At 40.0% G+C, this 57,303-nt stretch overlaps 2 protein-coding genes and 1 long non-coding RNA gene across 3 annotated transcripts; all 3 read right to left on the reverse strand.

Moving 5' to 3' along the window:
* Positions 1–15,193: 15,193 nt before the first annotated feature.
* LOC127433011 (uncharacterized) lies at positions 15,194–30,073 on the reverse strand. Its single transcript, XM_051684615.1, has 3 exons — positions 28,255–30,073; positions 16,802–16,876; positions 15,194–16,629 (listed from the first exon to the last, which is right to left on the reverse strand). The coding sequence occupies exons 1-3, from the start codon at positions 30,054–30,056 to the stop codon at positions 16,008–16,010; spliced, it is 2,499 nt and encodes an 832-aa protein (XP_051540575.1). The 5' UTR covers positions 30,057–30,073; the 3' UTR covers positions 15,194–16,007.
* Positions 30,074–42,035: 11,962 nt separating this feature from the next.
* On the reverse strand, positions 42,036–43,177 carry LOC127433022 (uncharacterized). The gene is made up of 3 exons (XR_007895824.1): positions 43,026–43,177; positions 42,737–42,776; positions 42,036–42,583 (listed from the first exon to the last, which is right to left on the reverse strand). It is a non-coding gene; the product is annotated as an uncharacterized LOC127433022 (long non-coding RNA).
* A 2,994-nt stretch (positions 43,178–46,171) lies between these two features.
* Positions 46,172–47,324, reverse strand: LOC127433019 (complement C1q-like protein 3). Its single transcript, XM_051684629.1, has 4 exons — positions 47,121–47,324; positions 46,970–47,032; positions 46,680–46,811; positions 46,172–46,542 (listed from the first exon to the last, which is right to left on the reverse strand). Exons 1-4 carry the CDS (start codon positions 47,317–47,319, stop codon positions 46,259–46,261), a joined length of 678 nt encoding a protein of 225 aa, XP_051540589.1. The 5' UTR covers positions 47,320–47,324; the 3' UTR covers positions 46,172–46,258.
* Positions 47,325–57,303: the final 9,979 nt, after the last annotated feature.

The following is a 57,303-nucleotide window of genomic DNA, read 5'->3' on the forward strand; positions in this document are numbered from 1 at the left end:
GCTCCCCATCACCTTACATGCTCCTTCTCTTGTTCACTTGCCAACTTGTCTCGTGTCTGTCCTTGACCCACTACACTGGTGGAGAATGCAAGCTTCTCATCCACAACATGGACAGGATTCTGAGCCAGCGGCTGCCTCTGCTCTCGCCCCGGGACTTGAGGACCTTCTTTGTAATCTCGTGGAACTTTCGGTTCGCCAGCAGCAGCTAACGGAACAGCTCGTAGTTGGCCAAAGCCAGAATGCAGAGGAGCTTCTCCGTCTTCGGGGGGAGGCGGCCGTGAGGGTGCCACTTCCTGAGCCTTGACCAAATTGATGGGTCAGGATGATGTTGAGGCATACCTGCACATGTTCAAGGTGGTGGCCAAGCACGAGAGGTGGGAACCTGCGCAGTGGGCTCAGCATATTGCACCCCTCCTGACGGGGGAAGCCCAGCAGGTGTACTACTCATTGCCGCCCACCGCAGCGAATGATTCCCAGGTACTTAAAAAGGAAATACTCACCAGAGTGGGGCTCTCGCCAGTCTGTGCCGCTCAAATATTTCATGATTGGGGATATGAGCTCTGTGTTCCAGTTCAGGTGCAGGCAGCACAACTTCTAAGGCTGAAAAACCTGTGGCTGATGTCTGGCAGTCCCTCAGCAGCTGAAGTGGTTGAACAAGTGGTGGTGGATCGAATGCTTCATGCGCTTTCCTGACCATACCGATGAGTATTTGGCATGACAAACCCACACACCCTCTTGGAGCTCATTGAGGTAGTTGAGCTCTCTGAAGCCACCCAGGCACACAAAGCCACTGAGCAGCCAGCCTACTACCCCCGGAGGGCCGCAGGGGAATAACGCACGTGGGAGTGCACCTCTAAACTACCAGAGACTGGTCGGGTTTAGATGACCTTCTATGTCCAACGAGGCAGCCCGTCTCTCGGAAACCACCAAAGCCCCCCCTCCCCATTCCTGGCCACAGAAAGCGAACGAGAAGGTGAGTCCCATAATGTAAATATGGACGTGTGCCCTGATCTGTTTCAGCAGGTAATGACTAGAGGCTCCTTCGTGAGAGAACAGCAGGAGGACGACTGCCTGAAGCACTGCTGGAACCAGGTCAGAGTAGTGGAAGGAAAGGAACATCTACCTGGCCCTCACAATTCTCCTCACTTCATAGTCCAAAATGGCTTGCTCTACTGTGTGGCGACCAGGCGGGGTGAAGAGAGACATCTGCTGGTAGTTCCGTGAACGAAGACTGAGATGCTAATAGAACTAGCCTACTCCCATCTAATGGAGAACACCTCCCCGTGGATCTGGGATCGGTTTCATTGACCCAGCATGGATGCGGAAATTCACCAGTTCCAAAAAGCTGTGAAGTTTGCCAATGGACTGCGCCCCAAAAGCTGCCACCCAGGCTCCGGGTCCCACTGCTGATTATAGTGGTGCCCTTTGAACGCATCAGCATACATCTCATTGGGCCACTGCCGAAGTCTTCCCAGGGGTACGAGCATATACTTTCAACATAGACTATGCCACATGGTACCCTGAAGCCATCCCACTCCGCAAGGCCACTTCAGCAAACATCACCAATGTGATGGTGCTCCTCTTCAGCCATGTCGGCATTCCCTAGGAAATCCTGACGGACCAGGGCACCCCCTTCGTCACTCGGCTGATGGCGGAAGTATGAAAGCTCCTAAAGTTGAAACAATTCTGCACCTTGGTCTATCACCCCCAGACGGATCGGCTGGTCAAAAGGTTCAAACAAACGCTGAAGCGAAACAGACCTGAACAGAAAGGGTTGTCCGGAAAAGGTCATCTGGATACAGGAAACAGAAAAGGCATTACAGTCATTGAAGTCAGCCCTAACCACCTCTCCCGTCCTCCATGCCCTGGGCTTCTCGTGGCCATTCACGCTCCAGACAGATGCCTCAGACACAGGAGTGGGAGCAGTTCTGTCCCAGTGCTTGGGAGGGGAAGAGCATCCTGTAATCTACATCAACAAGAAGCTGAACCTGGCTGAGATAAAATATGCAGAGGTCAAAAAGGAGGCACTGGCAATAAAAAGGGCAGTCCTGGAGCTGTGGTATTACATGCTTGGCAGATCCTTTATCCTTTAATGGACCACACACCACTTCAGTGGATGGCTTGAATACCAGCAACACGCTGGTTCCCTGTGCTCCAGGTCTTCCACTTCAAAGTCCAACACCGTGCCAGGACATCAAATGGGAATGCGGACACACTCTCACGGATTTTTTCAATCTGGTCAAGTCTGGTAAGAGACTCTTCCCTCCTCTTGCCCAGTATATGTAACAGAACCTGTTTGTACTACAGAACCAGGCTGATGCTAAGGGGAGGGGGAGTGTGTCGAGATGCCTATGCAGCAATCAGCATCACCCCTGGCAACGGCAATCAATGGAGCATCTCGGGCTGATCACTCGCACCTGCAGCAGATCGTCTCATCAAGAGGAGAGGGATATAAATGTCAACAGGAGAATCAGTAGAGAGAGAAGGAACTAGGGAAAATATGCATTATACTAACAGTCTGTTGTGTTTGTTATAATCCTAGGAAGTGACTGAGAGCATTGGGCTCTTCAACCAGCCGGCATTCATCTCCTCCGCCCCCATGCCAGAGATGCTCCAGTGGATTTTTCATACCCAACACACTTTCTGCCCCTACCAGCACAAGTTCCCTGTCACCTCACATGTTCCTTCACCGTTCACTTCCTTCTCTAAAAAAGAGTATGTGGAATTAATAAATTTGCCCTCCGGGGGCTGTTCACTCACCAGACTGTCTCGTGTCTCTCCTTTACACGCTACACAGCTGAAACTAAAACTCTGCTCAATTCAGACCTGGGTCATTCAAACTACTAAATTCTGGTACTTTCAATGTCATGGTAAAAGAAAGAAAAAATCACATACAATTGAAAAAACAAAACAAAAAGCACCACCCATGACATTTCTCTTCTAAAACATGTTTTGATACAACCCTGTTACATTCTAAATGTTTTAGGGTCGAAATTCAGTGAATAAATGGCTAATAACAGCTTTAACTACAGTCAGTTGTGCCTTAAAACAAGTGATAATACAACAAAGAGAACAATTAATGCTTAATCAATTTTTTTAGTATCTCATTCGGTGAAAGGGAGGCATATGCAATTGTAGGCAAACTGAATAAATGTATGACTAAAAAAAAAAAAAAAAAACAATCTGTATTGTACAATTTTTTCCTTAACCCTACATTTTGTTTAGCATGTCTCTGCACAATAGTTAACACCACAATCTCTCTCTCTCTCCACCATTGTTTATTACAGGAATGTATTTACACAAGAACAAGCATTTCCATTTCACACAGCTGATACCTCAGGCACAATTAAGACACTTTCATTCAGCATTCTCAGCAGTGTAGAAACATGAGCTGAAATATGTTTCCATGACAAAATTCCAAGCTCACCATATATTAAGTAACACATAATATAATTAATTTCCCCAGTGCCCTATTAGACCTGCTAAAAGACTTGTTTCTTTACCTTTTTTTTTTCTTTTTTTTTCTTATTTTAGTGGCATTAACATTTACAGATAGCAGATTGACAGATGGATCAGTTACATTACATGAGTCCTGTCAACCACCTCTGCTAAGAGAAGATCACATGCTTTGACCCTTTCATATGCAGAGAAATGAGTTCATGCACAGCACATATTCACTCTTTCAGTTAATTACACCCAAATAAATGAGTGTTGCACTCTAAAGAGAGTGTGAAAATGTGAGGCTGATGAATGTTCCAATATTGTCCAATAGTGATTCATTAAGAGTGAATAAAACCACTTGCGTAAAGAGCCTGCTAGAAAGAGTAAAGTATGTCCCTTCTCCTCTCCCTGTCAATCCGATCAACCTCCAAAACAAACAAGCCGTCTGCTAAATTAATAGGGATTTAAATGTATCCAAGTGGCTCGAGTGTTTTGATTACGTTCACCAAAATTCATTCAGATCCATTTAATGATTCAGTGACCATTTCTGGTGATGCTGAGTGTCTTGTGTGAAATTAGTTATTCACTGAATCAACGATCAAAAGAACATTTTAATCTAACCCTAACCCTAAATCAATTTTAATAATTGGATGTGTACAGACCTACAAAGAGACTTAAGTAGAGGTTTTAAGCTTTATATGAACAAAGCAAAATCTATAATTTCCCTACAGTCTGAGAGCTGCTGAGCATGACTTTTATCAAAAGACAACAATAATAGTCTTATAATAATTATGAGTTTCAATAAAGTCTGTACGTTGTCATGTATAAAAAAGCATGTCTACTTATCTATTCGCTTCAGTAAAATGCCTAAGTGTTCTAAGAACACAGCAGATCTATCTTTTTCCTACAGTTTGTCGACTGCACACCAACATAGAGGTAAAAATCAGGAGCTGATATTAAAAATAGCTTCACATATTTAACACAGATCTAGTAATCTGCTTAAATTGGTAAAAACAACAGATCAAACTATTACCTCACAAACACAATGTAAAAAACATAACTTAATGAAGACTCATGCACTGATATAAACTCCAGATACAATGTGTGCTTAAAAGAAGGACTGTCTTTTTTTCCCTGCAGTGCATTTCACATAATGCTGCCAATAAAGTACGATATGCCGATAAATAACTCTCATTTTTGTGTTCCTCGTCTCTAGATTATTCATTTAGATCAACATCAATGCCCATAAAAACATGGATAAAATAGCATTGTTGAAAGCAACTTTGTAGAAATGAACAGAGCCACGCTGATTAGACTGTCTGATCCCACGTCCCCTGCGGCTGCTACACTTGGCTATTGTCTACTGTAAGTGTGAACTCTCTATGTAGTGTTTAATTTAAACACTCCTCCAAAATGCCATAAAATGGCTACATAACAATTATTAAGTAATTAACTAAGTAATCATTTAGCTTATAGCTTTTTCTGAGGTGACAAAGTTATTTGATTATTTCAGTGAAATTCTTTAGAGGTTAAATGTGTTTGTTTTTAATCAAACTGATAAGGATTCCTCAAAAGATAAAAAAAAATTCTGCAAGTTTATTAATTATTAGTTGATAAGGTGTTTGACATGACCCTTAATGATGGTGAATTACTACCTTGTGCTTTAGTTTTATCTGTGTAATTAAGGAGAATGCAGGACTGATAAGAACATACATTATCAGGTTTTCATTAGAGACATGGAAGTGCTGATATGTTTCAGGCTTATATGACTGTGTAAAAATCTTAAGGACAGATGTTTCTGGTGTTGATGATACTCAACCTGAGTGAGATTAACAGCAGGCTACTTTATTAAGTCAGATGAGTAAACTGATTAAGCAAAGTGAGTCAAACTGTCTTGAATAAATTCAATAAATCTTACACAGATGTAGGTATATTAATTTAAAATACAGTGTACTTGATTTTATAGGCTAAGGTCAATGTGACATACACACTCACAAAGCACTCAAGATCTATTAGCAACTGTCAGAATTAGACTTAATGTTATAAGTCTATAAGTCAATAAGCCAAATCAAACAAGACTACAGAAAGTAAAAATGCTCACCTCTGTAACTGCAGACAAAAAAAAAAAAAAAATGTCTGCCATCTCAATACCTGTAGTACATTTAATTTAAAGCACCAAACCAATGGAATACAAGTTAAACACCAGGCAATTCCCCAGCACTCATTTCCAGAGTCAGAAATAGCTGAAATGCAAAACAAAGACAAAGTTCTGTGGACTAGAAACAGTCAAATAAATTAATGCCATTTTATTTTATTTTTTTTTGAGTTTGAGTTTGAGTTTGAGGAAGCCTATGTATAATTCAGTGTACTTAAAAACATAAAACATACAAATATATTTAACACATATGGCATTGAGCAAAGGACTGCTTTTGTACTGTATTTTTTTCAAGTATGTTGAAGTGACTTACATTGGCTTACACTGACACCTAGTGGCCTGGATGCTGCATCATTCAAACATAGTAGTTTCCAGTTACCAGTGCCATTGTAGAAACGTATTATGCACAAGTGTCCAATAACAAGGCAGTTACTGAGATTAAGCAAGTCATACTCAGCTGGTCATGTGATCCTAACATGGTTACCCCTGTGAGAATCAAATAGCTTTTTATAAGGTTACTGATAATGAATGCACTCTATGAACTCTTCATCTCACATGAGTGGTCATTAGGCATATTTTATACATATGTTTCAATATTACAATCTTTTTAAATGAGGAAAAATACTGAGTGCACATTTTAAGAATACAATTTCTGCATCAATGTTGCAGCGGTGTGTGTTTGTTTATTTGAAGGATGTTCCTGTCAGCTGAATTATTTTCGCTCAGTGCCTCTTCTGGGCCAATTAACAAGGATTCAAAATATCTTCTGGTGCTTAGAACCTGTCTATGTATATCATTCTCATCTGAGTGTGTATGTGTGCGCAAACAGGCCAGAAGGAGCCTCTATTCTTTGTCATTAACAAGCTACAACACGACCAATGACGTCTCAGCAGCACTGAGATCGTTGTCGAGGGTTTATAGTCACGTCTGTTCTCTGATCTTGCTGTCTAGAGTCACCTAGCAACTCGAGACTCCCACAAGCCCCTTATATTCCTCTCAGAATGTGGATTGCAAAGATGATTTGAGAAAAACCAAAATATTTATTCCACTCAGTAGCATGTTTCCCAGACAACATTATATGTGGAGAACTTGAAAGCTGTTATTTCTTGTTCTATCGTGATGGAATATCATAAGTAGATAAAGTAACCAAGGCGAGAGTGGAGAGAGAAGAGAGTTTTATCTTGGCTTATCATTCTGGTGAATTCTTTTCTTTTGTGGAGAAGGGATTTTGCTTGCTCAACATGATTAAATCTGTGTTACTGAGTCACACTTTTTTTCTGATGCCTTGTTAAGAGAAGAACCAAAGAAAAACAAATCTTCTTTGAAGGTCCAAAAGCACATTAAGGCAGCATAAAAGTAATCCATAAGACTCCGGTGGTTAATTTCATATCTTCAGAAGCGATATAATAGGTGTGGGTGGGAAACAGATCATTATTTAAGTCCTTTTTACTATAAATCTCCACTTTCACTTTATTCTTTTTTTTGCTTTTGCCGATTGGCATTCTTCATGCATATCGACACCTACTGGGCAGGGAGGAGAATTTATAATTAAAAAGTACTTAAATATTGATCTGTTTCTCACCTACATTTATCATATCACTTCTGAAGATATGTATATAAAAACTGGAGTTGTATGGATTACTTTTATGCTGCCTTTATGTGCTTTTGGAGCTTCAAAATTGTCTTATTATTCTTCTAAAAATCTTAATTTGTGTTCAGTATGTGGGTGACCAAATGATGAGAGAATTTCCATTTTTGTGTGAACTATTCCTTTAAAAGTCCACCCAAAAGAATATTGCGGGCTGTCATTTCAATCCGATGGCAGTGGATAGTACCTCACATAAAAAAAGGCCTAAATAGTACCAAAAAGTATCATAGAATTAGTCCATGTGAATCCTGCATCATATTCCAAGTCTTGAAGCAACCCGTTTTCACTAACAATGAGTCAGATACTGACTCATGGGCAAGTGCTTTGCATTCTAATAGAAAACTTTGACATCGATAGGCTGACACGAAGGGCATCGTAATTTTAAAATCGTATGATTTTCATTTAATTTGAACCCTGCAAATTTATTCACAGCAGTTAATGTTTAATCAACAACATTAATTAGTTTGCTTTGGTTAATGTTGAATCCGTTTTTTTCTTTACAGATTCCTCTTTGCTGACGTGACCTGTTTCCTTCCGGGTGCATTCTAAGTCTTCCGATCACTTTGTGTATAAAACAAATTTAAGTCTTTATTTAACACTTTTGGTCATCCGCCTCACCAAAACCCACACTCATTTTAACAAATAAAAATTGCCACCTCGGTTTGATTTTCAGTGATGTCAAATGTCATTGGTTCTCAGGTGTCTCGTGAATGATTACGATGAGCTCAAGTTCGAAAGTAATTTTTGATTAAGATGTGACTGACTTCTTGGAGGGGTAAGGTTTTCAGTGATTAAAACCGTTGGTTCTGCCTTGTTCCTCACACAAAGCTATGTATGGCTTGGAATACTTTTATAGTGTTCTTTTTTTTGTTTGTTTTTTTGAGCAAATTATTGCGACTGTATTTGTATCTGCTTGTTACATCTTTTATATTGTTGTGAATTGGTTAGGTTTAGCTGCAGGGTTGGGTGCTCAAAATTAATAGTGTAATGCAAATAAAATTACTGTGACTAAATTTACCAGTCTGTTACATGTTTTATATTGTTGATAATTGGAATGGGGTTGGGTAAGAGAATGTAAAATATTTATTTGATTGCATAATGTAATACACAAATATTGTAAAATACAGTATATTGTGGTTAAAAGCGATAATATATCAAGATTGACAGTGACACATCCCTTTTAAGATTGCCCTGGGCATGCTACGTCAGGAAACAGACATCGAAGGCTGCTTTTGGCATCTATTGATAGGCTGGGCTCGTGCACAAGTGTCAGTCTTTGATGCCTTGTGAGTGAGAATAGGTTGTTTGAAGTCATATGAGAAACAACCTGTAACAAGTCATTTTGGAGTCAAAATTTTTACATCCTTTGTGCATTCATGAGTGCTCTAAGAGAAGCTTGTTTACAGTTTCCGTGTTCACACAATACCTTGTGTTGAGCTAACAATGTAATGGTTACTTGTGTAACCTCCGTTCCCTGATGGAGGGAACGAGACATTGTGTCAATGTAGTGACATTAGGGGTCACTCTTGGGAGCCCGAGACACCTATGGTCTTTGATAAAAGGCCAATGAAAATTGGCGAGTGGTATTTGCATGCCACTCTCCCGGACATACGTGTATAAAAGGAGCTGGTATACAACCACTCATTCAGGTTTTATGCTGAGGAGCCGATATAAGGTCCTGCCATTTCAGTGGGTAGTTCAGCATTGTGGCAGGAGGGACACAACGTCTCGTTCCCTCCATCAGGGAATGGAGGTTACACATGTAACTATGACGTTCCCTATCTGTCACTCACTCGATGTTGTGTTGATGTAGTGACACTTGGGGTCCCTATATGAAACACCACAATTGGCTGAACTGTGTTATGTGAACTGGTGGTGTGTGGTGGGCAGACTACTGTGTACCTCATAGCCAGCACACCAGGTCGACATGTAACCTCCCCCAACATAGTTATGAGTGTCGAACGGCCCTTTGGGGACAAGTCGACTACCCAAAAGATAGAGACAGGCTAGCCCAGTCATGGACTCGTTTCCCCTTTTTTTTCCCACTCCCTAAAAAAGAAGGGGGATTATCTGACTGGGCCGCCAGGTCTAGTCGGAGGGTGTCCCTCCCAAGGGGAAGACACCGCGGAGACCACACCTCGCCCGAAGAGGGGGGGGGGTATTTAAGTGGGAAAATACGTCACATGGTCTTTCCAACCATGTGGAGAGTCTTCAAGGTAGATCCTACCCAGCGGGGGAGGAGTTACTACAAACATGGAGACTGGGGCAGAGGGGCTCTGCCCAAGGAAGATGCAGTTTGCCAACAGGGAAACGAATTAGCGGAAATATATATCGCATGGTGTTAGCCTTACAGGGAACCGCCACATTCGGAGCACCTACTCCAGAACAGGACTAGTTAGCACGTGTACTGGGCCGGCAGCGAGTCTCTCTGAAAACTCGACTGCCACAGGGCTTGGAGAAAGTCAACCAGGGAACAAAGTTTGTGAACACTACTGGGAATTAATGGCGCACGTCTTCATCTCAAAAGGAGGTGGAAGGCGCTATGTGCAAGCGATACACCTGGCCGGCTATCCCGAGCTTATCTGCTTGTGTTGCGTGCCACTACCTGGGACGAGACCGGTTCCACCCGGAGGTTGTAGAACCTTGCAAAGGTGTTGGGTGTTGCCCAGCCTGCTGCTCTGCAAATGTCTGTTAGAGTGGCACCCCTGGCCAGGGCCCAGGAGGCCGCTACACCCCTGGTAGAATGGGCTCATAGCCCTACCAGAGGCGGCATGTCCTGGGCGTGATTTGCCATAGTTATGGCATCAATGAGCCAGTGGGTGATCCTCTGCTTGGAGACAGCGCTTCCTTTCCGCTGTGCACCAAAGCAGACAAAGAGCTGCTCAGAGATCCTGAAGCTCTGTGTGCAATCCAAATAGATGCGTAAAGCGCGCACCGGACACAGCAATGACAGGGCTGGGTCTGCCTCCTCCTGGGGCAGCAGTTGCAGGTTCACCACCTGGTCCCTAAAAGGGGTCGTGGGAACCTTGGACACATAGCCCAGTCGGGGTCTCAGGATCACGTGAGAGTAGCCTGGACCAAACTCCAGGCATGTTTCGCTGACAGAGAACGCTTGCAGGTCTCCTACCCTCTTAATGGAAGTGAGTGCAGTCAGGAGGGCAGTCTTCAAGCTCGGCTGACTGCAAAGGCTCAAAGGGGGCTCTCTGTAGACCCTGAAGAACTACAGAGAGGTCCGATGAGGGAACGAGGTGCGATCTGGGGGGATTCAGCCTCCTGGCGCCTCTTAGGAACCTGATGATCAGGTCGTGCTTCCCTAAGGACTTACCGTCGACTTTGTCATGGTGTGCTGCTATGGCGGCAACTTACACCTTCAAGGTGGAAGGGGACAGCCTCCCTTCCAACCTCTCCTGCAGGAAGGAAAGCACTGATCTGACTGCGCATCTCTGGGGGTCTTCCCATCAGGAAGAACACCACTTAGCGAACAGACGCCACTTAAAGGCACACAGGCGCCTCGCAGAGGGGGCCCTAGCCTGAGTGATCATGTCTAACACTGTGGGTGGTAGGCCACTTAGGTCTTCCGTGTTCCGTCCAGGGGCCAGACATGGAGATTCCAGAGGTCTGGTCACGGGTGCCAGATGGTACCCCGTCCCTGAGAAAGAAGGTCCTTCCTCAGGGGAATTCGCCAGTGGGGGCTGTCGTGAGGAGCATGAGGTCCGAGAACCACATCTGGGTGGGCCAGTAGGGTGCTACCAGGATGACCTGCTCCTCGTCCTCCCTGACCTTGCACAGGGTCTGTGCAAGTAGGCTCACTGGGGTAAACGCATATTTGCGCATGCCAGGGGGCCAGCTGTGTGCCAGCGCATTTATGCCGAGGGGGGCCCTCGGTCAGGGCATACCAGAGCGGGCAGTGGGGAGGATTCTTGGGAGGCGAACAGGTGCACCTGTGCCTGTCCGAATCGACTCCAAATCAGCTGGACCACCTGAGGGTGGAGTCTCCACTCTCCCCTGAGGGTAACCTGTCGTGACAGCGCGTCCACTGTAGTGTTACAACGAGAGCACAGACTGCCTTGGTGGTTGACATATGCTACCATTGCCATGTTGTCTGTCTGAACTAACACGTGCTTGCCCTGGATCAATGGCCGAAACCTCTGCAGGGCGAGCAGAATTGCCAACAACTCGAGGCAGTTGATGTGCCAATGCAGTCGCGGGCCCGTCCACAAGCCTGCGGCTGTGTGCCCATTGCAAAAAGCACCCCAGCCCATTTTGGAGGCATCCGTCATGACCACGACATGCCTGGAGACTAGTTCTAGGGGAACACCTGCCCATAGAAACGAGAGGTCGGTCCAAGGGCTGAAAAGACGTGATGACCACGCGATGTGTCCCACGGCGCCATGCCCATCTCAGGACTCGAGTCTGAAGCCAGTGGTGAAGCGGTCTCATATGCATCAACCCGAGTGGGGTGGCCATCGCTGAGGATGCCATATGCCCCAGGAGCTTCTGAAAACGTTTCAGTGGAACCGCTGTTTTCTGTTTGAACACCTTCAAACAGACCAACACCGACTGGGCATGCTCGTTCGTGAGGCATGCTGTCAAAGAGACTGAGTCCAACTCCAAACCGAGAAAAAAGATGCTCTGAACCGGAAGGAGCTTGCTCTTTTTCTAGTTGACCCGAAGCCCTAGTCAGCTGAGGTGTGAGAGCACCAAGTCCCTGTGTGCGCACAACATGTCCCGAGAGTGAGCTAAGATTAGCCAGTCGTGGAGATAGTTGAGAATGCGTATGGCCACCTCCCGTAGCGGGGCAAGGGCTGCCTCTGCGACCTTCATGAAGATGCGAGGAGACAGGGACAGGCCGAAAGGGAGGACCTTGTACTGATCTGCCTGACCCTTGAATGCAAACCGCAGAAAGGGTCTGTGTCGAGGAAGGATCGAGACGTGGAAGTACGCGTCCTTCAGGTCTACCGCCGCGAACCAATCTTGATGCCGGACGCTCGCCAGAATGCATTTTTGTGTCCGAATCTTGAATGGGAGTCTGTGTAAAGCCTGATTCAGTACTCGCAGGTCCAAGATTGGCCGCAACCCACCGCCTTTTTTCGGTACGATGAAGTAGGGGATGTAAAACCCCTTCTTCATCTCGGCCGGAGGGACAGGTTCTATCGCGCCAGGGGCCCAGGGGCATTCTCTGCAGTGCACCACTGGGGGGGGGAGCCGCTGAAATGCACCGTCAGATCCAGCAGAGGTGAATGAATAGTCGTGGGAATTCAGCTCAGTGAGCATGACCGTTCGGCTCCGAAGAAAAAATCTGAATGAGTGGTTGCATACCAGCTCCTTTTATACCCGTATGTCCGGGGGAGAGGCATGCAAATACCACTCGCCAATTTTCATTGGCTTTTTATCAAAGACCAGAGGTGTCTCGGGCTCCCAAGAGTGACCCCTAGTGTCACTACATCGACACAACGTCGAGTGAGTGACAGATAGGGAACTAGTTTCATGTGAACACGTATATTGTATTGAAAAGACAGCCCATGAAGGTCATTAAAATATGTACTTTTGTGTTGCAGATAAGAAAGAAAGTCATATGGGTTTGGAACGACATGGGGGTGAGTAAATTATGAAAGAATGTTCTCTTTTGGGTGAACTATTCTTTTAAAATACCTTTTCCTATGCCTGATTAATGTGCATAGATCACTTAAAGTAAGCCATTCATACAGTGCGTTGATTTCGCCTTAAAAGTGTAAACACTGTGGCTCTGTTGTGCTTTCAACATTAGTCTCTTTGTGTAAGCGGCCTTACATAGGAACATTGGCTCAACCCTAAACATTGACATACAGAGAAATTGTTTCAATTTCAGGAGATGGAGGGTGTTATGATATACTGTAGTTGGGGGAACAGGGTTTGTGTGGTTTTCACAGCCCCCTGCTTAAAGATGTTGTAATTACATAATTCTGCTGCCAAACAGCATCTTTCATACTGACCACTATTCGAAGTTATCCGTGTATTCTGATTTATTTATTTTTTTTCCAAAGGAACATATTAATCACAAATATTTTATTTTATTATAGCAGATTCTTGCAAGTGACCTATTTTTTGGGGATGGCCTGCACCAACTGTGCAACTGCCACAAAATAAATGGGATTGCTAACGAATAGCTTAATAAGTGTACTGCACAGTATTTTTAATAAAATTGACTGCTAAATAACTGTTTACTTACCTACAAGATCTGAAGAATAATACCTCAATAAAAGCTTAAAAATGTAAAGAGATTTTTTATTCAAATTTACCTATATGCTGGACTGACCCATTTCCCTGAAGCAGCATAATGTTAAATGTCTTATTCAGTGGCAAAACGGTGATACAGCAGGACTGCGATTTCAGTGACTCTAAAAGTGCTGGTTCATCCTCACCTCTTAGCAACCTTGACACCAAAAGTATAACCTCTCCAGAAACAGCTTGGAGCTGTTACCAATAAGCTATCTTCAATCCCTCATGCCTGTCAAGACCTCCCTTTGAATATTCAGAGAAATTTAGAAATAGTGAGCTAAATAGAACAAAATTAGTGAGCTATGGATTTCAGGTCAGCCCCTGCAACTGTTTGCTTGTGGATGTGTGGTCTTGTGCCCTTTGTGGCTTTGCAGCTGAATGTATGTGCACTCTTGTGTGTCAGTATCTGTGAGCATGTGTGTGTGGCTCTAAGTGTGTGAGCTGTGGCCCTCCGCTGGGATCTGTCATGTCATATTCTTATCCAACTAAAGGCCGACCTTATAGCTCCAGAGACACATGCTGCTCCAATCACCAAGCAAAAGATTATTCCAAAACAATACAAGTAGGGTTCTATTAAAAATTATATCAACAAGTATAAAAAAAAATAAATAAATAAATAAATAAATTAAAAAACACACATCCTGTAAAAATTACAGTTTATGCAGAAGGATTCTAATAGGATTCTTATTTGACTTCATTAGGATCTTTTAGGATTGGATCAAAATTAAGGGTTGTACACCCCTGACTGTCATAAACTAAAAGCAGCTCAGGATTTCTGTAATGAACACTGGAACATTCTCAGCTGCATGCCCATTAAACACAACGCCTGAAAGTAAACTAAATTATTCATCTTTTAAACTAAACCATACATTATGCATGCAAATTCACTTCACTAACAGCATACAACATCATGAAGTGACCTCATCTTGCTTGATTTGCTGTGTTTCAGAGACTCAGGCTCATAACGTGAGTGTAATGCAGTTGCTAAAGGTACAACTCCCTCTCTCTCACTTTCTCTCTATGTCTCTTGGATTAGGGTTGGCTGTGAGTTCCACTTGATATTTGTCATGGAGAGAGAACCCAACCTCTCGAGCGCAGCTGTGGAGAGATGCTGACATTTGGGGTTCCTTTCACATTACACTCACTGCAGAGACTTACTTTGTAGTAGATTCTAAGTTGAGACAGAATCTAGTCCAAAATAGTGCATAGCCCCTGGCAGTGGCTTATTAATCAAATGAAGCTACCAGGGCATGAATAGCTCTGGAGTCTATTTGTGTTTAATACTGTGTTTCTACATATAAAGTTACAGTATGTGTGTTGGGGAAGCCACCAATTTAAATTAATGATAGGTTCTTATTGGTTCACTGAATACTTCATATATGTCATTGTTTGACTCTCAAAGCCTTTTAAGAAAGCCTGCAAGGACACAAGTTGTTTAGGACTTTGGAGACATGGAGCATGTGTCCACTTCACTTCGGGAGCACCAGAAGTGAAGCTGATTACTTTGAGACCAACTGCCTGTCTCTCTTCATTGTGTATCAAGACTATCAATTGGATACACAGTTAGCATAGCATGTGCTTACAATGCATAACTGTGAGAGTAGCCAGTGAATATTTGAGTATGTGTGGGGAGGAAGACTGGTTTGGTTTGGAAAAAACAAGGCAAAACATCCGTCTTTGTTGCATAACCTTGGATCTGTGGTTTATTTAGCTAAAATTCATCCATTGAAACTCCATATGTCAGTCCCATAGTACATCATAATGCTCTGACCTAACAGATGATAGCTGTCTATTTGGGAGATCAAGAATGAAGTGAAGTGTACCGCAACCTCACATCACATCATGTCCTAAAATGTTCATCTGCATCTTAGGGGCAAAACCTTTCATAACTAGTCAAGACAAGCATCATGTTCAATTTAATTCTTAAGCATTTTAGTAATGAAATCATAATGGTAATGTTTTAGAATTGTCTCTCTCTAGTTTCATAGTGCAAATTCTTCTTGGTAGTTTACAGTCACAGATGTCATGGAAGCTCCATTGCAAAAAATATCAAAAGTCAGACATAATACTGCATTAAAACCAAAAGGAGTTGTGACTCAGCATACCAGAGGGTGGAGAGTCAGGCATGAAAATTAGATACTTGGCATGGTATAGTCTTTCCCTTTGGGCTTTGTGTGGAAGCAAGTTGAGCAGCTTCCTGCATAATTCCTTCCCCTTGATTTTAGTCTTGAACTGGAACTGATTCCCGGGATTTAGAATGAGATTGAATCTGAGGCTGAATCTGAGATATAATCTTAGACTGAGTTGGAATCTGAGACATAATCTGAGCCTGAATCTGAGGCATAATCTGAGACTGAGCCTGAATCTGTCATATAGTCTGTGGCTAAAGCTGAGACAGAATCTGAGACATATTGTAATCTAAGACTGAGTTTGAGATAGTTTGTAACTCTGCATACCAGAGGGTGGAGAGCCAGGCATGAAAATCAGATACTTGGCATGGTATCGTCATTTCCTTTGGACTTTGTGTGGTAGCCAGTTAAACAGTTTCCTGCAGAATTTATTCTTCTTGATTTTAGTCTTGAACTGGGACTGAGAATTAATCTGAGGCTGAATCTGAGACATAATCTGAGACTGAGACGGAATCTGAGACTGAATCTGAGGCGTAATCTGAGACTGAGATGTAATCTGAGACATAACCTGAGACTGAGACATAAACTGAGACTGAATCTGAGGTGTAATATGAGACTGAGATGTAATCTGAGACATAATCTGAGACTGATTTTGAGAATGAATCTGTGAATTACACTGAGATTGAATTTGAGATTGAGCCTGAGACTTAAAATGAGTCTGAAACTGAATTTGAGAATGAATCTGTGGCTGTGACTGAGAATGAATCTGAGATTGAGCCTGAGACTTTATCTGAGGCTGAATTTGATGTTGACTTTCAGACTGAATGCGAGTCGTAATATTGGTGTTCAACTGGTGTAATTTGCGGTTATGAATGAGTGAGCTAAGTAAAGAAAGAGATTCTTCACATTGTTCTTCTCTCCTTTCTGGAGATGGAGGACACAGACTCTGGAAGAGCTCCCTGAATCTTCTCTCCTGTTGTCGGAAGTCATACTCCACACTAGGACAAAGATTGAGTAAGAAAAGTAGAGAAAAAATGAGAGAGAGGGAAAAATAGGGAAATGGAAAAGAACATAAAGTATTTGTATTTTTTTATGTTACTTTTATTTCGCATAGTTTATGGTTCTTGTGGTTTCTTTACAACAGTTGGTAGTCTCATTGGGTGTTGTCACCTGTAGATGGCACATGCAGTCTTCTGACAAGTGGTGCAGTTGCTAAGGTCTTGGCCAGTCCTAAAACATCGCCGGCTACATGGAAAGCAAGAGGGAATAAAAGACAAAAAGCATTGATGATTTTAATTATGTCCCAACTCCACATATTTTCAAAATGCATGCATGTGTTGTGCTCTTTTGGTAACAAGGTTCAGAACTGTGCAAATGAATAAATGTGCAAAACTGTTACATTGTGCTAATTGAACAAATTGTTCTCCCATTAACCACGGTGGTGGCAGCAGCACAGTTCATTCTATTAGCCAAAATTTCTGTAATTGAACATTTTTCATTGTGAAATATTCTTTTTCTTTGTTGTTTCTTTGACATTTTGTCTTAAAATAAAATTATTCTTGAGAAACAAGACATGTTTCCTCCCTTTCATTTAGAAGATTCAGCTCTTTAAGTTCAGGTCATATTTGACCTGTTTACTGTAACAGTTTAAACAATTAAAAAGTAATCTAAATCTTAATCAATATGTGTGGGGACATTTTCAATGGACGTCTATGGGATTTTTCGCTAATTTTTTTTAATTTGCCGGGCAGACATTTTAATTCTGAAATAAGAATCTTTTTTTAAATATAAACCGTTATTTGGTATTTGTTTCAAACAGATACAGAGTTTAAGTTTTATCATCTTTTTCACTCAAAATAAAGGGTTTACTGTACAGTTTATCTACTGTAAAAGAATGGTACCACCACTGACATACTGTATAGGTGGCACTCTTTCCAGATGAAAAGCTACTATAAAAGCTTGTGTTTGGTGTGAAAAATAAGCCTATGTCCATTTTCATATTCATTATCAAAAGGGAGGTATATCCGCAATATCTGTATATTTACTGTACTCTAACGGGACATTTTAGACCCGAACAGAAAAGTTGTTTGATATTTTCTTACAAAATGGAAGGGTTAATTATAGATTTAGTTACCCATCTGAAATTTAAAAAATCATTTGACACCATATTTGGACATCTGGTGTGGTACTACAGTGTTTCTCATACAGGGGTCCGTGGCATAATTGCAGGGGGTCCATAGAATCATCTAAAAAATATTTGAAAATCGCATTGTTGAGAGAGAGAGAGAGAGAGAGAGAGAGAGAGAGAGAGAGAGAGAAGATGCATCTGATCTGTGTAAAAATCGCACTGACAGAGATTGTAAGATAGGCATTAGGATACGAGAGCAGCTGCCTGACATCCGTTCAGCCACTCGGATGTCAAGACGTGCTCCATGAAGATTACCTCAACATCTACACATTGTATCACCGTGCAATGGGGCTTTTTTTTAATAGGGAGAATTTGTTTTAAGTAATGGTGTTAGTTTTCCATATTCTATTTATGTTTCATGAAAAAAATTTGACAAATAAGACATATCTGTTTATAACACATGTAACTCTGTGCCTATACAAATAAACAAGTTTGTCAGCAGCTAGAGTTTGTTAGCACAATAATGTTATGATGGACAGAATATTTAAACTGATTGCATAAAATGCTTTATAAAGGCAAAATACTCTATAAAGCCAAAAAAAAAAAAAAAAAAAAACTCTGAATAGGCTACTTTCAAACGCTACCATCTCTATGACTGATGTTAATGTTTGTGTGGAAGCATATGCATTTTGATGTGCAGCGTGTTTGACCGACTTACATCAGTTACGTATCATGTAAATAAGTAGTTTTGAATTATAAGTCTCAGGACCTTTAGAATGATTAAAAAAATTAATAATAAATGCGACTTATACTGGAAAAGACGATGAGTATATATATATATATATATATATATATATATATATATATATATATATATATATATATATATATTTATATTTTTACATGGTAATATTATTTCCAAAAATAGAAATAAAAAATCAGTTTAATGTTAAATGTCTTTAAAATACTGATCAGTAACAATAGAAATTTAAAGGTCAGTGTAATGTGAATCCTTGTCGACAAATTAACAAACAGATATAAGACAATTGATAGGAAATTCGGTGTTATAATACTGTTTTGTCAATGAAAGGTAAAGTTTTGATTAAATTTGATATTGGATGAAAGTTAATGTCTTTTTTGTGATTAATGTAATTGTATTGCAATGAAAATATTGAAAAGGTAATAATATAATATAAATGTAAATGAAGGTGCTAAATATACACTCACCGGCCACTTTTGGTATTAGGTACACCTGCACATCTATTTATTAATGCGATTATCTAATCAGCCAATCATGTGGCAGCAGTGTAATGTATAAAATCATGCATACATGGGTCAGAATCTTCAGTTAAAGTTCACATCAACCAACAGAATGGGAAAAAAAAATTGATCTCAGTGATTTAGAGCGTGGCATGATTGTTGGTGCCAAATGGGCTGGTTTGAGTATTTCTGTAACTGCTGATCTGCTGGGATTTTCTTGCACAACAGTCTCTAGAGCAGGGGTCGGCAACCTATGGCATGTGTGCCAGCATTGGCATGCCAGCAATGACGAGAGAGGAGTAGATTATTTTATTTACAGTTGCAATTGAAATTATTCAACCCCCCCAAGACAGTAAGGATTTACAAAGGTAAGCTTTTCTGATGACCCAGAATTTTTAAACTTTACATCTATATCAGTTGAGTGACACATTCAAAGTCATAGTGTGCATATATAACCTAATATTTGTAAATAGCAGGATTTTTTACAAATATAGCCATGTCATAATTATTCAACCCCTATTGCATGTAGCTGTTTCTTAAATATGTAAAGCTACACAAGTAATTGTTTTTAAACAAAATTAAGTCATCAATCTGCAATGGCACTTATTTAAGTTTTAAAATTTAAGTTTAGTGTTGTAAGCAAAAATGTATTTCTATGCAAAAACTGCAATTAAAAATAAGCCGTCTCAAAAGCTTATAGAGGAGATTACTTCGTTACACAAGAAAGGTCATGGCTAAAAGTACATTTCCAAGGCACTTCAATTTCCAATAGACAAAGTTGGCAGCACCATTCATACATTTTTTAAATATGGTACAACAGCAACCTTCTTGGGGTGTGGAAGAAAGCAAAACTTCACCAAGGGAAATGTTGACTTGAATTTTCAAGAAGTAATAGGAAAGGGGTAGGAAAGACCTGTAGAGTCCTGGAAGAAGGTTTTATAAGAGTATGACACTAAACTGAAAATGAGTTTTAGACCCATGGGTCAGCAGTACGTCTGGAGTAAGATGACAAGGTGATGACAAGAACGACACCATCCCCACAATCAAGCATGGAGGTGGGTCAGTCCTGTTATGGGGTGTTTTGCGGCTGCAGGAAATGGCTATCCTGACTATGTAACTTTCACCATGGATTCTTTCAGGTATCAGGCCATTTTGGCATGAAAAATGTGATGCCTTCAGTGTGTAAATGGAAGCTTGGTGATCACTGGATTTTCCAGCAAGACAATAACACCAAGGATACATCCAAGTTGTCCAAAATATGGTTCAGGGATAGGTCATGGAATGTCTTTAAATGGCCCTTTCAGTCCATCATTAAAATCATATTGCAAACCTTTGTTGGGATTTCAAGGAAGCAGTGGCAGCACAGAAACCAAAGAATGTCAATGAGCTGGAAGCTTTTGCTCATGAGAAATGTGTAAAAATTCTAATAGAGAGGTGTCCGAAGCCTGAGAACACTTATCTGAAACATTTATTTGCTGTTATTAAGGATAAAGATGCTCCACAAATGATTGACTTTTTGACATGACATTTGTGGAGAGAATAAGTTATTTTTTATTTTAACAATTGGGTAAACTGAACTCTTTGTTCTCAAAATCACTCAAATGAGTTTACTGTGGATTTAGTTGATGTGTTTTAATTCACATCACCAGAATGTATTGCTGGTCAGGGGGGTTGAATAATTTTGATTGCAACTGTATATAAATTCCACACCTGCATTCCAATCTACATCTTGATGTAATCGTTCCTCACGCAGCATATTCCTTTTCTGTCACTTACTCGACATTGTGTCGATGTAGTAACACTAGGGGTCACTCTTAGGAGCCCCAAACACCTCTGCTTTTTTTGAAAAAAGTCCATTGAGAATTGCCGAGTGGAATTTGCATGCCATTTCTCCGGACATATGGGTATAAAAGGAGCTGGTATGCAACCACTCATTCAGATTTTGTATTCGGAGCCGAGCGGTTGTATTCAGTGCACTGAATTCAATTCCCTTCAAAGACGCACCTCAAAACTGCTGGATTTACGGCGCATTTCAGCGGCTTCTCCCCCTCTGCACCCGTGGAGTGCAGAGAACGCCCCTGGGTGCTTCGGCAGAGCGAAAATAAGAGAGTATATTCTAAAAGAGTATATTTTCATTCACAAAAAGAGCAGCACACATGGAACGTCTTTTTAATGACGTCTTTCCATTTGTGTGTTATTCCTAGTTGCGGTCGTTATCTCTCCGCTTCTGACGGCCATGATCGCTGTCTTATGTGTCTGGGCACTGCCCACGCGGAGACATCGTTCGTGGATGAGTCATGTTCTCATTGCGAGAACATGACCATGGCAACATTGCGGTTGTGGCTTGCTCTCGTAAGAAAGCAAGCCACCCCAGCGGCTCTCCGCACCGGTCCTTCTACCTACGGGTTTGAGGTCGTGTCGGTTAGCACTGGGGGCGATTTGGGGACATCAATGGGACCACCTCTGCCGGGTATCCCCCCACGGACCTCCCATTCCCCAGCATGCTCGCTTGCCCCGGTTGGGCTCTCGCACAAGACCGCCGGCTCATCTCAGTGCGAGTTCGACTTCTCGTTCAGAGCTCGGGAAGATGATGAGTTATCGAGCGCAGCATCAGAGAGTGGGCTAGTCCAGTCTGATGCGGAGGCTTCGGCTGGGCTTCCTCCTTTGGGAACGGTTGCCCAGTCTCAGGCTGACGCAGAAATGATGGACATGCTTTCCCGGTTCCTTTCTTCCCGGGAAGTGCATGAGGAGCTGACAAGTTCATGGGAGGCACCTTCTACTGCCCGGTCCTGGTCTTTCAGCTCCCCCCTTCTCACTACCCTCGATGGTGGAGCGGCCAGGGGGTCTTCAATGATCCCCCTGGTAGATAAGGCGCTCGCGGTTCACTTGTGTCCACAGAGCACCACCACCTGGCATGGGTGCCTGAGGCTCCCATCCAGGGCCTGTAGGTTTACGTCGTCCCTGACGACTGTGACCTGCGGTACCGCTGGACAAGCTGCCTCCGCCCTGCACGCCTTGGCTCTCCTGCAAGTACACCAAGCAAAGGCGCTAAAAGGACTGCACAAGGGTAGTTCTGACCCGGGATTGATGCAGGAACTGTGCTCGGTGACTGACCTTGCTCTCCGGGCAATGAAGGTCACGGTGCGGTCTCTCAGGCAGGCAATGTCCACCTTGGTGGTCCAGGAGCGCCACCTTTGGCTCAACTTGGTCTAGATGGGAGAGGCGGACAAGGCACGGTTCCTTGATGCCCCCATGTCCCAGGTTGGCCTGTTTGGAGATGCCGTCGAGGACTTTGCCCAGCAGTTCTCGGCAGTGAAGAAGCAGATGGAGGCCTTAGAACATATCCTGCCCTGGCGTGGCTTAAGACCCCGCACCCTGTCTGCTCGTCATCAAGGGCATCCTCCTTCAGTAGCAACACTGGCTCTGCTGCAGCCCACCCCCATGGCCCGGCTCTGGTGTGGAGCCTTCCGCAGGAAGCAGACGCCACCCGTCTCGCGGCCAGCCGCTAAGAACCCGAGGAAGGCTTCAAAGCCCCCCCGAGATGGGCGACCCAGGGGCAAGGAGACCCGCTTCTCTGGGGTTGGTAGACAGACCACTCCATCCCCCGGTGGAGGGCAAAGAGGAGAATATTTTTGTTGCTGCATGCCCAGGAGGCTGCAGCACCCAAAAGCCTGACAAAAGAATGGTTCCATTGTCTCCTGGGTCACATGTCCAGTGCGCACGGCCGTCGTCATGACCACCATCCACCGTCCCATTTTGGCAGGTATGGCGCTCCAGTGGCGGACCCCCTCACCCCTGTGCGCCCAGCTGTGGCACAAACACGCCACACAGGATTGGTTCCGGTGGACTATGGGGACGAGATTCCTCCTCCCCCTTCCTCGGCCAATCTTATGTTGGGCGGCAGGAGCCAGGTAAGTGCTTTGATGTCACTGGACTCAGCATGGCCACGGGGCTCGAGTCTCCTCGACGTGGCACCTCGAGCTCCGTCCCACCGCGAGGCTCCACCCGCTGGTACGTCCAAGGTGATCATTCCCCTGGTCTCCCTTGCCTGGAGTCTGGGCGCATGGCTCGCGCTTTCAAACCTGTCACGATGGCTGACCCAGACTGTCCGATTCGGCTATGCGATTCAGTTCGCCAGGCACCTGTCCAGGTTCAGCGGCATCCGCTTCACCTCGGTGAAGGGCGAGAACGCCGCTACCTTATGTGTGGAGATCGCTGCCCTTCTGCGCAAGGACGCAATAGAGCCTGTCCCTCCAGCCGAGATGAAGAAAGGGTTCTACAGCCCTTACTTCATCGTACCGAAGAAAGGCAATGGGTTGCGACCAATCCTGGGCCTGCGAGTACTGAACCGGACTTTTCACAGACTCCCGTCCAAGATGCTGACGCAAAAATGCATTCTAGCGAGCGTCTGGCATCAAGATTGGTTCGCGGCGGTAGACCTGAAGGACAAGTACTTCCACGTCTCGGTTTTACCTTGACACAGACCCTTCCTGCGGTTTGCCTTCAAAGGCCAGGCATATCAGTACAAGGCCCTCCCCATCGGCCTGTACTTGTCCCCTCGCATCTTCGCGAAAGTCGCAGAGGCAGACCTTCCCTCGCTAAAGGAAGTGGGTGTCCGCATCCTCAACTAACTCGATGACTGGCTAATCCTAGCTCACTCTCGAGAGTTGCTGTGTGCACACAGTGACCTCGTGCTCCGGCACCTCAGCCGACTGGGGCTTCGGTTCAACTGGGAAAAGAGCAAGCTCTCCCCGGTTCAGAGCATCTCTTTTCTCGGTGTGGAGTTGGACTCAGTCTCGATGACAGCGCGCCTCATGAACGAGCATGCACAGTCGGGCTGAACTATCTGAAGGCATTCAGATGGAGGACAGCGGTTCCACTGAAACTTTTTCAGAGGCTTCTGGGGCATATGGCATCCTCAGCGGCAGCCACACCATTCGGGTTGTTGCATATGAGACCGCTTCAGCACTGGCTTCAGACTCGAGTCCTGAGATGGGCGTGGTGCCACGGGACACATCGCATGTCCATCGTGCCGGTGTGTCGCCGCCTCTTCAGCCCTTGGACCAACCTTGCATTTCTAGGGGCAGGGGTTCCATTAGAGTAGGTCTCCAGGCGCATCGTGGTTACAACAGACGCCTCCAAGGCGGGTTGAGGTGCCGTATGCAATGGGCACACAGCCGCCGGCTCCTGGACTGGCACGCGGCTGCGTTGGCACATCAACTGCCAAGAGATTTTGGCAGTACTGCTCGCCCTGCGGAGGTTTCGGCCATTGATCCAGGGCAAGCACGTGTTGGTCCGGACAGACAACACAGCGACGGTAGCGTACATCAACGTTAAGGTGGTCTATGCTCCCGTTGCATGTCACAACTCGCCCGCCGTCTCCCCCTCTGGAGTCAGCAGTGCCTCAAGTCGCTATGAGCCACTCACATCCTGGGCGACCTCAACACCACAGCGGACACGCTGTCACGTCAGGTTATCCTCAGGGGATAGTGGAGACTCCACCCTCAGGTGGTCCAGCTGATTTGGAGTCGATTCGGTCGAGCACAGGTAGACCTGTTTGCTTCCCGGGAATCCTCCCACTGCCCGCTTTGGTATGCCCTGACCGAGGCACCCCTCGGTATAGTTGCTCTGGCACACAGCTTGCCCCCTGGACTACGCAAATACGCATTTCCCTCAGTGAGCCTACTTGCACAGACCCTGTACAAGGTCAGGGAGGATGAGGAGCAGATCATCCTAGTAGCACCCTACTGGCCCACCCAGATGTGGTCCTCGGATTTCACGCTCCTCACGACAGCCCCCCCCCCCCCTTGGAAGGACCTTCTTTCAGGGACACGGAAGACCTAAATGGCCTACCACCCGCGGTGTTAGACATGATCACTCAGGCTAGGGCTCCCTCTACGAGGCGCCTGTTCGCTAAGTGGTGTTCTTCCCAATGCGAAGACCCCCAGAGATGCGCAGTCGGATCGGTGCTTTCCTTCCTGCAGGAGAGGCTGGAAGGGTGGCTGTCCCCCTCCACCTTGAAGGTGTATGTAGCCACTATTTTGGCTCATCATGATGCTGTAGATGGTAAGTACTTGGGGAAGCACGACTTGATCATCAGGTTCCTGAGAGGTGCTAGGAGGTTGAATCCATCCAGACCGTGCCTCGTCCCCTCGTGGGACCTCTCTGTAGTCCTTCGAGGTCTACAGGGAGCTCCCTTGGAGTCAGCTGAGCTTAAGGCACTCTCTTTGAAGACTGCCCTCCTGACTGCGCTCACTTCCATCAAAAGGGTAGGGGACCTGCAGGCGTTCTCTGTCGGCGAATCATGCCTGGAGTTCGGTCCGGGTTACTCTCACGTGATCCTGAGACCCCGAATGGGCTATGTGCCCAAGGTTCCCATGACCCCTTTTAGGGATCAGGTGGTGAACCTGAAGCGCTGCCCTAGGAGGAGGCAGACCCAGCCTTGACATTGCTGTGTCTGGTGTGAGCTTTACGCATCTATTTGGATTGCACGCAGAGCTTTAGAAGCGGAAAGGAAGCGCTGTCTCCAAACAGAGGAATGCCCACTGGGTCATTGATGCCATCACGATGGCATATCAGGCTCAGGACGTGCCACCCCCTGCGGGGTTATGAGCCCACTCTACAAGGAGTGTGACGTCCTCCTGAGCCCTGGCCAGTTGTGCCTCTTTGGCAGACATCTGCAGAGCAGCAGGCTGGCCAGCACCCAACACCTTTGCGAGGTTCTACAATCTTGGGGTTGAGCCAGTCTCATCCCGTGTATTGGCAGGCACGAGCAGGTAAGTTCCGGGACAGCTGGCCGGGTGTACCGCTTGCGCATAGCGCTTTTCCCCTCCCTTGAGCTGAAGTTGTGCGCTCTTGACTCCCAGTCATGTTCACAGACTGTGATCCCTGGATGAATTTCCTCCTTAGCCCTCTGGCAGTTGAGTTTGCAGAGAAACTCGCTTCCAGCCCAGTAAGTGCACTAAAGAGACCCTGTACTGAGGTAGGAGCTCCACATGTGCTGGTTCCCCAAAGGCAACCCCATGTGATATCTTCCGCAAAATCGTTTCCCGTCAGTAAACTGCGTCTTCCTTGGGCAGAGACCCCTCTGCCTAAGGTCGCCATGCTCTGTAGAAACTTAGGGTAGGACCTACCATGGGACCTCTCCACATGACATACTTCTGACAAGACTCAGTAAGACCATGTGATGTATTCCACTCTAAATACCCCCCCCCTCCCCCCCCCACACTTTTTTGTAGGGGTGTGGTCTCCGCGGTATCTTCCCCTTGGGAGCGACACCCCCGATGTAGACACTTATGGCTCCCAGTCGGTTCACAAATTCCACTCTTTTTGGGGAGAAAAGAGAGGAAAAGAGGCCTCGGCTGGGCTAGCCTGTCCCTATTGTTGGGCAGTTGACTTGTTCCTTTAGGACCGTTCGACACTCATAAGAGCATTGGGAGAGGTTACGTGATGGCCTTGTGCGCTGGCTACGAGGCACACAGCGGTCTGCCTGTCACACACCGCCAGTTCATGTAACACAGTTCAGATAGTTGTGGCATTTTGTTAGGGACCTCTAGTGTCACTATATCGACACAACGTCGAGTGAGTGACAGATAGGGAACGTCATGGTTACTTTCGTAACCTCCGTTCCCTGATGGAGGGAACGAGACGTTGTGTCCCTCTTGCCACAATGCTGAACTACCCGCTGAAATGGCCGGGACCTGGTCTCGGCTCCTCAGCACACAACCTGAATGAGTGGTTGCATACCAGCTCCTTTTTGTTTCTTTTTGCTTTCCGAACAATACGTGATGTAATAAGGAAAACACCACTATTAATCCTTGGATTTCCAACTCAGCATACTGGTAGCCTATACCCTACTTAAACCATGGTCACACTCAAAATTACATGAAACGATTAAAAGAGAAAACATAAACCCACATTGTGTGGTTCAAAAATCTTTTCAAGTCTATTCAAAATATAAATGAAACCTGAAAATAAAGCTTTAGGATTTTGCAGGTCCAATTCACCGAAAAGGGCTAAATAACTGATCAGCTTGTGATGTGCAAGTCTAGTCACACTTTAATAGTGTTTAGTCTCCCATTCAGCTGATGAAAACACGCTGCGTGATCATGAGGAAGGATTAAATCAAGATGTAGATTGGATTGCAGGTGCGAAAAACGTCATAAAAATAAAACAGCCTGCTACTCTCTCGCTGTTGCTTGCGTGCTAGTGATTACATGATTACAATGACATAAAATGTTTTTTTTTTTTTTTTTTTTTTTGTCGGCACAGCCATTGACCAGGAAAATTAAAAACAGCACTCCATGTCAAAAAGGTTCCCGACCCCTGCTCTAGAGTGTATAGGGCAGGGTTCCCCAATTAATTTTCAGTGAGTGCCAAATTCTGTCAACAATACAAAGTCAAGGGCCATGGCTGTCGATGTAATGACAACTTTTTGGTGCTGCTGCTGCTATTATTATTATTATTATTATTATTATTATTATTATTATATAGGAAAATGGCCAGACTGGTCCTAGTTGATAGGAAGTTGACAGTAACCCAAATAACCACATGCAACAACAGTTCTAAGCAGAAAAGCATTTCTGAACAAACAACATGTCGAATACTGAGGCAGATAGGCTACAGCAGCAGAAGACCCCTCTGGGTACCACTACTGTCAGCTTAGAACAGGCAACTGAGGCTGCAGTGGGTACAGGCTCACCAAAACTGGACAGCAAACGTTTGTAAAAACATCGTCTGGATTTCTGCTCAGCTACACAAATGATAGGCCCACTGCAGCCTCAATTTTCTGTTCTTTGGCTGACAGAAGTGGAACCCAACGTGGTCTTCTGGTGTTGTAGCCCACCTGCCTCAAGATTCTGCTCACTAGAATTGTTCAGAGGGGTTATCTGAGCCTTTATGTCAGCTCAGATCAGTTGAGCTGACCAGTTGAGCTGACATACCAGGCCAGGGGGCTCAGGGGGTCCTTGAGACTGGTTTGAGATATGATGGGGGTCCAGTCCTCAAAAAAGGTTTAGAACCACTGTGGTACTACATTTATAAAAAGTATGACATTAATATCATGGTCACACTTTAAAGGAGAGTGTAAAAAAATTCTGTCTTGTAATATTTTGTTTCATGGAGTCAGGCCCTTAGTGAATTCACCACTTCAATTACGTTTAACACATCCTGTTCCCCAGTCACACTTGTCAGTTATCTGTTAATTTTGGAACAGCACCCTCTCTCTGTCTCTCACCCTTTGCTGAGTGCGTGGCTCATCTCCAGGTCCTGAATGATGTTGAGCAGAGTTGTGATTCTTTCCTTGTTGGCTTGCAGACTTGCCTCTACCATTTCTAATCTATGCTTAGAGTCCTGTGGCCTGCTGCAGTGTGGCGATGCAGGCAGCAACCAGACTGCAGAATGAGGGTGGTCATGTGTTAGGGAACAGCTGTCATTTGGGACAGAGCCAACAGCCTGTGAGATGGAACTGGATTGAGATTTCATCTGTGCCTTTGTGTTCTGGAGACTTTCAGCATTCTGTATGTGTTGGAGGATGACAGTGCCTGAGGGTGACAGAAGTGGCTTTTGATTAGAGGCCACATTTAGGCCTCTATTTTCAGTGCCCTCTATTACAAATTTAAAAACTGGGGCTACTGAAGGTGCAGAAGAAGGCTTAAGAGGCTGACATGCATTTTGAGCTCTCTGGGACACAAAGTGGGGTGGTTTGTTTGGCGGCTGAAGTGCAGGTTGGTGTTGTGAGACATTGATTGTTTGACATTCTGGTCCTGTTGCAAAATTAGCTTGTTTCTTTGACTCTGTGTCACTCAAAGGCTTAAATCCAGTCCTGGTGCATGTCTCGGCTTGAGGAAATGCCCTGATGGAAGCAATGGCTAGTAATGAGGACTCACAAGTGTCATTACTAAGCTGATTTTGGACAGACTGTCTGACAACTTCAGGCTCTGTCTGTCTGTGTGGCGTATTTGAATGAACACATAGTCTTTGTGATGCTGTCTTGACCCTGGGGCTTGTTTGAGAATGTTCTTTGGTGTACGAATGCACTTCCACCTCAGTCTGAGTTGTTGTAAATGCTTTTGAGAGGTTCTGATGGTTGATTGTTTGCGCTTTAAGTGTTGCTTTGTGATGGACTGACATATTTGGGGCATGTGAAAACAAGAGATTGTCATACTGGCTTTTTGACTCATGATGAGGGTATAACTGTGTGCCTTTATGCAATAATATACCCTGCAATAATGTGCTATTGGTGTTTGTTTTGTGCGTGTTAATAAATGAAGATTGCTTAGGTGTGTTTGTGAGATAAAGTGTGTTTTTAGGTGGACTTGTGTTGTTGTGTATCAATGCAAGACAACCTGAGTGAGACCCAGGGTGTTTATGTGTGTGCGCTGCCAATGGAAAATGTAAATCAGGGGGTGAGGTGGTGAATACAGGGTCTGTGTCAGTGCAGATTTGTGTAACGCTTTGAGGTTTCATGCTGGAATTTGTGTGTGAGCACACTGATCGTTTATTGCGCATGTCAAACTTGGACTCTAATCCATTCGGGAATTGTACCTGTTGCTGTGTGTTTGAAGCAGTGGAGGATATGACACTTTGATTCATACAATTCTGTCCTGTAGTTTGGTGTTTAACATTTGAATGTGAATGAAAATAGACAGAGGATTTAGAATGGATGCTTGTCTGATTCAGCTGTGAAAAATTTGGGCATTTGGGAAGTGTGTTATCATTTTCAATGCTTTGCAGTTTGGAGATCTGCAATGTGCCTATACTAGTTTCAGCTTTCACATTGGTTTGGGGCAACATCTGTTGTTTCGTAGTAGTTTTCAAAAGTTTGATGTGTGCTTTGTTCTGTGGTTGGGGTGTACTCAGAGTCTCTGAGTGTTTGAGATGGTTTCCTGTTTGATTCTGAGGATTGCTATTAGGGTTTTGATGGTTATTTGGTTTGATGTGTGTGTTTTCATGTGATGCGCTGGTACCTGTTATCTGTGTGCCAGCTAGTTTCTCAGTTGGGTCGCATTTGTGTGTATGTAGAGGGTGCAGAGTCATGGGGGGTCTGGGGTTGCATGGCGTGTGAGGCTGTACAGGAGGGTTGTGAGAGTTCATGTATGTGTTTATGGTTCTTGAAGGAGCTTTATCCTCTATTGTGGTTACAGCGAGATTGTGTGTAAGAGGAGCTGATGTGTGACCGGTATGATTAATGTGTGTGTCAGCACAAGAGTCCCTCTTGACAGCATGATGATTAGTGAGGTTAGATGCCTCACTCTGCTGAGCAGGCAGCAGAGATAGCTGCCTGTCTTTGCTTATATTCATGTTGAGGTAAGAATGAATGTTAGGGCTCATGGGGTGCTGGTCTGACTGAGTAGTACTGCAGTCAGTGTGTCTTTCTATATGCATGTTAACTCCCATGTCATTCACAGGGTAAAGAGGGGATGAATGGTTGGGCTGGTGTCCCAAAGAACCAATGGAAGTTGGAGAGGTAATTGCCCTGGTTTGGCTGTAGAGTCCAGGAGGTGCTGGATTCTGGCTCCCTCCACAAGTGCAGCAGATCATAATGTGAGGTCTGTGAGGGGGTGAGATTGAAGGTAATGTTACCTTCAAAGAATGCCCATGCTGTTTTTGTCCTGTGGCAAACTCCTCCCCTTCACTGACATCACTGCTGATACCACCCATTACCTCAGAGTCAACCACACTCCCATTGGTAAAAAGACCATTTCTTCTTAGTTTACCATTAGCCGTGCCCCTCAACAGAGGAGGACTGGTTTTGATTAGATGATTATGGCAGTGAACCTCTTTCCTATCCTCAGAGATTTCTCTCCCCAATCCCTCAAATGTTACACCTTTTTTATTTTTTGTCTCCAGACTCTTTCGTTTAATAATGATACTTCTTGTTTTTTCTTTCCTGACTTCCTCCTTTTTCCCAGTCTCATTTGGAATGTGGCCATTTGGTGGCATAATCACTTTGTTTTCTGATTGATTGGTAAAGGTGTCCATACGTTTGGCATCCAGCTGTAGTTGATTCTTTCGTATTGCAGGTGATGTTTGCACCCCAACATTACACTGATGAGTCAGTGTCAAGGCAGCCATACTTCTGGTCCCATTGGCCAATGTCCTCCAACCACGTGTCCCTACCAGGGCAGGCTCTTCGAGAACTGGTACAGGGGTGGTGTGATCAGCTGCCCTTCTACCCATCTCAAGTATAACTTGCTCAGGCAGGCTTGAGTGGAAATCAGTGCATTTGAAAGTGTGCTGCACCTGAAAGGGAAGAAGTGGATAACTCTTGAACTGACTGATCAAAGCAAACATTAGGTCTTAAAGTCACATGTGAATGTAATAAATGTTAGGTTATAAATAACACATGGGTCATTCTCAGGAAACGCTGACATTTGTTCCTGAAATAAATAAAAGAAAATTATATATATATATATATATATATATATATATATATATATATATATATATATATATATTATTTATTTATTTATTTATTTATTAATGATAGCTACATAATTTACAGTCAACATGCTTTATGATATAAGTGTAAATATAATAATATACAGTAGTAATCATAAAGGCTGTAATGGAAAATGTACCTATTTGAAACATGTGGTTAAATTTTTATTGACAACAGAAAGTGAGGGACAAACTCAAGCAAAATTTAGCTTGAATTATTATTTACTTTATTCTGTGTAACCCATTAAAATATAATGCGGATGATTAGGGACGTTGCAAAATAGTCTCTAATAACGCTTAATAATTCATAAGAGATGGCGAAATCGCAAGATATTGTATGACTAGTGTTGTCAAAAGTACCAGTTCTTTGGTACCAAGTCAGTGCTAAAATAAAAAAGATGTAAAGATGTAAAGTGTTTTTGCAGTACCGATAGTACAGAGCACCGATTTAATTCGATACCCACACGCTGTCTGATTGACACACAACTTTCAAATGCTCACACGCTCATTTGAGCATGTATTACACCTTTTACACTGAAATGGACAATTAATCAAATTAAAATCTTAATTTGTCCTAGTGTGATTATAAAAAACGTGAAAGGCTGCAATCTTAGTCTACTTTCGAGCTGCGTGCTTTAAATTAATGTGTGAAGCAGACTGCTCATAAACTGGAAACTCCACAGACATTGAGAATCATTTGCATTGTATAAGATGACAGAGCAGAGCACTATTCCACTGTGAAGCACGTATTACATGTGGACTATATATTTAGATAATTAAATCACAGCATTTGCGCTTTAACGATTACACAGGGCCATGTAGCAAACTATTTATCCATCAGAAGAAGTAATGAAGCTTCTGTCAAAACCACATGTCAAAATAAAAGCACGATTCAAACTTAAAGCTTGGCCCCTGAATTTGAAGAAATTGCAACAGAACTGTATTACAACTGTATAGTAAAATGTAAAATTCACTGTAGTAGGAGTAATAATAATAATAATATAAATAATGATTAATTAAAAATAATAATTATGATAAAAATTTAGCAGTATTTTACAGGCAAGAGTGCTTTTATACTGAATAAAAGTTTGTAAAAAATTGCAATGGTGTGATGAAAATTAATTGTTCTATTTATTTATTTATTTATTTATTTTTGCTTGTTAAAAATTTGTAAAAGTTCTTAGAATTAATTTGATTAGATACCATTTTGATGATGAAATTAAATTAAACTTTAAAACATGGAATTCTGGAAAAAATATTTGTAAAATTTCTGAGAAATTTTCAGTAGGGCCCTGCTTAAAAACACTTGAGCAATGCATGCTTAATTGAGAAGCATTTGAAGGAAACATGCATATCTTTAAATATATTATTTACATTAAAATGTAACTTTAAATAGGCTAAAGTTTTGTGTTCAATAGTACATTACCATATTAGCACATTTTTGCTGTGGTATTGAAATTGGTATCGAGAACTTTAAAATTTCACTGGTATCAGTAACGACTATTGAAAGGGATTTTTATTCCCACTGAGATCAACCAATCAACAAACAGAATAACAAATCGATACAATACAGAAATCAAGTTTTAGCTAGCCTCCTATCCAACACTTTATTTTAAAATGTGAACAAATTTGATTACTCATTCCATATTTTTATGCAATTATTTTGTCAATTATTATGCAATACAAATGAATGGTGAATGTCAATAGCCAGTAATATGCTTACCTCATCTCATTACAAACCCCAATGTTTAGAGTTTGGGTAAGTACTTAGACTTAATGGTTACATGTGTAAGTTTGGATTCTAGGGGTTAATTTAAGGAAAAATTTTATTAACATGGTTTGTTTATTTTTCTCAATGGGAGTAAAAGACTTGCAATTTTGTCATCTCGTAGGCCTATATCATGACTTGTCATGGCTTTTTAACATTTAAACATTAAATTTAAAGCTATATTTTCAAATGTGCCTTGCATTATATACACACAGAATTAAATCTATCAAATAATGTGACTAAGTTCAGTATCCTGTAAATTACAGTTTTTCTGAATTGCTAAAACACTAAACCCCATTCTCTGAACCAAATGCTCAGTGGCCTAAACCCATTTGTTGAATCAGTCACTCTTTTTGCAAAACACATTCTCACTCACTAAAACACATTTCACACTGTAATGCACTTGTGTTGCAAAATGGTAAACACTGGCAGCAAAAGTTAAACACAACTACAACACAGTTGTCGTTTACACACAAAGACTAAAAATTGTAAACACTTTTTTCTAATGATGCTGAGGCAGAATGAATCTCACACTGACTTTGATTTTGCAGTTGCACAACATTTTTGAGTTTACTGTAATATGTATTTTATTTAGTGTTCATTGTTCTTTGGGGTTTTGCAGTTGGACTGCAGTATTTTTACAGTATGCTAGAGCTGATTATACAGATATTCAATACTTTATTACTTGCAGTACTTACAGTATACAATATATTCACTGTACTACTGTAAGTTGTAATCAGTGTTGGGTAAGTTACTCTAAAAAAGTAATTGATTACTAACTACTACAGTTTTTTTCGATTGATTTTACACATTTCTCCAAACGATAGTCAATGCTCTCAAAACAATTCACACAGCTGATGAAACAGACACTCAGATTTGCAGAACAATTTAATTTCACTGTATAATGAAGCAACATATTCTTTCCTGATAATGCATTTATTAAAACTAAATAATAACACCAAAACTATAGATGTGTTCTCTATTGAATTCATAACATTTTCAGCTATAGACACAACTCTATAATTGAAATAACACATTTATCATAAAAATCTGAAGTTTTCATAAAATGCCTCTAAATTTGTAGTTGCCCCTGCTCTTCCTCTGGAAGGATGATGAAGAAGTTTACTGAAAAAAAAAAAAAAAACAACAAACAAACCAAAAAATAGCAGTCTTGCTAAATTGTATGGACCTAAGGCAGCACTATAAGCACAGATGGTACAGTAACTGTGGACACTGATTTACTGGCATGCAGAGGAATGGCATTTCCCCCTCTTCTTTTTTGTTGAGATTGAAGTCACTGTAGATCTGCTCACATTAGGCTGAACACTTTGTATGTCTCAGAGAGACCGTGATTCATAATATGATAAATTAGAAGAACTATCAGGTCATTTGAGCCTCTTCTGTGTCTTCTTTACTCTTCCACCCTGCTGTCCTCTTTCTCTCTGCTCACCATCATTACACCATCTCCATTTGGTCTTCCTCAACTCTTTCAATGCAGTGCTCACCCCTGAAAGAGTTGAGAACACTTTCTCATCTCTTCTTCCTTCTATTTTCTCTTCCTTTACCCACTCTACCTCTTCTCATTTTGCACCTCTTCTTTGTGTTGTTCTTCCTCTTCTTCTTCTTCTTCCTCATTATTTGTTTGCTCTGAATTTTCATATTTGACCCCTTTTATAGATAGCAAAGTCATGACAGTTGTGTGAAAATTTTTGTAAATTGCATTTTCTTTGCTGTGTGCATTACTAACACAGCAGATATCAATATGAAGGCATTTGACAACCTGACATGTGCATTTAAGAGTATGACTTTAATTTAGTTGTTTGTATTAACTGTTTTGAAAGCATGAATTTTAGATCAGAGAAATTTGTATGTAGTGTTTCGAGAAAATTAGGAAAATCGAGAAAAATGCACAGTCTGTTTAGGACAATTACAAAGTGTGTTGAGAGCAGTGACATGAGTTTGGAGAAATGTGTAAAATCGATCGAGAAAAACTGTAAATACATCTTTTTCAGTGTAATTAGATAACTGTACTAATTTTCTGTCTGAAAAGTAATTGCATTACTTATTACTAATTACTTTCTAAAACCCTTATCAACCTCGACCAGATGAAAAATATAAGATGAAATTGTTCTTTTAATTCTTTCAAATAAATCATATCATATCAAATCAAATAAATTATTCATGAACTAGCCAAAGAATGTGCGGGGCCTGCATTAAATAAGAATACATACATTTTAACATTTCAATTTTAAATTCACTATTGTTTTATATAAAATTGTTCTATAGTCTATACAGTATTTAACACAATTACATCAGAAGTAAATGGAATTAAATTACTGACAAATTAAGAGTAATGCAAAATGAAAAAGTAATTTAATTACAGTAATTAATTACTTAGTAATGCATTATACCCAACACTGGTTGTGATTACTATACTTTTTTGACAGTAATTGCAAAATGTGTCTACTATATACAATAAATATTCTTTCTGTAACTACATGCCCTAGATGCTGTGTTCTCGATTTTCTGATGAAGTGTCTAATGAATGCTCTGTAGTGTTTATATACTAACTTGCTGTGCATAAGATCTGAAAGCATTGTTTGATTTTGAGCACAGTTGAAACGGCTTTGAAGCGATTGGTTGATTTTGACAGAAGAGTCAGGGGTTTTGTGAATGTAGATTGAAGATTTGGTTGTTTGTTTAAAGTTTTAAGAAAATGGGCGAAGGTTTCAAGAAATGTGTTTTAGCAATGCAGAAAAACTGTAATATTAGTAGTAAATTATGGGGGCACACATAGCTCACACATGGCACACAAATGGCACCATCTTCTGAGAATGACCCACATACAAAAACTGCAAATGTCAACCATCTGCTACTGCATGTAATTTAGTTTGAAATAAATATTTCAGGTCATTGGATGAAAAAGCAGAACCACAAAAGCAGACGTACAATCCATTATGAGAGGTATGATGCCAACAAAAAATCATTGCAATGCTTCAATAATGGCAGTGCTGTTGCATAGCACATACAGTAGCCTTAAAACAGAATACACAAAGGAACTTCCTGATTCCTATTTGAAAAGCATAAGCAAAACAGATGAAAGAGAGAACAAAGTGAAATCACAAGAACAGTAAAATAGAGAGAGAGAGATTGTGTGTGTGTGTGTGTGTGTGAGAGAGAGAGAGAGAGAGAGAGAGAGAGAGTGTGTGTATGTGAAAGAGAGAGAGTGAGAGAGAGAGAGTGTGTGTGTGTGTGTGTGTGTGTGTGTGTATGTGTGAGAGAGAGAGAGAGAGTGTGTGTGTGTGTGTGTGTGTGAGAGAGAGTGAGAGAGAGAGAGAGAGTGAGAGAGAGAGTGAGTGTGTGTGTGTGTGTGTGTGTGAGAGAGAGAGAGAGAGAGAGAGAGAGAGAGCGTAATGTGCAATAATTACAACTGTACTCATATTTGTAACATATTTGAATTCCATTACCTCTGATCTATCTGTTCAATAAGGAATACTTAAAATTTTCATGAATATAAAGAAGCTGCAGTCTCCTTGCTGTTGAACAGTGTCAATATGAGTGTGTGTCTATGCCTGTGTGGGTGACTAATTAAATATTTCACACACTGACAAACGTTTTGTTCTGCTCTGACCTGACTCTCCTTTCCACTGCTACACCTGGACCCCTGCCAGCCAGGCTCAGCTGCCCGCTCTCTCATTCAACCCACCTTGCGCACCTTAATAATTTATGCAATCTCTTGACAAAGAGGATATTAATCAGTGACTGACTGTACATTTTCGAATGAACTGCTCTCAGAAAATGCTGCTTCAAAACCGTACGCACGTGTGTATATGTGTGAAATGTGTCAACAAGACATGAAAACTGCACTGTGACTTTCAGCCAAACTTTATCACTTTCTCTTAATCACTTCTTTTTAGCCATTACCACATTTACTGCAAACACTCATGGTGAGGACTTTCTATTGAATTCTATTTTCTTTTTATTCTGAACTAACCCTTCACTTACCCTAAACCTCTTCTTCTTCTTTCGGCTACTCCCATTAGGGGTCACCACAGCAGACCATCCACATATATTTGACTTGGCACAGGTTTTACTTCGGACACCCTTCCTGACACAACCCTCGGTGGCTGAGGGACTCTCACTCACACCTACGGGGCAATTTAGAGACTCCAATTCACTTAATCTTTTTGGATCTGTGGGGGAAACCGGAGCACTGGAGGAAACCTACACGAACACGGGGAGAACATGCAAACTCCACACAGAAAGGCCCATTTGAGCCGATAATGCTAACTACTGAGCCACCATGCCGCACTTACCCCTAAACCTAAACCTCACAAAAACTTGTTAGCATTTTTGCATTTTCATTAAGACAATATTTAATATGTTTATTAAGCCGCTTTCCTCATGGTTTCTGTTGGCTGGTGTCTGTTGGCTTTATTATATATACATAAAAGAAGGAGGACATGGAGTGAGAGTTCTTTGTTAATCAGTGCTTTGGCAACATCGTGCTACTACACAGTTACCCCGATACAGATCATTTGAATTTGGAATTTGAGAGAGAGAGACCAGTTTGTAATCAGTAAGATTAACTATGCCGTGACATATTTGAATTCCATTACATTTGATCTACTGTATCTGTTCAAAAAATAATACTTAAAGTTTTAATGAATATTGAGAAACTGCAGTCTATTTACTCTTGAGTAAACAGCAACAACATAAATGTGCGTGTCTGTTGTTAAGTGTATTTGTGAATTGGTGACAAATTACATTTTGAGAAATTTGATTAAGAAATGTTGCAACCAGGATTTGAACTTGTATCATCCCCATTAGCACCACAGCTCAAATTATCAGCACACATGCACTAACAGCTAGGCCACAGCCCAGGCACAACAACGAATACATTTTAATTAGTAGCTATGATACATCTGGCACAAAATGGATTAAAAAAACAAAAACAAAACAAAACAATACCCATTATTTTGTGCATATACAAGGACTTACCTTCAGTTACGTCTAGAGACCAAAACTCTACACGTTCATGACATATTGCAGGTATTTATCTAGAGGTTTGAATATCCAGAAGCAGTCCTGTTGTCCAGTAAGTGGGGGCAGTGAACAGACTCTTAAAGATGACTCAAATCCATGCACAAGCTTGTGTTCAAACACAGCACCTGCCCTCACACTCACTCCTCTAACTCTCCGCAGACAGTCATCATTGTCCCTCAGATTGGATGCTGTTCAGCTGCTCTCTCCAGAGATGTTTGCTTTTGATTTGCTTTGATTTGCTCTCACCTTCACTGCTGAGGCAGCAAGCACAAAGATGAATTTATCTGTGTCCTCAGCCTCGCACGTACTCTCTCTCTCTCTCTCCCTCTTTCTTAGTCTCTCTCTGAGTCACTTCTCTATCCCTCGCCCTCTCCCTGTCTCAACCTCATTCACATATGTATATCCAGTGCTGGGTCAGAGGCATCCTAAATTCAGCTGAAATTAGGCAGGGAGGGAGGGGGCGAGAGAGAGAGGGGGGGGGGAGAAAGGGAGAGGTTCTGCATGCCAAGGGGCTGTGTTAAAATTACCAACATTACAGAAAATTTGTAGTTAAGGCATGCCTACTTACTGTAAACATTTTTCACAGTGCAATACAATGTTATTTTAAAATGTTTTAAGAAAAAAAGCACAGAAAATAACAAAAATTATGTATTATAAATTTCAAAATCTATAGTTCAGTGGTAACACTTTACAATAAGGTTTATTTGTTAACATTAGTTAACAACATTAGTTAGCATGAACTAACTATGAACAATACTTATTAAGCATTTATGAATTTTAGTCAACATATACTAACACATTTTTTAAATCAAAAGTTGTATTTACTAACATTAGTTAATGTACTATGAACTAACATTGACTAACAATGAAAAATTGTTTTTTTTTATTAACTACTAATATTAACAAAGATTAATAAACTGTGTAAAATATATATCGTTTATTGTTAGTTTATGATACCTAATGCATTAACTATTGTTAATGAATAGAACCTTATTGTAATGTGTTACCTTTTTTTTTTTTTTTTTTTTTTTTTTTGTAGTAGCAGTTTTAAACCTTGTTTAAACCTGGTTAGTTTGTTTAAACCAATTTAAGAGTTATCTATTAAAAACAACATTTTAATAATTCTGATACTTCAGCAAACTCGTGCTTTTCAACAATTGCTAATTCATGACAGTAGTAGCTGTAATTCATTTCACTGTGGAAAACTGTGGCAAAGTTTAAGGGGAGAAGGAATTTATGTTTATATACTGTAGATACTTTGTCAGATTTACACACATCACTACTGTCATGAATTAGCAACAGTTAAAAAGCAAGAGCTGACTTAAGCAAAAGCATGAGAATTTCTTTTTTTAAAGAGAATAAAAATGAAAGTTTAATAGTAAAAGCAAACATACTGTGCTAATTCACAATCATACAATTATTAAGTAATCAAGTAATCAAGGTTTTATCTAAATACATAAAAATAGTTGAAGACATTCAAAATCAAATTATGAAAATCAAGTCAACAGATAAAAAAGATTGTCTTCAGAATGACTTAATTTTGCTCATGTTAATTAATTTTAAAATGCATTATCCATTGCTGCTGTTTGTAAGTTAGATCTGCAAATATCCACAATCCTACTATAAATTGATCAACAATCCACAATGTCAGCCTTTAACAACAATATTATCATCAGACATTCTGCAGTGGTGCAGTCAAAATATCAAACAAACAATAAATCTCTCTCAAAGATTCCGTTGTTTCACTAAAAAATGGGAAGCTAAAATGTAAAGGAGATTTATCAATACTTTAATTAAACATTATAAGAAAAAGAAACCAAAAGATTATCAAAAGGAGACTGTACAGGCATACAATCATTATATAACACAAAATATAGTATGTAAAATTATTATAAAAAAAAAAAAATTTGATGGCAAAGTGTAAGATTAACAACCAGAGTTATGTAGAGTGTAATTACTCGCTGTTACTATAAAGAGCTCAGAAACAAAAGAGCACATCCCTAAGAGTGAATACAATGTGTTTTTAGGGAAATAATACCACTAAGATGAATCATAATTGCACAGATATTTTCCACATATGTAGACACTAAAAAAACAGAATTGTCCATGGCTGTTTTGCTTGCTTAACCCCTAAATGCAAACCTCAGATCTTTAGTGACTTGGGACCTCATTCCACCCCCTTTACCTCATCCATTTTTTTGCCGTTATGCCCCCACTTCTTATGTGTTCTTCAACCTTTCTTTTATGAAAAGTGTAGTAGTGTAGAATAGTGGAAGTAAACTGTGGCAAGTACAACACATGTACAGTCTGACACGGCTATTGCCATTTGAGTGTACAGCTGTAATCCTGTAAGTTGTACATCTATAGACCCAAATGTAAATATGTTTGGTGAAACATAGTCATACATAGCCAGGGTTAGGAGGGTTACTTTTGAAATGTATTCCACTACAGATTACAGAATACATGCTGTAAAATGTAATTTGTAATGTATTCCGTTAGATTACTCAAGGTCAGTAATGTATTCTAAATACTTTGGATTACTTCTTCAGCACTGGTAGATTTTTTCACTTGTTTTCACTATAAAAACTCTGCCAGTACAGTAAGACAAAATACACATGTTAAAAATACATTCTCTGAAAAACCTAAATATCTTATGCAGTGTTGTTTCTAAAACAAGATAAATCAAATTGATCTTGTTTTAAGGATTTTTAGATATTTTTACAGGAAAACAATACAAAAATTATTGTCAAGTTATACGATTTTTGCCCTAATATCAAAGGTCTTACTGGAAAAAAGAAATGATGGTCCAACGTGAATTTTCTTGATAAAAAAATATGATCGTGCCTGGTAACATGTGCATGTAAAATAGCTAGAAATAGCATTTTAGCTTAGCGTAAAGCTGACAATTTACACAAGGTTTATTTCTATTTCTTCTGCTCAAAACTTACTTCAAACTGACTTCTCTGTCTGCTCGTATGAATGTAACACATCATAAGAAAGTGTTTCACCGCTGTTCAAATGCACTTTGGATCGCATAATTTATATGTAGAAATGTTTTCCATCTGAAAGGACTAAATATTAAATGAAACAAATGACAATAAAATGCAAAGTAATCTCTTCAGTAATCAAAATACTTTTTAAATGTAACTGTATTCTAAATACCAATGATTTAAATTGTAACTGTACTGGAATACAGTTACTTAAATTTTGTATTTTAATTACGTATTCCCGTTACATGTATTCCGTTACTCCCCAACCCTGTACATAGCATAGTCGAACATAGCAGTCAGGATAAAAAAATAAATTAAAAAAGGGCTGTTTTGTGTACTTAAACATTCACTGTCATTTAAATCTTCAAAGACAACTTTCATTTAATGAACTAGAACAAGGATGGAAACATCGGTGCAACCTTTGTTGAACACTGAATGTTCAGTAAAATATACTTTAAATGCTTTTTACTTTTACTTTGGTCATATTTAACTTTTTTCTTATTCGTATATTTTGTTGCAGTTGCAGATTAAAATTAGAATGTGCAATGTTATGTGACTACAAAGGGTAAAGTGCTGTCATAGACAGTGTAACCTGGGAGAAGCTTCACTGAAACCAAATCACCCACTTCCAACTGCAGGACAGCTGCATTGGATGCATATCTGTGCTGATTGTGATTGTGCCTGTCCTGCTGATACAATTTTTGCACCATTTTTATACAATAATCTACCCATTGAATTTGCACTTTGAGCACCACACACAGTGAATCTGAAGTAGTAGATTCTTTTAATCGATGCTTTGAAGACACTTTATGAATCAATAATAAATAAATAAATAAACAGGGTCTGCTGAATAACTGATAATTGATCAAAATTAGAATTTGCATTTCTATAAATTCTGTGCAGTTTCCTAGCACGACATGGAGAGTTTCCATTAATCAAGACTGTGGACATGTGGTTGGATTGTAGTTGTAGCCAAAATTGGTGAAGACGTTATTGAATAGTGTGTGTGAATCAGTGTGATTTCTATGTTGTAGGGACCTACATCTTTGTTTTTTCTGTAGTCAGAAAATATTACACCATTCACAGTTCACAGTCCAAGAAGTGATCAGCATACACTTAACATTATATACGCAGATTACACACAACAACAACAACAACAACAATAATAATAATAATAATAATAAAATAATTAATTATAACCGCTATATGAATATAAGACAATCCTTACTTTTTACATTTTGATTATACCAATTTACCTGCATTATCTCTCTTAAACTCTTCCAGCTGGGTTTCACTGATCTTCAGTCGGTCATTCATCCCTACAAGTACGCAAATCATTCATTTTAGCTGATCTCCAAAAAGCATTTTTATTTGTATTTTATGAATTACATTGAATTTGCTCTTTAATCTTTTGTCTTTTTATTACTTTCCATTTTGAAGTGGGAGTGGCTTCTAAAAACACGTTTGAATACCTGCATTCTTTTTTTTTTCACTCCATGTGTTCTACCATTTCTATAAAACAATAAAACAAACATATGAAACACTTTAATACATGTTTGCTGACATATAATTTTGTACAGTATGTTAGCCCATTGAATAGTATAAATACTATATATATATATCTCCTATACTACACAATTTTAAGTACACAATTATTTTAAAGGGTGACAGAAGCAACCATCAGTACTGACTTGCATTATCTTTCATCACCATATCTAACTTGACTCTGAGCTCCACCATCATTTCTCTCACATCCCTCACCTCAGTCCAGATGTTGGGCTGGTTGCTATTTTCTTTGGCCATTAAATCTGCCACCTCAGTTTGTACATCATGGAGCAGCACACAGTACAGCAACAGTAGAGCAACAACCACCTTCATCCTGATAGTCTATGAGAAAAAACTCTTGGGTTTATGGAAACAACAGCTGCCACCTTACATGCTTTGTGGTAGTGAATTATTACTAGTCACTACTGACACAAAATATATCATCCAATCAAATGACAGAATAAAATATTTAAGTGAAGCCAAGTTCTAGGGCTAAAGTTCTATTTGTTCTTCTCAAATGTCATGTGCTTTTGCATTTGTTATTGGTTAAATTCCTCAGAATTTATTTTTAGCCAAAACAACGTGCGTGTGTACGTGCGTATGTGCATGCGCCAGCCAGCCAGCTCTCTTTTAGAAGCTTTTTAAAGAAAAAGTATTGACTTTGTCCTATGTTGTTCTGTATGTAAGAGGTTTGTTATTGTCTATAAAGTGACTGCAGTTTGTTTTGTTTAAAAAATTAAATAAAATAAATATTTCTGGGCAATGCATGATCTCATCCTTCACTCACTGTAAACAGTAATCTCAAATTGTAAAATAAATAAATAAATAAATAGTTTACTCAACTTAAGCTTAAGTTTTACTATTCTTTCTAGTTTTAATTAGTTACCGTTCTCTCTAAATGCTAAAGTTGTCATTAATAAAAACATTTAAGTGGTCCTATAAACAGTACTTGAAATGTCACATTTTGGAATCATAACTCAAATATTTACGTTCTTTAAAATTTGACTTTGAGTACTAATAACTCAAAATTACCAAGTACAAAATTGCGGCTGTGTGGAATACCTATAAGCTCTTGCTCTTGAATAATTTATGTATATTTGGTCAAAACAAGGGAACTTATGTAGAAAAATAATGATTTTTTTAATTTTAAAATGTATATAGTTGCATTTCTTATCACTACTGTTGCTGTATTTTTTGCAAGGGGTGCTGCAATTTTGGTGGACAATTTACACATCATGCACGTGCAACAAGGGCATCAGAGAACCACGTGCCTCCTATGACTGTATGCCCATTGTACAAAGGGGCCTCAGTTTGTTCCTGCGATGCAGCAGATGCCCTAACCACACCCCTGAGTACCCTGAAAGGAACAACCAGAGGCACCTTTCTTCCATCGCGATCACTGTACACACACACACACACACACACACACACACACACATACACACACACAAAACGCAACGGAAAGTTTTCACCTGCAATTAAGTAATTCAGTATGCCAGCCAATGCATTAATTACATTCTACCACACTCAAAACTGTTGTCGTGTCAGTGTGAATGAGAAATAACCATAAAACGCAGAATACATTTTCAGACAAAACAGCTATTAAAATGAACCCATATACTATAATATTAAGCTATTAACAAATGTCCTACCTGTTACTTGAAGACCCCAAATGTGGCCTTGCGCTCAGGGGTGTTACTAATAAATGTCTTCGTGAGATTCTCAATATCCAAGCGATTCATGTTAAACACAAACAAACACCAAAAGATGAAGTTTTTGCTCAGCTGAGGTTTTATCTCCTTCCACAAAGCGACGAATCACAGAACACAAAAGCTCTAACCTGTACTGTTTTATTTTTTGTTATTGAGCACAAAATTCTTCTGAATAAAACAAATAATAATATTGAGGATTGATTAATTTGTTTTTATTCATAAACTGTAATATTACATTATTATTAAACAACAGTAATTATACAATTACACAATTTAATCATAATGTATTGTCAAATTACTGTTTCATTGATAATGATGACTTTTTTTTTTTGTTGTTGTTGTTTTTTGTTTTTTTTTTCGCTTTTGTGCAAATAAAAGGAAAAAAGGGAGACTAAAAAGTCCACTAATATCCATCCCCATCACAAGGGCTCTCTTCAGTTCAGCAGAGCCCTGCCCAAAAGCATGATAAATCTCTCTGAAACAGGACGGCATATTTTATTTTCATATACTGAAAGCGAAAATTGCATTATATATACTGCATAAATACAATTAAATATATGAAATTTATTTTATATTGTTTTCCAGTCTTACTCACTGGGGGGCGCTTCAGCACCCTCAGCACCCGCCTTCCTACGCCTTCCCGTGAAAATTTTGTTGTTGATTTTCTTTGGAATTTCACTGAACAAAAAATATTCACTAAATTGTACAACCTCTCCACGACAATTAACTTATTTCATTTCATTTTTAGAAATTGTGTCTCTATTCATGTAACTTTACTGGCACTATTTCTTAAAACCAAATATGTAGCAGAGAAGATTTGAATGCTGGAGAATAAAACAGCATTACAAAACACAAACCTAGTGTGATGGTAATTGATTGCATTCCCCAGTATATGAAGTACAATTTGTATCGCATGCATCTGTTCAAGTTCTGGGAAGCTACAAAAGTAAATTTGAGCATTCAAGCCATTTTTTTTTTTTTTTTTTAAGAGGATGAGAAATATAAGTGCAGTCAAGTGTTCCAGAACTTTTGACTGATATTGTATACAGTTTTTGTTTCTGCTCAGGTGGCCAATCCCAATAGAAATGAAGGTTTTTTTACACAGCGTTAAGGCTGCTCTGTGCCTGCTCAAAATTCTGTTGAAAGACGCAAAAGCCAGACTAATGTAAGCCTACTCTGAGCCAACACAGCCCCTAGTATCAAAGGCAGTTCTGATCAGGTTCTGTGTAAATGAAATGCAGCATCAGAACAGAACCACTTTTTTTTCATGTTGTCATGATAGAGCATATATTTCATAATTTCATTTCAAATTTAAAGATGTAGCCTATAAATTTATATTTTCATTCATTTCTATATTCATTTTATTCATAACATCATTTATGCATTTGTAACTGTGTAAATGCATTATGCCTGCTCTGAGAAGCATTAAATAGTCTGTATAAATACAACTAAATGGCACTTCAGACACAGCTATCGTGCCTGTAGTGGAATACAGTTACTTATATTTTGTATTTTAAATATGTAATCCCGTTACATGTATTCCGTTATTCCTAACCCTGTTGACCAGTGACATTTTTAGCATGAGTTAAACAGTCCCTGAAATCTAAAGTTTTAAAACATTTAAATATAGTACATGGATTGAAACACTGGTTAAAACTTAGCAGTCAAACTTTTAATTCCAAGAAACATGTATGCTGTTTTGTTAATCAGTAAATGACAATGTGCAATGGCATGTCACTATAAATGGTAAATCAGGAATCCACTGAAAGTGCTGAGGTTACCGGGACTGTCATAAATGGTGTAACCTTTCATGAGCTTCATGCAAACTACATCTCCTGCTTCCAGCTGCAGGACAGCTGCGTTTGACGCATATCTGTGCTCATTATGATCTCGCCACTGTCCTACTGACACAATCATCTTCTCATTCTTATACAAATCAGCACCCAATGAATTTCTTCCTTGAACACTGCACACAGTGAATCTGAAGTAGTAGACTCCTTTAACAGGTGCTGTGAAGATACCTGCCATTGACAAAACAATCAAATCATTTTAAAATTGCCTCTATTGTATATATGGGTTAAAATTATAATCATATGGTGTTTTACGGTTTCACTGCATAGAGAGTTTACTTGAGTTAAGACAGTACAGAGTGGCCTACCTGTTGTTAGATTGTAGTTTTCGCCGATATTTGTGAAGACATTTTTGTATTTAAGTGTGATGTCAGTGTCATAGGGACCTAAGTATTCCCGCATCTTACACAAGCTAGCTGAAAATGCCACTTTTGGTTGTTCTGTTGGCAGGGGAGTCGAAGACACTCAACATTATTACATTATACATGCAGCAGTAACAATGACAAAAATGACATTATGAATGCTACATTTGATCTGATTTGAACAATCCTACATTGTACCTACACATATTTAACATTTGTAAATGGTGTCAGTTTACCTGCATTTACTCTTATAAGCTCTTCCAGCTGGGTTTCACTGACCATCAATCGCTTGTTAAGCACTGAAACAAAGGCATGGTGAGATTTATTGTCAAATACACGACCACTTTAAGCTTAACAAAAGAAGCAAGCATCAGATTTAGTACTGACTTGCATTCTCTATCTTCTGCATCTTTAACTCAACTCTGAGCTCCACCACCATGTCTCTCAAATCACTCATGTCATTCCAGATGTTGGGCTGGATGCTTTTTTCTTTGTCCGGAAATTGTTGCACTTTTTTTTTGTTGAGGGTTTGTCCCTCACTGAGTAACAGGCAGCACAGCAGAAGTAGAGCAACAATCATTCTCATCCTGATCGTCAGAGAAACATATGTTTATGGAAATAACACTTATTGGCTTTTTATACTTTGTGGTAGTTAATCATTAATACTCAATATTGAAAGATATTTCTCATCCAATCAAATGAAAGAATAAAGCCACAGTGAAGCCAAACTCCAAAGCTAAAGTTCTGTTTATTTTTCTCAAAAGTCATGTGCTCTTGGGTTTGTTACACATTGTTTTTTTTTTTTTTTTGTTTTTTTTGTTTTGTTTTTTTGATCTGCTGCAATAAACAAAAACCATCGGTCTGCTGTTGCATTGTTATGGCAAATTGGTCTATTTCAAAGATATTATAACCTGCAGTGCATTCTAAAGAACACTAGATGTCGCCCTTTACTACAAATGAAAGTCAGGCTGTCACTCTTGAGAGGTTGGGAAGAGCAGAGGATGATATATTTGATAATAAAAAAATTAGCTTGTCCTTTTAATTATTGTTTGTTTGTTTGTTTGTTTTCATTGAGATGAGTCCAAAATTACATTGAAATGTGTATCTCAAATTGTAATGTAGCATAGTTTAATCATGTTTCATCACTGCATTGAAATGCACACTCCTACCATACAGTCAGTTCTTTCTTTTTTTAAGAATTTCACCGATTTAATTACATTTCACACACTTCACACAAAAATATAGCATTTAATATCTCAGTTTTTTAGAAAAAATATGTCACTTATGCTCTATGTGACTTTGAAGGAAGGAGAAAAATGTTGAATGCTGGAGAATAAAAAAGCATTATATACAACAAACCTAGTAATGGATAATGACTGTCTTCTCTAGCTGGTACCATTTGTTTTGCAAAGTCAGCCTTCATATTATTTACATGGGAAACAACATCTCTCTCTCTCTCTCTCTCTCTCTCTCTCTCTCTCTCTCTCTCTCTCTCTCTCTCTCTCTCTCTCTCTCTCTCTCTCTCTCTCTCTCTCTCTCTCTCTCTCTCTCTCTCTCTCTGCAAACACATTTGCCCCATTTACCAGACAAAATGTTTTGCACATGAAGGCAGGAACTGAACGAGATCTCATTTAAAAGGTATCAGGCCCTCTGGAGACAACAACATTTTGACTTTTACATGGCTGATTGCTCCCTACAATGTTACCCAGTAGTTATCAGACTTGCAGTTTCCATGACCTCATATTAATTGAGACACTGGTTTATTTGTACTTCCAGAAAAAAAGATGAAAGGCGATCAAAATAAATAAATAAATAAATAAAGTAAAAAAATTAAAAATTAAAAATAAAAGCTATTGGACACCTTATGGGCTCATTGTTATTGATGTAGTTTTAGACATATAACTCACAGACTGGCAGGCAAACATGCAGATCCAATGTCATTCACTTACACTATTCCAGCTTTTGGCCTTTACATGACAATGGGAACAGCTTTGGGTCACCCCTGCCTGTTTGGCCATGATTAATTATTTTTAACATATACAAAATGCACCTTCTCAGTGCTGTGTCAGATAAAGTGCTATGTATTCTCTGCAGTCAAATGCACTCTTGAACCTGCCTGCGTGCCTGCCTGATGCCCTTGAGGCTCAAGTACAACTCTTTGAAATGCAGAGAATGTTATCAGGACTGGGCTGCATCAAAATACATAAAAACATTTCATTATGTGCCATGTGTGATCAGCCAGTTATTCATTAATGTGCAGAAGCATGTTATTCTGAACCCAAGAGCTCTTTCTCATTTCTCAGAGCTTTCTCTTTCTCAGAGCTATTTTTCTGGAATTAAAAGGGCCAGTTTTTGTTGTATGTTTACTTTATCAAGTTAAAATACTTTCTGCAGATTCTTTCCACTTAACACATTTAACAATCACTTGTATCATACAGACAGACAAAAGCTAGAGAAAAAGAGATGACTGTAAGCAAACACAGGTCCTGAGGCAGAAAATACTGTTTTTCTGAAGTATAATGATGAGTTTTGCACACACTCCTGCTAGTGTATGTTTGTCTCAGACTGAATGAAGGATGATTAATCAACAAAGAAGGAAGGATTTGTGTGTATGTCTTAGTATGAAGACTGGCTAAAAGATGCTAGCATTCAGGGCCTGATAATAAATTTAAATCAGATGCTTTTGTAAAGAAAAAAAAGAAAAGAAAAGAAAAACAGTATTCCATTGTATTTTACAATAATTTTTTCCCACCATGGAGCAGATTCTATACTCTAGAATGATTTTATATGTCCTAGTGCCCATGAGTTGATTAACTTATTTAACTTATTTAGGATGTTCTGGACTTCCAAAATGTTAATATGTTTTTTGTTTGTTTGTTTGTTTGATTGATTGATTTATTATTATTATTATTATTATAACTGGTTGTGGGACTAAACCTGAAACATTTTTACCAGCTTTTCCCAAAAGGGCAGCAAGTTTATTTCTTTGAATGATCTTATCAAATTTGAATTTTATTAATATGTAGAACACACAAATGTGATAAAACCAATCAGCCTCATTTGGGTTAAGCATCTAATTATTATTATTATTATTATTATTATTATTTATTTATTTATTTATTTATTTATTTATTTATTTATTTATTTATTTATTTATTTTTATTTTAATCTGTGAGCTCCAAGGGAAAGCAGTTATATTTGACCGATTTCATATGAGAATCAATAGGAATTTATTGGAATAAATAAATAAATACATTTACCAGTCTGCATTGGATGTTTTGCGCCAATATTACATATTTTCCATGAACTTTACTCGTTTTTAACTGAAAAAGAATTTCTGAGAAATATAAAATACACTTGCAGTTACACAAATCAAACACCAGATGTGCGCAAGTGAGCCGCTCTAAAACCACTCCCCCTGGCCCTCCCATTTCCTGCTGGAGATCCTCCCATTTTCTCCCCCTTCTCCAGGCCCCACCCGACCATCTGCCACAGAACCGACATTTCCTGTACTCTAGCTGTCAGCCCTAAATTTATTCTCGTCCTGCTTTTCTGCAGCTAACAGGATGAAAGGATCCCATTCATCCATCGACCCCCTTCCGCCCTCTTTTCCTTTAGTCAGTGTCCCCGGGAAACGAGTAACTGGAAAATTCCGCGTAAAACAAGCATGCTGTCCTCGCGCCCAAGCGTCTGCACGCAGATAGGTATTGTTTGGGTTTTAAAAGTTTAAAGTGACACAATGGAAAACATTTTATACACATTAATAGATTATGCCCTTTGGATCTGCCAAACCTAACGTATTTAGCCCATATGACCTATATTGTTTTCCTAAACTTTAAAAGACAGAATGACATCCCCCTACTTTTCTTGATCTCTGTCCGGACTCTTTATTTTAGCAATGTGATACTACTGTACATAGCCATAATGGTGCATAGTGACCTAAGTGATTTAGTTCAAAGAATGTATGTGACAGTTGTATTCAAAGAAATGCCCCATCAAAATCACATAAGACAAACAATTACCATATTTCAAACTTGGTTGGGGAGGTGAAACTGGATGGAACAGGATTTTTCCATTATATGTTGGACTGAAATTCTAGGTCAGTCCCACCCCCCTCAGTCTTGGCATCCTGAGTAAGTCCTCTGCTCAAGGCCTTTTAAGGGAAGAAAAGAGTTAGACCAGAGAAAGTTAAGGATAGACAGAACTATAATAATGTTACACATTCATTTGTGTGCGAATAGTTGGGAAGAACCGAACGGTACTAAATCATCAGGATAATTAAATGTCCATGTTATCTGCTAGTGAAAGTGTCTTTTAGAAAAACAAAAGTGAAAAGGTGTCCTTTGAGCTCAGCTTTGGCACATTGATTACAAAGCCCTACTTTTAAAGGAATGTTCCAGGTTCAATACAAGTTAAGCTCAATAGAAAGCATTTGTAACAATGTTGATTACCAAAAAAAGTAATTTCGACTCGTTCCTCATTTTCTTTAAAAAAAATCTTTTTAAAAATCGAGATTACAAAGTGGCACTTACAATAAAAGTGAATGTGGCAAATTTTTGGAGGGTATAAACACAGAAATGTGAAGCTTACAATTTTATAAAAGCACTTGCATTAATTCCTCTGTTAAAACTTGTGTATTATTTGAGCTGTGAAATTGTTAAAATTGTCATTTTTATAGTCAGGGTTTTAGTGTTTGTTGACATTACATCATCATGGTAACGAAGTTGTAAAATTCGCTATAACTTTACACAGAAAAGGTTAGCAAGTGATTTTATCACACTTAAATCATGTTTACAATCAGGGCCGGCCTGTGGGTTTGTGGGGCCCTAGGCGAAATCATGAAAATGGGCCCCCCGGTGTGAAAATTATCATAACTTTAAAACATCCATAGAACCACTGCAAACGTGATGAGTAGATGTTTTAATATAAAGCACTAAAAAAGAAGCACTATACTGTATAGCTCGGTAGATGACAAATAACATGGCCAATAGCTTTTTTCCCCCAACATGAAGATGTTAGGTTAACATCACCATTTTATGCATTATTTTGATCACCTTTCAGCCTTTTTCTAGAACTACAAATAAACCAGTGTCTCAATTAATATGAGGTCATGGAAACTGCAAGTCTGATAATTACTGGGTAACATTGTACAATAAGGTTTGCATTAGGTATCATTAACAATGTATAATACAGTTTTCCAGCATTTATTAATCTTGGCTAATGTCAATTTATAAAAATACAATTGTTTATTGTTTGTTCATGTTAGTTCATATTGTATTAACTAATGTTAACTTTTACAACTGTTAGTGTTACCAATTAAATTTACACAAAATAAAAAATGCTGTTTTAAATAGTTTTAGATAGTTTTAATTGTTTAGGACACTGACAAGTTTGTTTAGAGCAACAAAATAAATGAAAACAAAAAGTTTGCCAGAATGTGTGCAGAAGTAAATAAAAGTTAAAACAATTACATATTTTAAATAGGGCCTATAAAAACAACACCTCGAAATATATATTTGTAAACAAATGTAAAGAATAAACACATCATGTATTTTGCATGTTTATATCCACAGTGTCTGAATTCCTTCCCCAGCAGATTATTCTTGAGAAAACGTGAAAAGCCCTAATGATTTGTCAAGCACTGTATCTGTTATCCTTTACATTAAATAAGTCTCAAAGACTCAAATAGCCCAAAGCAATATTTTTCATTACTTATTTCTTGTGATTCTGTCAGACATGAGCATTATTCAGCAAGGTGCAATCTGTGTCTAATAATACTGTTATAAGAAACCGTGCTCCAGTTCCCAGTAATGCTTTGCGTTATGAATAAATTATGCAGATTAGTGTGTACTGCTTAGCTTTACTTCTTGCCGATTTTAGATAAACTGCTGTTATTTTATTTGTTGTAACTTTCAGATATTTATCTTTTTGTGAGCTCATTTTATACTTAATATGTTGTTTTCAGTTTTCACCATCAAGGTGAATTGTATTTTAAATGATAAGGTCCACAGGTGTTGATCACAGCTTTCAGAGTGTGGAGAATTTCAAAATAAAAGTCATAAATGTTTCAGAATTTTAAAACTTGTTCATTTACTTTGCTTATGTTCGCGTGGGCCGCACAGGCACATTGGGGTCCTAAGCGGCTATCCGTATTGCCTGTAGGACGGGCCGGTCATGTTTACATGAATATCCTTTATGTCTTTTGGCTATACAGTCCTATTGAAACAGTAAGCATTTTAACGTTCAAAATTGGCCCCCATTGACTTCCATTGTAAGTGCCTCACTGTAACCCAGATTTTTGTTTAATTTTTTTTAAGAAAATGAGGAATGAAATTATTTTTTGTGGTAATCAACATTATGACACAAACGCTGTCGATTGATCTTAACTCATATTGAACCCGGAATTTTCCTTTAATGCTTTGAATGTGCATGTGATTTATTCTGATGAATGCAATCTGCTGATGTCACTATTGATCACATTACTCTAGTTTATATTATTGAGTCTGACAAAATCACATTAGTTTAGAATTACTTCTCTATATGTCTCCCCCCTCCCCCCACATAATCTCCTTTGCAGTCAGTAGAGGGAGCTATTGAACAATAGATGAAGGTTGTGTATCTGCCCCAAAAATTTCAGCCATGTCACAAATATTTTACACTGTTAACACTCATCCTTTGTTTTAACAATATACTATGGTACTTGCATTAAGTGGTAGCTATTTAAACATACATTTTACTCTGTGCCTTCTTTGCCTAGGGTCATGCTAAGTCACTCACACAGATTTGACATTCCTGTGGTTGCCAATTCATCCACTGTGTGTGTGTGTGAGGGGTGGGGTTCCCTTAGTATCAATGCAATTGAATGCAGCTGCTTGTTTGACCCCATAGTGTCAGTGTTATTCCTGGAGCAGCTGCTACTGTGTCATGGCATGGGTGGGTGGTAGTGTGTAACAAAACCAGTGGAAAAGAATACATACTAGTCTTAAAAGCATTTGTGCAGTTTGTCAGCATGCTATTGTGCAAAGTAGGTTTTGCTGTTGGTTAAAAAGCTACCAGCATGTTCAGGCTTGAAAATAATGTTGTGTGTTTGACTCAACAAAACATGAACGGCACATTTCCCCTTCTCTTGCCCACAAAGTCTATGTAAACCAGCCTGTACATTCCATCCACCAGGATACATATACATGTGTTTGCATTCAGGGTCACAAACTTTGTGGATTTGCAAATAAAAGTGTGTATTTGCATTCACAATGTGAACAGTGCCCAAATGAGGCATTATGTGTGTGTTAAGAGAGGTTTAAATGTGATTTTGCTCTTATGCAATGTGTTTAAAACATTTTAGTTGGTTAAAATGTTATATTTTGTATATGAATTGCAATTTTTGGAATTGTTAACTCAAAATGCATTCTGTACTCACAAAATGGCCTTAAATTTTTTTTTTTTTTTCACTATCTCAGTCACCTCTTTCCTGTCTTTGCAGTTTTATTGTAAGGACAGTAGGGGGCACTCCAATATCACAATGCATCTTTTCTATGGCTGATACAGGTGCGCATACAGTGTTTGTTAGCAAAGACCTTGAAAAAAATAGTGCTGGAGGCTCTTTTCTCTAGCTTGTAAACATGCTTATCAGACTGGGCCAGAGCTGGGATCCATTTGTGGGATGAGCAGGCAGGATTAGGACAGCCACACTGGGATGGATGGATGGAAGTGTTTGGGTGTAAGGTGAAGACTCCCTGTTCAGTTGAGCTGTTTAGGCCCAAAAGAGAGCAACGGTATCTCTCAAAACTTAGAGAGTGAGGGAGTGAAGTTGTAAATAAAACGAAGACAGTGTGTCTCTGGAGAGAAAGTAGCAAAGAATAGAGGGGAAACATAAAAAAAGAATGAAAAGGCATGAGAGCATCTAATCCACTTACCCTGCTGGAATTGTGGGACTGCATGGGGAATCTGTGACTCAAAAAATAAAAGCTTAGTCTGAGTGTGAAGAACAGTATGGTTTCCTTTCTCTGCTCAGAACAGCTCTGCAGGGACACTGAGACACCGCAGTAACCATTTTTCCTTTTGTAGCATGAATGCCTACACAAAAGTGTTTATTCCTCTTTGCCACTCTGGCATGTGGCCTGTCTTGGATTGGGTTTTGATGAGAAGCTCTTGTTGAAGAGAATTTGATTACACATTTGGTTACTTACAACACAGGTCCACTTGTGACACCAGGGGCCTCATTTTAAAAATGCACATACTATCAGATTTAATCCTACATTTTGTGTATTTGATCCTACATCAAAAGTAAGTAACAAATCAGGACATAAAAAGCCAGAAATGGATGTGAAAATTTCTTATGCGTATGCCAACTGAAAAGCATGCGTACAAATGTTTTATAAATCATTAGAAACATTTTGGAAATTGTCATATGTTCAGATTTAGTATCTTTCAGCACGTCTTTATAAATGAGGCACCAGCAATAATGCCCACTTTTTGAGTTTTAACGAGGACTTGTATGACACACACACACACACACACACACACACACACACACAGTCACAATGCTTTAGAATGTAAAACTGAGAGATAAATTGGGACTGCAGCATTAGTTTAGCTACTATTACTCTTCAGGTACAAAATTAACTTTTTTGGCCACTAGCCTCAGAAGCTAGTGAATACTAAAAATTACCAGCCACTCAGGATTTTTTTTTTTCAAGATGTTTTTCTTTTTTCCATTTCACATATATAAAATAAAAAATAAAATAAAAGATAAAATAACTCACTATATACAGTATATTAAACTGAACAAATGCAAAAAACATTTTATCCTGACAGCTGTTATTTTCTCTCTCTCTCTCTCTCTCTCTCTCTCTCTCTCTCTCTCTCTCTCTCTGTGTGTGTGTGTGTGTTTTGACTGAGCACATCTGTTTTTAATCAAGCTCTCCTGCCCCACATTCCTTTGTGTCTGTCGGTCTCTCTCTCTCTCTCTCTCTCTCTCTCTCTCTCTCTCTCTCTCTCTCTCTCGTGTGTGTGTGTGTGTGTGTGTGTGTGTGTGTGTGTGTATGTGTGTGTTAACTGCACTTCTTGTGTGTTAACAACCCTCCTCGTCTCCCACATTTACAAAGCATGCGGCATATCTTGTACAATGAGTTCAGGGTGCTCTTCATAACCTGAAAAAAGTTTCTTTCATTGTTTTTCCATTTTTAGGGTGTACTGCAGTACAATGTAAGGGAAGGAAATCCTGTGATTTTTTTCCCCCCTCACGATGAGTCAAAGTTTTTTTCCATCCTCTGTTTGATTGCTGGCCAGCAGAGAAACCATATGCAAAAGAGAGAGAACACACTCTAGAAATGCTTGTGACCAATCTCAGAAATGGTTAGGTTTTCCGACATTATATTATAGACCAGTTACATGTAGTTTCCTGCTCTTACCAGTAGAGGTTAGTGTTGCTTTGAGAAGAGCAGATGTGTCAGATTATTGCAGTGTGTACCTTTGTATGGTTGTATATGTGTGGACACTTGTGTGTTAGTAGGTCAGAAACTGTAGTAGCGCTATTTGTCCTGTGGTGGTCACTGTAGGTAAGTGTGTAGCAATGGCACTACTGTATGAGGCTGTGGAAATTATCACAATTTCAGCCAGATGGTGCTCTTGTTGTTGCTTGAGAAGTTAAACCTGGATCAGTCAAGTTTATAGAATCTACCCTGTTCAAATCTAAACATTATTTTCTGTCGCTGATGAAAATTCCATGCAATCTCTAAATTAAATGAGGTTATATAATGTATGATAGTTATACAAGAATGAGAAAGAAAATAAAATGATGTTTGAATAAGTAAAGCATGTCACTCTGCAGGACACTGCTGTTATTGCTTGACATATCAAGTAAACTACCCATAAACAGGTTACACATATTTGTGAGTGGCCTCTAATAATTGTAAATTGGCAAGATTTGTGCGTGTGTGTGTGTGTGTGGGTGGGTGGGTGTTTTATGAGGACATTTTTTTAGGTTACAAACTGGTAATTACAAGTGTATTATGCTATAAATGTGGTTTATGAGGACATTTCTAGTGTCCCCATAATTTAATTCGCTTAAATTTATACTAAACAATGTTTTTTGTAAAATGTAAAAATGCAGAATGTTTTATGTGAGGGTTAGGATTTGGGGTAGGGAATAGAATCTATAGTTCATGCAGTATAAAAATAATTATGTCTGTGGAGAGTCCTCATAAATATAGCCCCACCAACGTGTGTGTGTGTTTGTGTGTGTGTGTGTGTGTGTGTGTGTGTGTGTGTGTGTGTGTGTGTGTGTGTGTGTGTGTGTGTGTGTGTGAATTGTCTTTTTTAATGTGGTAGTGAGTGTATTGCACATTTTGAAACAAATGAGAATATTTTATTTGTGCTTCTGAAGCCTGATTTTAAAATCTGAGTTTGCCCACTAGATGGGGAATAGGATCTGTACTGCAGTAAGAAAGTGCTGATGTCATTTGGGAGAGACCATCAAAGAGAAGCAGTGGGGGAGACCTGCCTGAAAGGTAGTGCTTGTTTAATATTTGATGAAAACAAATATTTTATATATATTTTTTTTTTTTTTCAT

The sequence above is a fragment of the Myxocyprinus asiaticus genome, chromosome 42 (assembly GCF_019703515.2).
Source record: "Myxocyprinus asiaticus isolate MX2 ecotype Aquarium Trade chromosome 42, UBuf_Myxa_2, whole genome shotgun sequence".
Classification (NCBI taxonomy): domain Eukaryota; kingdom Metazoa; phylum Chordata; class Actinopteri; order Cypriniformes; family Catostomidae; genus Myxocyprinus; species Myxocyprinus asiaticus.

Excerpts from the sequence above, each read along its gene's own strand:
- LOC127433011 (XM_051684615.1), bottom strand. The coding sequence starts at position 30,056 with ATGACTCTGCACCCTCTACATACACACAAATGCGACCCAACTGAGAAA. Across the intron at positions 16,877-28,254 it reads AGCCACGCACTCAGCAAAGG|CCGGCGATGTTTTAGGACTG; the intron begins GTGAGAGACAGA and ends CTTTCCATGTAG. Across the intron at positions 16,630-16,801 it reads ACTGCATGTGCCATCTACAG|TGTGGAGTATGACTTCCGAC; the intron begins GTGACAACACCC and ends TCTTTGTCCTAG.
- LOC127433019 (XM_051684629.1), bottom strand. The coding sequence starts at position 47,319 with ATGAGAATGATTGTTGCTCTACTTCTGCTGTGCTGCCTGTTACTCAGT. Across the intron at positions 46,812-46,969 it reads GCTTATAAGAGTAAATGCAG|AACAACCAAAAGTGGCATTT; the intron begins GTAAACTGACAC and ends CCCTGCCAACAG. Across the intron at positions 46,543-46,679 it reads AAACTACAATCTAACAACAG|GTATCTTCACAGCACCTGTT; the intron begins GTAGGCCACTCT and ends TGTCAATGGCAG.